Below are 71,585 nucleotides of genomic sequence, written 5' to 3' on the forward strand. Positions count from 1 at the left end.
TATTAGCTTTAGGTGTACAACATAATGATTTGATATACGTATGTATTGTGAAATGATCACCACAATAAGTCTAGTTAACATCTGTCACCTCACATAGTTACAATTTTTTTTCTTGTGATGAGAACTTTTAAGATTGACTCTTGTGGCAATTTTCGAATACAATCACACGTCCCTTAACAACAGGGATGCGACCTGAGAAATGCATCATCGGGTGACTTTCTTGCTGTGTGATCATAGCGTGTACTTACACAAACCTAGATGGTATAGCCTACCACACACCACCATCACAAATGCAGTCCATTGTTGACTGAAAAGTTATGTGGTGCATAACTGTACACAACACAGCATCGTTAATTATAGTCACCATGCTGTAAATTACATGCCCAGAATTTATTTATCGTATAATTGAAAGTTTGTACCTTTTGACCACCTTCACCCACTCCCCTAACCCCCAGCCTCTAGCAACCACCAATCTGTCTCTGTTTCTATGTTTGGCGTTTTTTTTTTAGATTCCACATATAAGTGAGATCATACGGTTTTTGTGTTTCTCTATCTGACTTATTTCACTTAGCATGATGTCCTCAAAGTCCATCCACGTTGTTTCAAATGGCAGGATTTCCTTTTTTATGGCTGAATAATATTCCATTGTATATAAACCACATTTTCTTTATCCACTCATCCACAGACGGACACTTAGGTTGTTTCCATTTCTTGGCTATTGTGAATAATGCTGCAATGAATATGGGGGTACAGTTATCTTTTTGAGATAGTGATTTCATTTCCTGTGGATAAATACCCAGAAGTGGAATTGCAGGATCATATGCTAGCTCTATTTTTAATTTTTTGAGAACCCTCCACACTGTTCTCCATAGTGGCTGCAGCAATTTACAATCCTCCCAGCAGTGCACAAGGTTCCTTTTTCTCCACATCCTTGACAGCATTTGTCAGCTTTTGTCTTTTTGATAATAGCCATTCTAAGTGCTGTGAGGTGATATGTCATTGTGGTTTTGATTTGCATTTCCCCGATGATTAGTAATGTTGAGCACCTTTTCACATACTTGTTGGCCATTTCTATGTCTATCCTTTTATTTTTTTAAATGTAAATCCCTGTATACTGTAGTATTCATTTATTTATTAGGAATTCAATGTCTTTTTAACTATGTTAATATTTTAAATTAGGATTGTTACTCTTTTCCTTGAAGTTCTGGTTACAAGAGTACATAGTTTTCAAGAGTCTTCCCAACTCTACTAGCCTTCGTCTTACTTTGAGCAAATCTGTAGAACATGAAGATTTGCATAACACGAAGCTTTTAGGAATCCATATGTCACAATAGAGCACAAACGTCTGTACACAAGCTTCAAGAGGAAATAGAATACACTTGGTTTCAACCCTGAAAAATAAAGAAATTAAAGGAGAAAATACTCAAAGAAATGAAAATCTACAAAAAGCAGCACAGAAACAGAATCTAAAATGAGGAAACTGAGGAAAGGAACAAGGAAATAATGAAAGTTGCAAAGATTTGTGCAAAGAAAAATGGACACTAAATGCCAGACATCTGTGATGCTACAAGAGTAAAATACCGAGTGACACCACTTCAACCAAGCGCAGAATGATATGTGAGGACTAACTTAGTACTACCTGCCACATACATTGAGGTGGGTTCTTTATAGGTACTATTATTATCCCTGCTTTAGAAACAAGGAATCTGAGAGTCAGAAAGGTTAACAAAATCGCCCAAGGTCACACAACCAATAAGTGGCATTCAGATCTCATTTTGCTATACTATCCATAAAACACAAACTCAGGGTTTTTTGTTTGTTTCAAAGGGGTTTGGCTATTTCTAGCAGAAGAGATTTAACAATCTCTAGAGCAGGGACCTGTGGCCACACATTCTTTAATCTCCACACCCCAGCACAGAATAAACATTTATCAGGATGGTGTTGAAATATTTACCACCCTGTCTGCGGTTCTCCCCATCTTTCACCTTTGTGCTTTTGCCCTAGCTGTATCTGGAATGTTCTTGGCTGGTAGGGATCCACAGATCCAATTCCTAGTCCTCCTTCCAATGCCACCCACTTTGCAGTCTCCCCCATCCGCTGCCGCAGTTAGCTCTTCCCCTGTATCTCTCCATCTGTCGCTCGTTTATATCCCACACTGCATCAAGAACACACGTCAGTTCCCCCACTACAGTGCCCGGGTCTGGGAAAGGCAAGAATCTAATCTGAATCTTCCTTTCCCCTGTACCTAGCGACGCTCGGGTTCTTAAGTGTATGCTGAACAACAACGAAAACGGAAAGTCGAGGGATCCAGAGCGCGCTCTTCAGTTCAACAACTCGGACTTTCCACAAGGTCATTTTCAAAAGGCGTCTCCATGGACGGCAGCATGGACTCGGGAAGAAGCGGGGTCGGCCTGAATTCTGCAGCCAGGCTGGCTCCAAGGAGGCCTGAACGAGGGGTGAAACGTGGACCCCCCTCCCCCTACCCGCCCCCCGAGTCTTCCTAAGGTCCTCGGGGGCTGGGGGCACAAAGGGAGGGCGAGAGTAAAGACGCGAGGGCAGAAGAGACGCGGCGCCCGCAGCGCGTCCCCGGGCCTTCTCCGGGCTGCACAGACAGACACTGGCGCCCCGGCACTAGGAGACCCCCGCCCCCGACCTCGGCGCCCCGAGCCACACCCCAGCGCGCCCCGCGGAGCACCGACCCCCCCCGCCCGGGCCCCCGCCGCCGGCCGCCACACAAAGGCCGGAAGTGCGCCCGCGTGCGCCCGGCGCCGCGCCATCTCTAGAACGCCGGAGGCCCCACGTCTCGGTGGTTCCCCAGACTCCAGGGTCTAGGGGACTACATCGCGCAAGACCACGACTCCCAGGGCGCGTACCCCACGCCAGGGGTAGCAAACTGAAGCAAAAGACAAAAATTGGACATCAAGTCCCGCAACTCACGCGTGGAAGAGAAACTCCATTTAAAAGGTATCCAGGCTGTTCCAGCTAAGGGGTTGGAGCCTGGTGGATTATCATGCTGGCTGCCCCCAGAGGTCGAAGAAACTGAGGCCTGGGGAAGGTTCTCGCCTGCTCACGGTCTCCCAGCGACACAGCTGGGTCAGAACCCAGGACTTGTGCCACGACGGTCTGCCCACTTTCCACTGCTGGGGGCTGCCTCTCATCAGAAATGAACACTATTAAAATTAAAGTGTATGCTTTCAAAATGGCAGGAAACGTAACAGTTTCAAAGCTGACCAAATGGAGTCAGAGAAGACCATCTCATACCCATTAGGATGGCTACTTTCAAAAAAACTAAATAAGTGTTGGCAAGGATGTGGAGAAATTGGAACCCTTGGGCATGCCTGGTGGGGATGTAAATACCGTGAAGCCTCTGTGGAAAAGAATATGGCGGCTCCTCAAAAAATATAAAACAAAGTTACTATACAATCCAGCAGTTTCACTACTGGGTGCATATACCCCAAAGAATTGAAAGCAGGGACCTGAAGAGATTTTGTACAGCCATGTTCATAGCAGTGTTATTCACAACAGTTGAAAGGTAGAAGAAACCCAAGTGTCCACCGATGAGTGAATCGGTATATACACCCCCCCCCCAGACCATGGAATATTATTCAGCCTTAAAAAGCAAGGAAATTCTGATATATGCCACAACATGGATAAACTTGGAAGACATTACGCTGAGTGAAATAAGCCAGTCACTAAAGGACAAACACTGTATAATTCCACGTGTATGAGGTGCCTATAGAGTAGTCAAGTTGATAGAGACAGAAAGTAGCATGGTGGTTGCCAGGGGCTGGGAGAGAGGGAAATGGGGAGTTATTGTCTAATGGGTGCAGAGTTTTACTTTCACAAGATGAAAAGAGTTCTGGAGATGGATGGTGGTGGTAGTTGCACAACAATGTGAACGTACTTAATGCCACGTAAACTGTACATTTAAAAATGGTTAAGATGGTAAATTTTATGCGTATTTTACTACACACGCAAAAAACAGCTCAGAGAAGACACAATCCCATGTAAAAGCCCATGTGGACCTGTGCTACAATAATAGGGTGGGATTTCTGAAATAGTAAACAGGATTGGCAGCAGAATGTAAATAAATATTCGTAGATAATGATGTTAACTGATATTTCACAGATAGATATGGCAATACCACCCCAATCTCAGGTTTTTCAAGGGATTGGAATAAAAACACCTGAAACTCTATGCCAGGTACCAGGAAGGTTCTGAAAGCCTCTCAGAAAAAGCTTTATTACCATAGCTTTGAGCAAATTACATAGTATTTATGGAAATCTAGTACCACAGAGAGCATTAGAAAAGTCCTACCACTGTCAGAAGAAGAATAATTAAATATTGTTCACCCTGCATATCATTCCCAATGTCCTGCATTTCACGTAGCTTTGGGAACTGGAAAAAGGCAACATCAGAGACGTAAGTTATCGAGAGGAAGTGTGGAGAGGAGGCGGCAGCAGCACTTTTAGAGAATATTCACAGTGGGCCTGGTCTATGGGTTTGCAAGCTCCAAAACCACTTTCCCAGAGCAGGGCTGACTCCAGGCAAAACAAGGGTGACCTTCCCATTCACACCTCCCTTTCTGCTCACTGGCCCCCTCCTGCAGCAGCTTCCTCAGATGCCCTAAGCTCTGTGCTTTGGAGAACAAGGTAGGAATATTTGAAGGTCCTGGAAAGTGCTTTGTTTTCCAAAATTAATTGCCTCCATTCTCCCCAGTAAAACTATCCATAGTTGGAAAGCACGAGAGCAAAATATACAGCTAACCTACCAAGTCTGAAATGTCAATGCAAATAATCCATAATCTATCTATAACTCAAAATTGAGGTGAGTTTATTATGAGCCAGCTTTGAGGACTATAGCCTGGGGCCTTCCTTCCCCAAGGAAAGAAGGGCACCAAAGAAGTGGAGTGTACAGAGTGGTTATATACCATCTTGGAACAAAGAGCACACATCACATATGATAGGAATGTCTCTTTTACTGCTGTGACGAGATGCTTAGCTGGCACAGCAGGTAGGTGGTCAGCAGATCAGTAAATAATCCTTAGTTTCCAGGGAGAGATGCTTATCCTTAAAGAAATGCTGATATGGAGGGAAGCTACATCCCTATCTTTATGGGCATCATTCTTGTCTTTGGGACATAGTAAATGTTTAAAGCACATGTACAATGCATGCTCAAGAGGCCACCTCAACCCCTTTTGGAAAAACAAGATCAGGCCAAATTAGTTTTAAACCAAACGGCTTCCTCGTATACTGCAATATATCCTGTTGCTTGTTCACTTGTTTATCAGAATCATGAGGAAATAGAAGATCTAAACAGATCTATAACAAGGAAGGAGATGGAATGAATAATCAAAAGCCTCCCAACAAGGAAAAGCCCAGGGCCAGATGGTTTCCCCGGTGAATAGTACAAAACATTTAAAGAAGAATTAATGCCAATCCCTCTCAAACTATTACAAAAAATTGAAGAGGAGGGAACACTCTCAAACTCATTTTACAAGGCTAGCATTACCCTGATACCAAAGCCAGATAAGGACACACAAGAAAAGAAAACTACAAGGCCAATATCCCTGATGAATATAGATACAAAACTTCCCAACAAAATATTAGCAAACCGAGTTAAAATACACGTTAAAAGGATCACACAGCACGATCAGCTGGAATTTATCCCTGTGATGCAAAGATGGTTCGACAAACACAAATCAATCAATGTGATACCTAACAAAATAGAATGAAAGATAAAAATCATATGATCATCTCAATAGATGCAGAGAAAGCATTTAACAAAATTCAACATCCTTTCATGATGAAAACTCACAACGAATTTGGTATAGACGGAATGTACCTCAACACAATAAAGGCCACATATGACAAACCCACAGCTAATATCATCCTCAATGGTGAAAGATTGAAAGCTTTTCCTGTAAGATCAGGAAAAAGACAAGGTGCCCACTGTCACCACTCCTATTCAACATGGGACTGGAAGTCCTAGCCAGAGCAATCAGGCAAGAAAAGGCAAGAAAAGGCATCCAAATCAGAATGGAAGATGTAAAATTGTCCTTGTTCTGCATATGATATGGTCTTATATATAGAAAATCCTAAAGATTCCACCCCAAAACTGTTAGAACTAATGAACAAATTCAGTAAAGTTGCAGGATACAAAATCAACATACCAAAATCAGTTGCGTTTCTATACACTAACAATGAAATATTTGAAAAGAAATAAAGAAAACAATCACATTCACAATAGCATCAAAGACAATAAAATACTTGGGAATAAATTTAACCAAGGAGGTGAAAGATCTGCACACTGGAAACTGTGAGGCTTTGATAAAAGAAACTGAAGAATTCACAAATAAATAGAAAGACATCCTGTGTTCATGGATTAGAAGAATTAATGTTTAAATGTCCATACTACCCAAAACCATCTATAAATTTAATGCAATTCAATTATATACTTGAAAATTGATAAAAGAGTAGATGTTAAATGTTCTCACCACAAAAAAGAAATGGCAATTATGTGAGGTGATGGAGGTGTTAACTAATCCCACTATCAAAACCCCAATGGCATTTTTCACAGAAATAGAAAAAACAATCCTAAAATTTGTATAGATTCACAAAAGATCCTGAATAGCCAAAGCAATTCTGAGAAAGGAGAACAAAGTTGGAGGCATCACACGTCCCGATTGCAAACTATATTACAAAGCTATAATAATAAAAACAGTATGGCACTGGCATAAAAACAGACAAATAGATCAATGGGATAGAATAGAATGGAGAGCTCAGAAATAAACCCACATATATACAGTCAACTGATCTTCAACAAGGGAGCCAAGAAGGCTCAATGGGGAAAGGAGAATCTCTTCAATAAATGGCACTGGGAAAACTGGACGTCCACATGCAGAAGAATGAAATTGGACTTGGACCCCTATCTAACACCGCTCACAAAAATTAACTTGAAATGGAATACAAATTCAAACATAAGACCTGAAACTATAAAACTCATGAAGAAAACATAGGGAAAAAGCTCCTTGACATTGGTCTCGGCAATGATTTTTTGAAGATGACACCAAAAGCACTAGCAACAAAAGCAAAAGTAAATAAGTGGGACTGTATTAAACTAAAAAGCTTCTGCTCAGAGAAGAAAATTCACAAAATAAAAAAGCAACCCATGGAATGGGAGAAAATATTTGCAAGCCATCTATCTGATAGGGAGTTACTATCCAAAATATATAGGGAACTCACACAACTCAATAGCAAAAAACCAAATAATCTGATTTAAAAATGGGCAGAGGACCTGAATATATATTTTTCCAAAGAAGACATATAAATTGGCGACAGGAACATGAGAAGATGCTCAACATCACTAATCATCAGGGAAATGCAAATTAAAACCACAATGAGATATCACCTCACATCTGTTAGTATGGCTATTATCAAAAAGAAGAGAAATAAATGCTGGTGAGTATGTGGAGGAAAGGGAACCCTTGTGCACTGTTGGTGGGAATTAAATTGGTGCAGCCACTATGGAAAACACTATGGAGTTTCCTCAAAAAATTAAAAATAGAACTACCATATGATCCAGCAATCCCACTTCTGGGTATATATCCAGAGGAAATGAAATCAGGATCTTGAAGAGATGTCTGCATCCCCATGTTCATTAGCAGCATCATTCACAATAGCCAAGATATGGAAACAACCTAAGTGCCCATCTACGGATGAATGGATAAAAGGATGTTACACACACACACACACACACACACACACACACACAATGGAATATTAGTCATGGGAAAGAAGGAAATCTTGCCATTTGTGACAACATGGATGCACCTTGAGGGCATTATGCTAAGTGAAATAAGTCAGACAGAGAAAGACAAATATTTATGATCTCTCTCACATGTGGAATCTGAAAAAGCTGTACTCATAGAAACAGAGAGTAGACTGGTGGTTGCCAGGGGCTGGGGGCTGGGGGACATGGGGCTACATTGGTCAAAGAGTACAAACTTCTAATTATAAGATATATAAGTTCCGGGGATGACTACAGTTAAGAATACTGTATTATAGACTTGAAAGTTGATAAGAGAGTAGATGTTAAATGTTCTCACCACAAAAAAGAAATGGCAATTATGTGAGGTGATGGAGGTGTTAACTAATCCCACTGTGGTGATCATTTCACAATATATAATTGTATCGAATCATCACGTTGTACATCTTAAACTCACACAGTGTTACATGTTAGTTATATCTCAATAAAGCTGGGAAAAAATCTGTTCTCTAAAAAAGAAATCACACTGCAGGAAAACCTTGAGACAATAATTAATTAGGGAAAATTTAGTCAATGCCCAAACCTTATTCAGCATCATAAGATCCACTCAAATCAGGACCCTCCTGAAGGTAATGAATGTGGCCAACCTCCAAGGCACTGATCAGGCTTCTTCCACATCTGAGAATTTATGTTGGTCAGAATCCTATAATGGTGGCAAATGTGGGGATGCTTCCAGTCGTAACGTAAGCCTAAAGAAACATTACAAAAGCTGCTCTGGAGAGAAGTACCTTGAATATAAAGAAGGCTCAAGTCTTCATCTGAATTTAAACAATTCACACCAGAGGAAAACTGGCACCCAAATATGAGAAAAAGCCTTCCCTCATAGCTCTTGCCACAGCAGAACGTTTTTGCTAGAAACACAGCTTTGTGAAATATTACTGCATTCTGTCTCATCAGTAGGAGTTTGGATTTGGCAACATTATGACTTCAGTATCTCTTTTGGTTTAAATTCTAGTCCTGCTTTCTCCAGTAGGGGAGCCATTAGGTACACGTGGCTATTGAGCCCTTGACATGTGTCTAATCCAAATTGATATATGCTTAACATTTTTTATTGAGATATAATTGACATATAACATTATATTAGTTTCAAGTGTACGACAGAATGATTCCATATTTGTATATATTGCTAAATGATCACCACAATAAGTCTAGTTAACATCCAACACCATACATAGTTACAAATTTTTTTTTCTTGTGATGAGAACGGATAAGATCTACTCTCTTACCAACTTTTAAATATACAATAAAGTGTTATTAACTATAGTCACCAGGCTGTACATTACATCCCCAAGACTTATTTATTTTATAACGGGAAGTTTGTACCTTTTGACCCCCTTCACCCATTTTGCCAACCCCTCTGCCTCTGCCTCTGGCAACCACCAATCTGTTCTCTGTATCTACGAGTTCGGTGTTTTTTTTAGATTCCACATATAAGTGAGATCATACGGTATTTGTCTTCCTCTGTCTGGCTTATTTTGCTTAGCATGATGCCCTCAAGGTCCATCCATGTCATCGCAAATGGCAAGGTTTCCTTCTTTTTTATGGTTGAGTAATATTCCATTGCACCATATTTTCTTTATCCATTCATCCATTGACGGACACTTAGGCTGCTTCCACTTTTGGCTGTTGTAAATAACGCTGCCATGAACACGGGGGTGCAGATACATTTTTGAGCTAGAGATATGCTTTGATGTAAAATACACACTGGATTTTGAAGAATTTGTATTTTAAAAAAGAACGTAAAATATATCATTAATAATTTAAAAACATTGATTATATGTTGACATGATAATACTTTGGATATATCAGGTTAAATAAACTGTATTATTAAAGTTAATTCCACCTTTCTACTTCTTAAAATGTGGCCGCTAGAAAACTTATCTTTTTCAACTTGTACATCAACCTTAGGAAAGAAGTAGTAATATTACCAACTCATTTTATAGATGAGCAAGCTGAGGCACAGGAGCATAAATGACTTGCCCAGAGTAGTCACTAGGAACCGGAAGATCCAGGAGTGGCCCTGGGGCTTCCTGATTCTAGACCACTGGGTCCTCTTAGCCACTACATTAAGCTCAGACAGCTTTTCAGTAATCAAAGCCACAAAGCCTGGTTTGGAAATTAGAATGCCAGCTTTCTTACTTTTTAGGTGAAGCTATTCCCAGGAAGAGAATGGAGACTGAGAACTTCCCTTTCTTCAGTAGGAAAGTCTACTTGGAAAAGTAAGTTGAACCCAGAAATTTTGCTTCGTTAAAAATAGAAATTAGAGACTGAGGAAATAGCTGATTTGAAAGTTTACTTTATTTTATTTATTTTTTTTGTGAGGAAGATCGGCCCTGAGCTAACATCTGCCAATCCTCCTCTGTTTTGCTGAAGAAGATTGGCCCTGGACTAATATCCATGCCCATCTTCCTCCACTTTATATGGGATGCCACCACAGCTTGGCTTGCCAAGTGGTGTGTCGGTGCGCGCCTGGGATCCAAACCGGCGAACCCCGGGCCGTCGCAGCGGAGCGCGCGCACTTAACTGCTGCACCACCGGGCCGGCCCTAAAGGTTTACTTTAAATCAGTGTATGTTAGAAGTGATCTCTCTGTCCCACCATTCACCGTGTGTTGGGATGTTTGTCTCAAAAGCCAAGTCTATTGATAAAAGTATCTGAGTCCAACAGCCAGTTCTGGATTAGCCAAGCTCTGCTGCCTCTCAACACAATGTCGCCCAGGTTCATTCACGATGGAGCCTGTTCAGAACGTCCTTCCCTTTTAAGGCTGAATAATATTCCACTGTATGGATTCACCACATTTTGTTTATCCATTCATCCACTGATGGACACTTGGGGTGTTTTCTCCTTATCTTGATCTTTGAAGAGGGAAATGACACGATCTTACCTGTGTTGTCAGAGTATTTAGGATGACGGGAGAGAAGGAGGTCTGGGAGGACTGCAAAACACCTGACTGAGGCCTGGTGAGACAGGAGCAGTCTGGGCGGAGAAAAGGGACCAAGAGCATGATTGGCTTTGGTGACATCTAGGCTGTATGGGATGAAAGGGATGGGACAGAATGGTCTTCGTTTGAGTTGTTGGGAGGATAAAGGTGCACCTAACTGAGAGAGAAACTCAGAGGTGGAGGGGAGAGAGGAGGAGGAGGAGGTGGAGGAGAAGGACGGAGGAGAAGGAGAAGGGCAGAGGAGGGGGAGGGGATGGAGGAGGAGGAAGAGTTGCTTTTGTTCTCTTTGGGGTGGGGTGGAATGGGGAAGATCATGCTGGAATTTGGACTTGTGATTCTGCGGTGTCTTCAGGACACCCAGGAGGAAATGCCGAGGGACAGGTGTGAAAACAGAGTAAGATGACCCCATAATTACAAAACAGCCCCACAAATATGGTTGAAGGGAAAAGTCCTCTTCTCCCCTCCTCACCTGGGGCTCCCTGCCGACCCTGTAGCTTCTTAAAGCTTCTGGGAGAACCTCTCCTGGTCTGTTAGCAGGAGCCATAGTGCCCTCTCGTGGCAGTAAGATGCAACTGCAACTGCGCCTACAACCTAGGGCGGAAAAGTCTTTTCCTGAATCCTGAAAGCCGCAGTTCTGCCCCTTTAGCCTAAGAGGGAAATCTGATACTGACTCGCACACTGTGTTTTAAGAGCCTGCACATAAGGATTGGGTACTCAAGGGTCCAGAGAAGCTGACTACTCCCTCAGCAGGTGCCGTGAGCCTAGGAGGCACCTGTGGGACAGCACAGTAGAAATAGCTCCTGGACGGATGGATGGGAAAGGCAAGGTTAATTGGGCATAGCGGAGTGAGAACAGTGTGTATATTGACAATATTTGGGGGTCACCTTCATGCTTCCATGTTTCCATTCAACTATTAATGTACAACCAGTCTTCTGCAGCCGGGCAGCTCTAGCTGAAAGAAATGGTCTGCATGAGTGGTCCCTAAGCAACATTACCAAGTGGAAAACATTTTGTTTTGGGCTTATCTCCTTTTAATTGGCCCTGTCTCAGTTTAAGGAAAGGCCATTTTAGAAATCTGAGCATTTATTTAGACACAAACCCAGGAATGACTAAAATGGCAGAATGTGCCTGGTGGCAGGCTCTATTAGTCAGGATACAGGTTTGACTGTTGTGAATGAGGCTCCATATAAGAGTGGCTTAAGTAAGACACAGGTTCCTTTCTCTCACATTAAAACAGTCTGGATTGAGGCAGTTCAAGGCTGGATTGGTGGCTCCACTGTCACCTGGGACCCAGGTTGCTTCCAGCTTTCTGTTCCACTATCCCCAGAGTGTGGTTCTCATTGTCACGGTCCCAGATGGAGCCCCAGGAACCATATCCACTTCCAAGGAGTAGGATGGGGAAGACCCAAGGGAGAAGGAGGGCTTACCCTTTCCCTGTAAGGGGCCGACCTGGGAGTTGCACCCAATACTTCTGTTGTCTTGAGGAGTAAATTAATTAATACAGGTAGCGTTTTGAATAGTACTGTGCACCTGCCACTGAAGAGTGTTACCTGTGTTACCTCACTTAATCCTCATCACACTCCGGGGTAAGCACTCCATTATTTCTATTTCACAGACAAGAAAAATGAGGTGGAGAGATCACAGTTATAAATGGCAGAGCTTCCAGTCAAAGCCATTAAATCTTATTCCCGAGTCCACTTGCTTCACCTGTAACCCATACTAACTCACGTATAACACTGTTTGGTATATTTTTTGGGAGGAGGGAGGGGCTTAGTATTATATTAAGAACTTATTCCCGTATCTAAAGACAAATTGTCCTCAAGAAGGATGGAATAACTATTTCAGAAGGCAACTTAGTAATATGTATCAAGAAGCTTAGAAAAAGGCAGGCATGAAGAGGTCACAGCAGTATTTATGCTGTCAGAACAGGAAACAACAAAAACCTTACACACGGGGAAATGCTTTAGTTAAGACAAGAATATCAATTCAATGGAATATTATTATTGGACAGTGAATGCTTTCATAGGATATTCCAGAACATGGGGAAATACTTAGGATGTAAATTATATTTGCAAATTTATATATTTTTAAAAAGTCAATGTATATTAAAAACAAAAATGTGGAGAAAGATTACATTTAAGTGATGGGATGTCGTTGAGTTTTTCTTCTTTATATTTTCCTTAAATATACAAATTTTCCTTATGTGCAATATTGTGTAACACATTTTAATTTAACACTAACAGTGTGTTTAGTGGTGCTGTTTGTCTTGGCGAATAACCTAATACTTCTAAGGCCTGAAGAAGTGTTTTTCAAATGCCTCTAAATTCCTACCTGAGGAGTGTATGACTTTGAACTTGTAGGGGCAACGAGTTCAGTAAATATAGCACTGACCTTGTGATCAGGATTTTCTTCTTGATCCCATTTAGGGATCAAGTTCTGGCTCTGTCATTCATAAACCACATGAACTTGGCCAGGTCATTTCCTTTTCGAATGTCCATTTATTACCTTTAAAACTAATATTAATTCTGCTATGAACCTCCTTTCCCTGCCCCTTCATGCCTCTGTCCACAGATTCATGGGCTTCTTGGAGTTCTAAAGGCATTAAATTGTTCACCAAGATGACTTCATTGGTTAGTACAATCAGTAAGTATTTAAAATTTAAAAAATTAAAGGATACATGTTAATTAAGTCCCATTTTAAAAGCCATTTAGCATTTTCATTTTATTATGAAATATTTCAATCATTCAGTAAATTCAGAGCATATTATAATAACCATATGTATAACCACAACCCAGTTTTGTGAAATCTTAACATATGGCCATTTATGTTTCACATATATAATTTTTTTTGTTCGCTTTATGTGAGTTGGGTTTTCATTGGTTAGTTGATATATTACTATTATTTTTTAAAATTATTTATTTATTTATTTTTCCACCAAAGCCCCAGTAGATAGTTGTATGTCATAGCTGCACATCCTTCTAGTTGCTGTATGTGGGACGTGACCTCAGCATGGCGGGAGAAGCGGTGCGTCTGTGCGCGCCTGGGATCCGAACCCCGGGCCGCCAGCAGCAGAGCACGCGCACTTAACCGCTAAGCCACCGGGCCGGCCCAGTTGATATATTATTATATTTTGTCAGCATTTGATTAATTTTGAAGAAGTTTTTACAGTTTAAAGCCAACACATCTTTTTCAGATCTCAAATCTTTTTTTTTTTGTTCTGAGGAAGATTTACCCTGAGCTAACATCTGTTGCCAACCATCCTCTATTTTGTATATGAGTCATTGCCACAGCATGGCCACTGACAAATGGTCTGTGCCTGGGAACTAAATCTGGGCTGCCGAAGCAGAGCGCACCGAACTTAACCACTAGGCCATGGTGCCGGTCCCCCACATATATAATTTTTTTTAAAAAAAGATCCAAAACGCTAGGGAAGCAGATGATACTTCCTGCATAGTCTTTGTTGAGCCCAGTCTTCACCCTCCCTGCCAGAGGTAACCACTTTTTAATATGGTGGTTCTCCTTCCTCTGCACGTTGTTAGTTTACTGCATTTGATATACCCATAAATAATACTGGGTTACATGTATTTAACATTATAAAGTAGATATCATACTATATATGTTATTTTGAAGCTTACCTTTTTATACAATTGTATGTTTTTGAGATTCATTCATATTAATCCATATGGTTCTAGTTCCTTAACTAGAAATTCAGTATACCATTCCATTGTATGAATATGCCACAATTTATATACCCGTTAGTCTATTGAACACTTCAACTTTTTTTCTTTTACAAATTTTTACTATTTTAAACCATGTTGCAATGAATAGTATTTTATTACCCCAAAAGAAACCCCACACAAAAGTTAACCATCATTATATATATAACCCAATCCCCCTCTCTCCAGCTCTAGTCAACCACTAATTTACTGCCTGTGTCTATAAATTTGCCTATTCTGGACATTTCCTATAAATGGAATCATATAATACGTGATTCTTTGTGATTGAATTTTTTAACTTACCATAATGTTTTCAAGGTCCATCCATGTTCTAGCATGTACTTCATTCCCTTTTATTGATGAATAATATTCTATTGTATGGATATGCCACATTTTATTTATCTAATGATGGACAGGTGTTTTTCCCCCACCATTTAGCTATTATGAATAATACTGTACATTCCTGTTCAAGTTTTTATGTGAACATATATTTCTATTTCTTTTGGGTATGTAACTGGGAGTAGAATTGCTGGGTCACATAGTAACTCTGTCTAACCTTCTGAGGAATTGATAAACTGTTTTCCAGAGTGGCTGCACCATTTTACATTCCCACCAGCAATGTCTGAGAGTTCTAATTTCTCCACATCCTCACCAACACTGGTTGTCTGTCTTTTTTACTCTAACCATCCTCATGGGTGTGAAGTGACATCTCATTGTAGTTTTGATATACCTCATTGTTTTAATTTGCATTTTTTATTTACTACTGAAGCTGAATATTTCTTGTCCATACCTATGTCCTTTCCTGTGAATTTCCTGGTCATAACATTTGCCCATTCCCCACTAGCCTTTTCTCATTGATTTGTAGGAGTTTTAAAATCCATTTGGATATTACATTTTTTGCTGATTTTATGCACTGCAAAAATATATCTTCTCAGCATGTGGGTTTGCTTTTCCCTTTGTGTATGTCTTTTGTTATACACACGTTTTAACTTTTAATGCAGTAGATTTTAATCAATCTTTCTCTTTTTTTGTTTATGCTTTTTGAGTCTTCTTTAGGAAATCCTTCTTGTCCCCAAGGTTATAAAAATATTTTCCAGTAATATATTTAAGAGTTTGTTTTTCACATTAAAATGTTTAGTCCAGGGGCCAGCCTGGTGGCATAGTGGTTAAGTTCGCGGGCTCTGCTTTGGTGGCCTGGGGTTTACAGGTTCGCAGGTTCGGATCCCGGGGGCAGACCTACACACCACTTATCAAGCCATGCTGTGGCAGGCATCCCACATAAAGTGGAGGAAGATGGGCATGGATGTTAGCTCAGGGCCAGTCTTCCTCAGCAAAAAGAGGAGGATTGGCAACAGATGTTAGCTCAGGGCTAATTTTCTTCACCAAAAAAAAAAAAAAGTTTAATCTAGAGCAATTTGGCCTTCACCTCATACTTTCCCTTTCAGTGTTTGCTCTAGAAGATTACTTCTCAGGACTTTGAATTACCCAAAATTTTACCAATTAAGTCCTTTTTTGGGGGTGGGCTGGGCTTACACTGGCCAGCTAATACCTGTTGCTCATCGTCCAAGAGTGTTCCTGGTCACAACACCTTGACTGCAGGCCCCACAAAGTCAGGGGCTCTGCCCGTTCTGCTCACTGCTGTGTTCTAAGCCTCGTGCCTCACACGTGGTAAGTCTGCAGCAACAAGAAAGCCTGGTAAATAGGAAACAGAAGACGAGTGAGAGCAATCAATTCAATGGTGTCAGTAATTGCAATGTATTTAGATAGGTTAATTTCAATAGTAAAATACGGATGTTCAGGACTTAATTCTCCATTCCCCTGGATCATTAAGAAGGCACATTCTTACCCCTAAAAGCCTTTACAATTTTGCAATGTATAAAATAAGCATCAGCCCAGAGCAGAGAAGCTGTAGGCAGAGTAGCAGGAGCTCGTAATCCAAGGGCAATGGTGTGTCTGCCCCACCCCCAAATTCATATGTTGAAGCCCTAACTCCTAGCCCTAAGCCCTCAGAATGTGACTGTATAGAGATAGGGCCTTTAAAGAGGTATTTAAGTTAAAATGAGGCCGTTAGGAGGGGCCCTGATCCGACATGACCTGTGTCCTGATAAGAAGAGGAAATCTGGACACACAAAGAGACACCAGGTATGTGCACACAGAGGGACGACCATGTGAAGAGGCAGCAAGAGGCACCCATCAGCAAGCCAAGGAGAGAGGCCTCAGGAGACACCAGACCTGCCGGCACCTTGACCTTGGACTCCAGCCTCCAGAACCATGAGAAACAAACTTCTGTTGTGTAAGCCCCCAGTCCGTTCTGTTAGGGCAGCCAGGAAACTAATACAGGTACGTACAAGAACAATAGATGCTGGGAGGCTGTGGGCCAGCTACCAGCGGCATCTGCTACAGGGGGCCCGTTCGTTTTACCAGATCTCAAGGGGTGATGACCTCCCAAAGTCAAGAGTCACAGCACAGGGGTTTCATAACTCATGGTGGAGATAGAGAGAGAAAGGTAGTAAGTGTCCATCCCCACAGCTTCTGAGGCTTCTCACTCTGACTCACCTGCCCAGCAGGAAGAGAACCTACTAGAAGGTGGTGTGTGGGGCGGAGGCTGATCTCCCATGAACAACCAAGGGGCTGCAATGTAAGGATATGAACAAATTGGGAAAATAAATTCATAAAGGAAAACCAGAGGGGCCATGAGTCACTTGAGGCTGACCATGTGCTGTGTACTGCAGAGTGATGATGAACTTGATCTCCATACCTGGGGAGAGGAAAATAAAATGAAATAGAACATAGTAAAGCAAAATGATGAAAGAAAGGGGCAGCCTGTCTGGGGGAGGAGGCATCTGGTGAGGCTGTGGGGGGTCTTCCCCCTTCTGCCTTCTTTGGCCGCGGGGGCAGGAGGAGCGTCAGCCAACTGGGCTTCAGGGAAAAGTTCACTTGGGTCTCTTCAGTTTGGGCCACGCTGGGTTCCTTCCTCTGTCTGCCAGCTCTTATTTTGAGAATGATCTATAGCAGTTATTAGCCTCCCAGGTAGAAAGCATTTCTACTTCCTGGAGCTCTCCTGCTCTCGGGGATATCAATCCAGCCACCCTGGCTTCACCGGATTCCAGGGGAGACAATGGATTTCCTGACACTCCTGACACTCAAGCGGGAGGAGATCCCTCCCAGGTGAGCGCAGCCAGCCCGCACCTTTGCTTTCCGACCATGAGGGGGCGCGTGGGCTATGCTGAAGCTGCGTCTGAAGGGCTTGGGAGGCGGGGCTGTTGAGGATGATTTTGTCAGAGGGTTTTCAGGCAGGGTCAGGCCAGGTAAGGACAGGATGCTAAAGGTGGGACGTAATTGGGAACTTAGCTTGCAGCTTGGGCTAGAAGGGGAGAAGATGGAGGTCTGAGCTGGAAGAGCGAGGAAGAGTGCAGAAAGGAAGAGCACGGATTGGATTGGAGGCTGATTCTGGGAGCAGATACTGTGGGAACCCGAGCCATGACTGGGAGCCTGGAAAATACTGTTCCCAGTGGGTCATCCTGAAAACACCTGCTCAGGTGGGAAGCAGGGAGCTGCTTTTTCTTTTAACAAGATCAAGGTTCAGAACGTCCCAGTCTCTCTGCAGCCACATGGACTTCGAGTCCCCGAGAACTGGATGGTGGGGAGGTCAGTGGAGGACTGGGATGTATTATGGAAGTAGGACCCACAGGACTTGGTGATGGATTGGGATTGGTGGGTAGGAAAAAGGAGAGGTGAGGAGAACTTCTAGATATCTGGCTTAGAAGAGAAGTGTGGGTGGAAGATACAAATTTGGGAGCTTTCAGCAGATTGGTGGTTTTTAATTCCATGGGAACGGAGTGAAAATCCTAGGAGAGGGTGGACACAGAAAATAGAGAAGCATCCACGCATTAGTCAGGAAAGGCAAACTGAGTTACAAAAAATCCTCCACTTCTCAAAGGCTTAACCAAATAAAGGTGTGTTTCTCACTTGCTTCACAGTTGAGTGAGTGTTGGCGACGTGAAGGGGAGGGACTCCACCCCACACAGTTAGTCAGGGTTCTGCCACTTTTTAGGCCCTAATGGTCGTTTACAGGAGATGAGGGAAGAGGAAGAGTGAGAGTATGAAAGAGTTTTGGGGTTTTAGAGGCCAGGCCTGGAAGTGGCATATATCACCTCTACCTACAGTCCATTGGATGGACTGAGACATGGGCTCCACCTAGATGCCAGGGGCCTCAGGAATGCGGCCATCCTGCGTGTCTGGGAGGACAATGAACTGGTTTGGTGGGCACAAAGCATTGTCTCTGCCACAGTCCAAGATTGAGCTCTGAGGCGCTCCAACAGTTGGGGTCGGGAAGAGCAAGAGCCATCCAACGAGGCTGAGGCAGGAGGCCAGTGTGTGATGTGACAGCCTGTGGAGGACAGTGCTTCAAGAAGTGATCAGATCAGAAACTTGGGAATCAGACTTGAGTCTCTTTCCCCCACAGCTCAGACCCAACCCATCGGCAAACTCAGTGCTCATCGGACTCACAGCAAGTCCCATAGGCTTGATCTCCAGAACATATCCTAAATCTGGCTGCTTACCACCCTCTCCACTGCTACCGCACTGGTCCAAGCCCTTCACTGAGACTTGTATCTGGTTTCCCTGTTTCCACTCTTGTGTCACTGTAGTCAGTTCTTCACACAGCAGCCGAAGGGATGTTTTAAAAACATCTTGGTTAAAACCCACCAGGAGTTGCCATTTGCAATAGAAACTCCTTCCCAAGGCCCACAAAACCCTACATGATGTGGCTTCTGCCTGCCTTTTCAATGTCTTCTCTTATGACTCTGCTCATGTTCATGATGCTCTAGCCCCACTCGTCTTTATTCTGTCTTTCAAACTCCAAGATTGTTCCTGCCCCGGGGACCTGGCGTTTGCTGTGCCCTCTGCTCCAAGTGCTCTTCCTCCAGATAGTCCCATCTTTGATTTCTTCACTTTTCTTTCCCTTTCTTTTCACTTGGGAAGGAACAAAAAAGAGAAGAGGTGATGGGGTGGTCTGGGATTGCTTGTGACATCCTTAGATAGTGGGGATATTGGCTTCACTCAAATGTCTTTCTTGAACTCTTCCCTGACATTTCTATCTGAAAGAAATCTCAGCATGGAAAGAGGATATGCTGGAGTTGGTGATCACGGTAGCGGTCATGGGAGGAACTAAGATTTGGACTGGACCTTGACAGTGGGTCTTGTTTCAATAAGCAGATTTGGGGTAAACTCCATGCAGGAAGGGGCTGTACCTGCCTTGTTCTGCCGGGTCTCCAGTGCTTAGTAGAGTAGCAAGCAGAAAATAGATACTCAATATATAACTCTTGAATGAGTTCATCAGTAAATGAGCAAAGGAAATAGAGAGAAAACACTAAATATGTCTGACGAATAATAATGTCTGTTTGGCTGGCACAGCAAGTTCTAGCAGAAACAAGGTGGAAACAGCAGCATTCAGCCAAATTGAAGAGGAGCTTAACAGTGAATGTGTTTAAGTTCTATATCCAGTTGGTGTCTCCTGCCTAATTCAGAGCACCCCATCCCTCCAGTCTAGCTGGTGAACCATCCCCAGAGGAATCCTCCAGAGAGACAAGGTAGTACTAAGGGACTAAGGAATTGTTAAGAAGGATGTAATTTGCAGAGACGAGGCCCTCCTGGGATGGGGCATCCTCAATGTGCACTTGAAGTTGGTCCTGCCTGCAGGAGAATCTGTTGGTGGTCTCTGCTGGGTGGGCAGGAGGTGACCGTGGAAGGACCCACATTTGGTTCTCTGGACCCCCTGTCCTCCCTGGTGTGACCAGTCGATGCCCATGGCCTGGCCCCACCCCAGGTTACCTGAGGCCCTTGTGGCCCTCCCCTCTCAGCTGTCTCACACCCAAGTGGTCAGGAACCATCCTCTTACCTCTTCTTGGCAAGCTGTCTTAGGCCTTCACATTTGCTCTGGAATCTGGATCCCTCTGCGAAGTTTCTCTGGGGTCTGAGAGGCTCTGTGCCCCTCTCCTCCTCTCCCACACCTGGCCAGGACTGGGTCTTCTGGGGTTTCCTCCCCTCCTTCACCCCTGCCCCACCTCTCCTGTCACAGGTGGGTGGGATCTCACATTCCAGGTTGCCTTAGCCCTGGCCTGTTTACGTGGACTTTGAGTTTCCTCAATGATCTGAAATTTTTCTCCTGTCATGTGCTTTTTCTAACTTGTTCAAAGTGTCATAGTATTTCGAAATATCAATGGCCACATTGACTATTGGATTTTCTTGACTATTTGGATTTTCTTGACTATTTGGATTTTCTTCCCTGCAGCCCTTTTACTGTTTAGACAGGGTTTTTTTTTTTTTTTTTTGCCTCTGTGGAGAGGAATGTGGATTTCACATAGACTAAAGAAGCTCTCAGCTTTGATTTTCAAGTTGGATCAAATTAATAATAATAAAAAAAGTATAGCCTTCAAATTCACGCTATCAAGAAAGATAAGAGTCGGCTCAGAATTCTGAAGGCTGGGAATGATTTCCTTAAGGAGCTCAGCTTGGACGCTTGACTCCGGAGTAATCCGGAGTGGGAGGCTGAGGACGGATGTCCTTGAAGGAAGGTCTTGTCTTGCAGGAAGGAAAAAACAGTTGCAGGCAGGAGAGCTTAATGAAAAGGTCAGGTGTGAGAGTTCTGCTCTGTCTTTGGGGTTTAAATCTCAGTTAAAAAAACACACTCAAATGAAATTGGAGAGAGTCCAAGAACATCAGGTTCCTGCTTCCCTAGGTGTGTGTCCTGGTGAGATGAAGCCTCTCAAATGAGCGGGTGCGTGGCCCCAAGGCCAGATGGTGTGGGAAGGGTGGAGTAGCTGGAGTGGAGGGCAATGTCCCACAGGGAGCGAGGGAGTGCTGGGGAAACCAAGGTACAGAAGAGGCTTGGGTTTGTGTTAAAGAGGCTACAACCTCACAACCAGAGGGGACATCAGCAGCAGACTCCTGAGCAACGCCCAATGGCCCAGGTGGCCCCTGCCACGTGCTGGTGGATATTCCGGGCCAAGATGCTCAGTAAACATTGCTTCAAGTGGATACCAAGAATTTCAGATGAATCAAATACTTAGGGGGACAGGACGAATGATAAAATCTACTCACATTTCTACAGCATGTCACAGTTTAAAAATACCTTTCTCTACTGTGTGCTAAGCAGTGATTATTGTTGATTTGATTTTACAGGTTAGATAATGGGGTTTTGCTAGGCAGTTTGGCATTCAAGTCTTCCATCTCCGGATCCACCGCCTGCCCCCTGGCACTGTTCCCTGGGCCGCGCTGATGACGCTGACAGTGATTTCTAGAGTTTAGTCTCTTGTGTCCCGCAGAAATGGTGACTACTGGGGTCGCGTCCCCAAGTCACCTTCGGCCTTCGCTTCCTGCCTCTTGCCCCACAGCACGGTGAGGGGCTGGGCCAGGCTGCTGTGCTCCACGTGGCAGGAGTAGGGGCCTCTGTCCTGAGGGGGGACTCCCACCGCCACCCACGTCTGGTAAGTGCCGATTCCACTGGGGAGAACGTCTCCCCCTGACTCAGTCTCCCGCGCATCGCCAGCCCGGGTCCAGCGCAGACCAATTCCTCGTGGGTAGAAGTCATAGGCCAGGCACTTGAGCGTCCAGTTTTTTCCTGGGGCTACGTGGCTGGTGACTGACACAGAGGGAGGATCTGTGGGGGGGTAGAGCGTGGATATTGAGGGCCTGAAGTAGAGGTCTCCCTGCCCATGTGTCCCCCACCCCGGGTGTCAGTCTGCCTCTCCAGGGAAACTTGCAAATATCCTTGCCCTGAGCCTTCCCTGTTGGAGCATGGAATGCCTGTGGCTGCTTTTTTGCCCCTGCCCCTCCACCGAGTATCGACTTCTGATGGCGAGAAATTGTGAAAGCCCACATATAATTTTTTATTTTTTCCCAAACCTTTAGTGGGCTTTGTGGCTCCCTCCACCCCCAATCTCAGCCCCGCCCCTTAGTTCTGCTGCCGCTCTGTCCATCAGACCCTTCCCTGCTCTGTCCCACAAGACCCTCTTTCTCATTACTTCTCAAACCAAATTCTCAGCTTGTGACAATCAGTCCTGTCACACTTGCTCATTTTCATCCTTCCAGGACAGACATTTCACACACCTGCCTCCTCTCCACAGCCAAGCCAGGAGGCATCAACCTAGAGAGAAACCGCGGTAGGATTTGCCTGAGATGTTCCCCTGAGCTCCCAGCTCAGTGCGGGGGAGCAGGACCCAGGAAGCAGTGGGTACCTTGTCGGTCCAGGTGGCTCCTGCTGTATGGCAGGTACCTCTGCAGCATCCCTGGGCACTCCTCTTCCAGGTAGGCCTTGGCCCGCTGCACATAGACTTCTTCTGCCTCCCACTTCTGCTTGGTGTTCTGAGCTGCTGGGTCCAGGGGGACCCAGGCTGGGATTTCTTTGTCGAACTTGATGAAGTCCTGTCCATCATAGGCGTACCTCCAGAAGGCTCCACTGCTTTTGTTATTCCGGAGCTCACAACCAAACAGCCCCTGCAAGGTGTGAGAGCCTGCATCCCCCAGCCCCCCGGGAGCCAGTCAGCCTGGCATCAACCCGATCTTAGTAACTCTTACTCCTACACAGTTTGCAACCCAATAGGAAGAAAAGTTTTGGAAATCTAAGCATCCCATCCATTTATCTTGGCAAATGGGTTACTGCCAGACATACAGCAGACAGAGAGAGGGAAATTTGGTTTGGTTTGGTATTTTAGGCTAGTCTGAGATGAGATACATTCCTTCCAGCCAGGGAATTTCAGAGAGCTACAGACTATGGACAGACTTGCCAGCCCCTCTGCACCATCTCATGTAATGAGCTTTGTCTGAACATGTTGCAACTCCTTAGGAACCTCACACAACCACACTGAAGTGCGTTTCCAAGTTCAATAGAAATTATTTATAGTTTTATACAGATTACAAAATCTCTCCTTTGTTCTCACTTGTAAGTGGAGGTGATGTTATCACTTGAGCAAACATAACTTGAGCACTTGTTCCCTCTTTTCTGGTGTTTGATATCTTCAACACAAATCTCTAAAGCCCTGCCTCTTTTCCCTATTAGCAACAGCTCTTGGAAATTGGCCACCTTAGGGAAGGGGGACATGACGTCTCCATTTTGATTATAAAAGTAGGTGTTCATTGGATACTGACTATTGCTATTGGCACAGGCTCTGATCTCAAGCTGTCTGACTCAAATCCCGGGTCTCTCCCCACCTCTGCTTATTGCATGAACTTGAGCCACTAACCTCTCTGTGCTTCAATGTTCTCATCTCTGATATGGCACTGGCAATAGTACTATTTTAGAGGGTTATAGTGAGCACTGCCCGTATTAATACATGTTCCCAGCACACAGTAATTGCTCAATAAATGTGAGCTATTATTATTTTCTAATACCCTGTGTTCGTCTCTTTATCCTCTTTACTTTTAATTACTCTCTTCAACATTTCTATTCCAGCCAATCACAGTGTCTCCCAGTGTCCTTCCCGGCACCCGGCTCTGCTATTTCTGACACACAGACCAGGGCATTTTCCTCACCAGGGCTTCTCATTCCACATCCTTCAGAGTTCTGCATAACTCTTGCCTCCTTGTGGAAACTTTCCAATTCCACGTAGCTTCTTGGGCATTTTTGTACTCAGAAACCCATCTTTCGACACCCACCCTAGAAGGCAGGCAGTTGCATTCAGGAGAAAGAGTGCTGGGCTGGGAGACACGAGAACTAGTCTCTGTGCTCTACTCTGACCAACTCCTCAAACCATAGTCCAGGTGACCCCTCTCGAGTTTGCTCCTGATGGACAGAGGGTCTTTAGGATTCCATGTAACTCTAACCGTCCGTGGTCCTGAATTCAGTCCTTACTGAGCTCTCTGTATGGGCCCTGGTTTGTGCTAGGTACTTCCTCTCAACCAATCAGCAAATTTCATGTGAGCGAGTATTATTGGCTGTCCTAGGTGATGGGGCTACAGGGGAGATTAAGACAGACTATGTTCTAGCCTTCATGGAATTTTCATGAACAAGTTTTATGAAATGTCTTGAAGGCAGGTCTCAATGCTCCAGTTTTTGCAGATTCAGACCAGATAACTATGAAACATGTTCACTGTGAAACAGCTAGTGACTGGCAGGGCCACTGCATGAACCCAGGTCAGACTGACCCCAAGGCTGGCTCACCCTCCACCCAACATCCCTGGGCAGGGATGAATCTGACACCTTCTAAAATGCGGTGAGCCTCAGACAGGTGGGGGTGTGGAGCTGAGACGTCGGATGTGCCTGGGTAAGAGCTGACTTTGCCATCACCTCCTGTTGGAGTTGAGGCCTGGGAGTGAGGGTGGGGGACGTGATGGGGAGGAGGAAAGCAGATGTGTTGTGGGATGGGGGGAAGGCAGAAATGTCTGTGTGTTTCTGCTTGTGCTTCCCGTTCCTCCTTTGGGATGGGGATTATTTCTATCCTGCTGACCCTTTTCCACTCACAATTGTGGGGCTGCCTCTTGAGCTAAGACCCTCCACCCCAGCGGTCTGTAGTCCACTAACCTTCTCTGTCCTTGTAATAGTCCATGATGTCTTTCAGGGTCACCATGAAGATGTCCTCCCTGGCCTTCTGAAGTTCACTCTCCTTCTCCCAGTCCTCCATTCCTTCCACGTGGCTCCACGGGCCCAGGGGCTCAGCCTTCCTGCCCTCACTATCATAGCGGAAGAAGGGCTGGTCATTGAGGTAGGCAATGGCCTGGAAGCTGTGGAAGCCCTCACTGGGCCTGGACAGACCCGTGTAGAGGAAGCTCAGAGAGTAAGGCCCTGCAAAAGAGAAGACTTTGAGGTGTGGGGTCCACGAAGGGGAGTCCCAATGTGGGACAGCAGAGGACCAGGAGGGGAGACCTGGTTATTGGGCCTCTTCCTCCCCAGCTCTCTCCACCCTGATGTCAGCCTCACACCACTGGAGTCTCACTCGAGTGAAAGGGCTCTACTTCTTTTCTGGGGATGATATTTCAGAGACCCGTCTGTGTCTTCACTACGTTGTTTCCTCTTCTTGGCACATAAAAAAATAGTATTTTTCAGCCTCTTTGTAGGTATGTTGGGACCATGTGACTGAATTCTGTCAAAAGGGAAGTGATGTCTTTCTTCTGGTCTGAGGCCCTGTGAGCTAGTTTGCCCCATCTGTCTCTCTTCCCTTTAGGTGATGAGTGTGGAGGCCACAGGATGAAACAGAAGAATCTCAAGATGCAAACAGCCTGGATCCCTGAGTCACCCCATGGAGGAAAGGAAAGTTTCCTGATCTGTATTCAATTTTACATGAGCAAGAAATAAACATTTGTTGGGTTAAGCCACTAAAAACTTTATTACTGGAGCATAGCCTAGTTGAACCTGACACATATATGTAGTTAGAAAGTGCAGAAAGGAGAATTTACTAGAAGACTCAGGAAATGACCTAGAATGGATCAGCACAGGGTAAGACCAGGATGTATCTCAGAATTCCCAGGGCTGTACCTTGCATTTTGGTAGGAGGCAGGGACTGAGAGAGGGGGACATTTCCATAATTAATTCATGATATAACTTACCTGGTTGTTAATAATGTTAGAGGTCATATGGCAGATTCCTAGTTCAAGTACTGAAATTATTCTTGCTAATTAGTTTCTAAGTGTGATTAACATTTAACTCAGTAGAATTCAAGTAAAGCAGATTACCCTCCATAATGTGGGTGGGTCTCATCCAGTCAGTTGAAGGCCACAAGAGAAAAGACTGATGTCCCCCAGAGAAGAAGGAATTCTGCCTCCAGACTGCCTTCAAACTCAAGACTGCAACATCAGCTCTTCTCTGGGTCTCCAGCCTTCTGGCCTACCCTGCAGATTTTGGACTTGCCAGCCCCCACAATTGTGTGGGCCAATTCCTTAAAATAAATCTCTCTTTTTCTCTGTATATACATCTCATTAGTTCTGTTTCTCTGAAGAACCTCAACTAAAACAAATTTTGCTGTAGGAGGTGATAACATTCTACATGTGATTAATTGTTGTAAAACTAACATAAAACACATAATCTGACAGTTTGTAGATGTAATATATTTTAAACTGGCACAGTTGGCCTACATTTCTTCATCTCAAAATTTTGTATGCCAACAAACAGCCTCATTTCCCTGTCCTAGAACCGACTCTGGTTCTTCCCAAGCTCCAGCTGGCTCCTTTCCCAGTCACTTGCCTTCCAGGCCCACTGTAGTAGTATCTGACTGTGGGGTGAGGGAACAGGTTTCCTTCTAGAACTTTCCCTCTAGTTAACCTGCCTTCTCATCTGCCCCTTGGGGTTGCTCCCTCTTTCCCTGGGAGTCAGACAGGTACATCCAGCCATTGGAAGGAGGAGAGGAACCAGAGATTCTACCTGTGTGGCTCCTGCTCTGTCCTGGCTGCATGACCCTGGGCAGATCACTTCTCTCTGGGTCTGAGTTTTGTTCATCTGTAAACTAAGAGTTTTAGATTCTGATTCTTTAAGGTCTTATTTAGCATGAGTCCAGAGGCTCCCTGAATGATTCTAGAAGGGTGTGAGCTGAGTTAGCTGACAGCCTTGGATACCCACTCCCACAGTACAGGTGGGAATCCCAGCTGCATCCGGGGCCATTCTCCCAGCCCACCTATCCCGTTCATTACCTCCCCTCCATTCTTCTCCATAGCCACTCCTGGCTTCTCCACTCACCAGTGTGGGTCTCCCGGGGGACAGCAGGACCCAGAAGGAGCAGCAGGAACAGCAGGACAGGCACCATTGTGCTTGTAGTGCCTGACTGGAAGGTTCTGGGCTTCCCTGGGTCCTGGAGCTCGGAGCAAACTGCTTGGAGAGCAAGCCAGGTGTAGTTATGGGAATGGCTGAGCTTTGAGCCCAGCCCAAGGGAGGTGAATCCACAAACCAATGAGAATGCCAAGATGGGCTCCTCCCCTGACAGTGAGAGAAAAGGATGCACCAGCCAGGCTGGGCAGAGGCTGTGCTCAGTGAGTCTATGGATGCTCTCCAAATTGAGAGCTGAGACAGCTGATCCAGGGACTGGGACTCTGTGTATTCCCCAGGTGAAAGAATGCCAGTGGGCTGGGGTGTGTGTGGTAAGTGGCAGATGCCTGGGATGTGTGTCGCCTTTCCAGTGTATTGTGACATCCCCACCCTGGGGTCAGTAGGTGGACTTGAGTGTTGTCAGACCAGGCTTCACCCCTCCCCTATGGAAGAGCTCTCAGCATGTCCAAGGCCTGGGCCTGGGTAGACCCCACCTAGGGTGTGACCCTCACTCTCCTACACCCCACCCCACCAGAGTTCTGCCTGGAGGACATGCTCATGTCTGCCTCCCTCTCTTCCTATGCTTGGGGAATCAAGGCCTTTCCATCACGGAAGCAGAAACAGCCAGGTTCCCCTTTTAGCAGCCTCTCTTGCAATGGAACAGGCGTGCACTGCTTTCAGTCAAGCAGGTGCTGCCTCCCTGGACACAGGGTCACGTGCCAGCGAAGCAAAGAGGCAGGCACAGCGGACAACACTTTCTGGCTGTCTCAGCAACTCCTGGGCGCAGCGGGGCAGCAGTAGCCATGGGGGGGTGGGTGTCCAGCATCCACTGGGTGGTGTCATCTGTCCACGTGGTGGCATCTGGCGCCCCTGTTGACAACAGCGTGTGTTTACACAGCTAGTTTCCTCTCGTGATTTTGCTTGTGCTTCTCCTGCCACTCCATTGATTCTGAGAGTTAACTGATAAATACGTTTATTTTCTGCTTAAAGTCAGAATTGGATTCTGTTTCTAGCAATTAATGATTCTGACGGATACCAAAATTGGTACAAAGATTGTTTTCAGGCAACAGCTGCTCAGGCGAATGGAGGGCGGGAAACTGGGCCTGCTTATGGGGCCAGATTGGGGCTGAAGGCAGCGGAAATACAGTTGTCTTGGGGACGTTCTTGCCATGGAATGCAGTGGAGGGTAAAACAGCTGACTGAGTTATCTCCTGTGGTCGACTGGAATGAAGTGCTCATTGAAGGCAAAATTTTAGGTCCCAATACCATTTCACAGCGTGAAAGACTTGAGGAATTCAAGGAGAAAGTCTGGGAAGATTGCGTCCAAAAGGGCTGAAAAGCTTAACGAAAAAGAGAATAAACTCAAAAGCAAAAATTTTTGCCTCAAAGCACAGTCTGAAAATCAGGCAATTTCTATGATACTGTGGAAAGAATCTTTTGTCTTCTGCAGTTATAAGGATGAAACAGACAAAAACCTAATAATGCCTGATGATGAAAACCTAACAACAAAAAATTGTTTCATAACTTAATTGCAAAAACCTAATAAACCTAATACCCGAGAGTGATCAAGACATTCCTACCAATCTTGTAAGGTTGGTACTGACGGTGAGTGCCAATGAGAGCTTCATCCAAGAAGGAACCCAAATCCGGAATGGCGTCAGGAATGGCTTCACGAGAGATGTGGTGGGCAGGACATGGGACAGGGATGGACTTTCTGTTGGCAGGTGGGGGAAAATTTCATAAGGACAGGGATGGTGTCCATCACGTCCATCTTTCTGTCCCTAGTTTTTAGCCCAGTGCCTGGGAGAAAGAAGACAATCGAAAAACACAAAAATAGATCAATGGGTAAATAAGCAAAGACAAAAAGAGTTGGCACCAGACCTATTGGAGGGTCATTGAGGACAATTTGGTGGAAACAGAGTTCATGAAGAAGATGGAGGGATTGGGCAGGTGGTGTGAGAAATTCAAACGGGAGGTTGGAGCCAGGTTCTGGAGGTCCCCAATCCAGTGAGTGCCCGATGTCAACCAGTGAATGAGGCACCGTCACTTGTTGTGTCTTTTCCCTCACAGCCTGCCTTCTCTGCATACCCCATCCCTCTAGGTCAGTAGTTCTTTTTTTTTTTGTCTTTGTTTCTATTAAAGATCTAGCCTCATATTGTAGATGATTAGTTTGCTTGGAAAGATGATCCTGGGAAATATTACAAACTCCTTTCATGTAAAAGATAAGAAACATGACATATTAGGTCAGCCTCTATTTGAAATCAGATCTTTTTTTTTTTTGTGAGGAAGATCGGCCCTGAGCCAACATCTGCCAATCCTCCTCTTTTTTTGCTGCGGAAGACTGGCCCTGGGCTAACATCCATGCCCATCTTCCTCTACATTATATGGGACGCCGCCACAGCGTAGCTTGACAAGCGGTGCGTCGGTGTGCGCCTGGGATCCGAAACGGCGAACCCCGGGCCGCTGCAGTGGAGCGTGTGCACTTAACCACTTGCGCCACCGGGCTGGCCCCTTGAATTTAGATCTTGAAAAGCAAATTAGCTAGAAACATTGACTTTGATGAACAGATATTGAGGCTAACGTTAAGTGCTTCTAGAATTTGATATATGCATAAGAAGAGTAAATTGAAATTTTGTCTTCCCATCAGTAAAGCTACACATCTAATCTCTAATCCTGGATGTATTAAAAGAGTCTCGAAGGTTGACCAAATATACACTTTTATAGGTCAGCAGTTCTTAACATTTTGCCCCATTTACTCTCTTGCCAGTTACTCTTAAGATAATTTTTAATGCATAAAACACAACATATAGGATACAGAGGAAGCCAGTTACATGGAAATGCAGGTCTTTCCAGGCAGCCTTGGGGGCTGATGGGCTGTTTGCAGAGGGGTCCCCCAGGTGCAGAACAACATGCTGTTCTAACGTGACTGAGGAATTGTTAAGAAGGACATAATTTGTGGAGACGAGGCCCTCCTGGGATGGTGCATCCTCAAGTTGCACTTGAAGTCAGTCCTGCCTGCAGGAGAATCTGTTGGCGGTCTCTGCTGGGTGGGCAGGAGGTGACCGTGGAAGGACCCACATTTGGTTCTCTGGACCCCCTATCCTCCCTGGTGTGACCAGTCGATGCCCATGGCCTGGCTCCACCCCAGGTCACCTGAGGCCCTTGTGGCCCTCCCCTCTCAACTGTCTCACACCCAAGTGGTCAGGAACCATCCTCTTACCTCTTCTTGGCAAGCTGTCTTAGGCCTTCACATTTGCTCTGGAATCTGGATCCCTCTGCGAAGTTTCTCTGGGATCTGAGCGGCTCTGTGCCCCTCTCCTCCTCTCCCACACCTGGCCAGGACTGGGTCTTCTGGGGTTTCCTCCCCTTCTCCACCCCTGCCCCACCTCTCCTGTCACAGGCGGGTGGGATCTCACATTCCAGGTTGCCTTAGCCCTGGCCTGTTCACGTGGACTTTGAGTTTCCTCATTGATCTGAAATTTTTCTCCTGTCACATGTTTTCTTTATTTGGTCAAAGGATCAGAAGTTGCTTTGAAATATCAATGGCTGGGTTACTTCCTTCTGAGTTATTTTGTTTTTCTTCCATGACTAAATATCAAAGACAGCATTTCCACATATTGCCCACTCAACATGGTGTAAGAAAGAAATACTAATTTGAGAGAGAACTAAAGGACCATGGAGCTTATCCAGGCCAGTTTTTCCTGGTGAGCTTGGGACAAGGACAAAACCCAAACTTAGGGTCCTTCCTTGAGCCTCAAGAGTGGGCTGGTGGGCCAGCCTGGTGGCGCAAGCGGTTAAGTGTGTGCACTCCGCTGCAGCAGCCCGGGGTTCGCGGGTTCCGATCCTGGGTGCGCACCCGACTCACTGCTTGTCAAGCCATGCTGTGGTGGCGTTCCATATACAGTGGAGGAAGATGGGCATGGATGTTAGCCCAGGGCCAGTCTTCCTCAGCAAAAAACGAAGAGGATTGGCAGATCTTAGCACAGGGCTGATCTCCTCACACACACACAAAAAAATAAAACAAAAAAAAAAAACAGTGGGCTGGCAATGTCCTTCCCTGTCCCCATCCTTGTCCTGAACCTGGAGCTTTTGAGAGTACTTTTAGTGGGTTAAGAAGGATTCTGAGGAACACCATTCCACACCTCTAAGCCCTCCTCTTTCTCTTCCACTGGGTCATCTATCCACTTACGTCCCCGCTCCTCAAGGTTCCTTGGCCCTTCTCTTGCTCAATGCTGGTGAGTAGAACACAAGATGAAGTGAAAAATTAGTCCAGGTAGTAGGCGATCCCTCAGAGCATCTCAGGACCCTCCTCCTCCAGGTAGGCCTGAGCCACTTCACTGAGACACCCTCTGCTTTCCACTTCTGATTGGTATCCGGGGCTGCAGAGTCCAAGGGGACTCAGGCTGGGATTTCTTTGTTGAACCTGATGAATCTGTCCGCTGTAGGTGCACCTCCAGAATGCTGTCCTGCTTTGTTTGTGTTTTCACTCCAGAGCTCTCAACATTCCCTGGAAGGTGCGAGACCCTGAAGGTATGGCCTCCCAGACCCCACACACAGTCAGTTGGTCTGGCTTCAAGTCCTGCTTTGTTCATGGCATCGTCTCCATCTCTGTTTTTTAAATTTTAATGTTTCATATTTATTATGTATTTTATCCTGTAAAGCTATAAAAGCAGTTGAGACTTGAGTCAAATGTTTTGTTTTAAATGAACTTCCACACTTTTACTTCCTATTACATACTTTTTCTGCAGTTCCTTCCATTTTCTGTTAATCATTTTCCAGTGAAAATTCTTTGCTTAAGACAATATGTATTTTTTCAATGCCTGGTTTATGCAAAGGAATATGGTTTCCAAAATATTTTTTCTTTATTTATTTCTGTATTTTCATATCTTTTAGCTGGGTGTTTTGGAGATATTTACTTCTGTCTCTAAACAAAATGCTTTCTTGATGTTTCGGTGTTAGGCATGACAAATCAATGTCTGGGAGATGCTGACTTATCTTCTGTCCTTTCCCAGCCTCCACTACACGTGCCCATTTCCTGTCATCCATCCTCCTAATATAAATATGATAGCTGAGAATTTTGGTTATATCTGTATATATTGTTTTCATTATCAAGACTATGTAATACCTTTACATCTCTGCTATGTAGTAAACTCTCATTTTTTGCTTTTCCACACAACTTTTTGTTTTCAATGGAGGTAAGAGTTATTACTTTTTTATGTTCTTATTCAACTGCAAACTCCTCACCAACCATGTTAATCTCACCACAGGACCTTCAGGAACCTCAGGTTTAGACAGGTTGCTCTCCACCCCTGGGATCTCCCTTTGTCATCATCATCCTGGGAATTCCATCTCTCATCTGTGTAGCATCTTCCATTTCCTAGACACCATATTCATCTCCTTTCTTAGCTTTTTCATTTTTTTTTGAGGAAGATTGGCCCTGCGCTAACATCTGTTGCCACTCTTCCTCTTTTTTCTCCCCAAAGCCCCAGTACATAGTTGTGTATCATAGTTGGTAGAGTTGTAGCTCTTCTATGTGGGACGCCGCCTCAGCGTGGCTTGATGAGCAGAGAGTAAGTCCACACCCAGGATCCGAACCAGCGAACCCCGGGCTACCAAAGAGGAATGCGTGAACTTAACCGCTATGCCACCAGGCTGGTCCCAGCTTTTTCATTTTGATGGAGCACATTATCAAGAAGCTTCTGGAGGTAAAGTTTTTGAGTGCTTGTATATCTGAAAATGTCTTTATTATACCCTCACACCTGATTGACAGTTTGCCTAGGTATAGAATTTTAGGTTAGAAATAATTTTCTTCAGCAGTTGAAGGCATCGCTCTGTTATCTTCTAGCTTTCATTGGTGCATTTGAAATACCTGGAGCCATTCTGATTTCTGATTCTTTAGTGTGTGATTTGTTTTTTTGTCCCCTCTGCAAGCTTGTAAAATTTTGATTTTTTTCTTCTAGCTTTTTGAAATCATAATGATATGCTGTGGTATGAGTCTATTCTTTCTTCTCAATTCTGTATGGAACTTGTAGTGGATAGCTGTCGGACATTCCGGCCAGGCTAATTTTCTTTTCTGTTCTCTCTGACTTTCTATTTCTGTTTGTTTTTACTGTAGTTTCTGGGAGATTTCCTCACCTAAGGAAACCCCTTACCCCTTGGCTAAGGGGCTCCAGAGACTGAATGACCCATCACTCTGCTCCTGCACCTGATGGACAACCTGGAGCTTTCCAGGGCCAGAGAGAGGGTCTGGAGAGGGACGCCCAATGACAGGAGGACCCTCCCTCCCCTTGGTAGAGAGGGCTACCCACCAGAGACAAAGAGACCCTGGGGAAGGGAGGGCCTGAGCCACACCCTCACCAACCACACGGCTGAGGAGGAGGAGGGCCAAGGGGCGCAGCGAGAAGGGCAGGCAATCCCTCACGGCTTACGCCCGCCATGAGAGCCCCAGGTCACCACATTGGTCACCGCAAGTGAGGATGTTCCCCTGCTTCTTTCGTCCAGAAAGCTCACCTAGGAAGATAGCTGCTCTCCCCTCCCCCACGCCTGACACGAGGAGGAGGGCGCGCCCTGGGTGCTGGTGGTGAGGGGATCTGGGATGAGGGACACTGGCTGCCACTGCCAGCGCCCCGGGGTGTTGTAGATGGGAGGTGGCACTGCACAGGGTCTCCCTCCCACCTCCAAACACACACAGATGGGTATGGCAGTGGGCAGCTGTATCCCAGAATCTTGAACCCGTCCTGTGTCCCACGTCCACCAGTGTGTTAGCACCATTCTGATGCAATCCTGCCTCACCAGTAGGAGCAATCAGCTTGTGAGTCACAGAGCTCCTGGGGAAAACTCGGAAAACTCGTCGAGCCAGTGCAGAGGTCGGGGTGGAGGGAAGGAGTTGGTGACAGTGCCCGTTGGGAAGGGCAATCTGCCATGGGCCTTGAGCTTCCTGCACCTTCTTACTGGGCATGCCAGGAATGCAAAGCCCTGTGTGAGGGGCCGGCCCCCTGGCCTAGCGGTTAAGTTCATGCTCTCCGCTTCAGCGGCCCGGGTGCGTGGGTTCAGATCCCGGGCATGACTAACCATTCGTCAGCCATGTTGTGGTCGCAACCCACATACAAAATAGAGGAAGATTGGTACAGATGTTAGCTCAGAGTGAATCTTCCTGAAGCAAGAAGAGGAGGGTTGGCAACAGATGTTAGCTTAGGGCCAATCTTCCTCACCAAAAAAAAAAAAAGCCCTATGTGATCTTTACCCGGGCTGTTTCTCAGGGTACTGTTTGCAGTGAGCAATCTCAAGGGATGAGGTACTGATCCCACTGATCCCCTTTGGAAAAAGATCGGGCTTGTGACAGCTCACTGTGAAAGCATGCATTTCCCAAGCTCAGTGTTCTTTGACTACACTGCAAGCCTGCTGCCTGTAGAGCATCCACGTCGGGCCTGTGGAGTTACTGTCTGGGATTTAGGGGCCATGGAACCCTGGCCAACATGATGTTAATGCTGCTTGCTGTGCCATGATCATTAGTCCTTTATCTCTGTCCCAGAGCTCTCCAGTCTTCTGCTAGCATCCGTGAAACAGGGTTACTGTCAGGCTAATTTATTGGCTTGCAAGTGAGGTTGAATTCCAGACTCTGACAAGCACCTGCCTCGGGGGACGGTCCCATGCCCCTCCTCTGTCTGCATTTGGATCCCCGCTGGCAGAGGGGAATTTGTGTGCCAAGCTGATCAACCCGCCTGTGTGCGCCCCAGCCACGGGGGAGGAGGGTTGGGCAGCGGAGGCCCCTCTTGCATAGATATGCCGGTGCAGTTTTGGGAAACTGGGCCTACTGCTGCAGGGCAAACAGTCAGGATGACCCAGCCCTCGCTGTCGCCGGCCTCCTGGAGCTCCGCGGCGGACACTCTACACCTACTGTTTCCATTTCATTAAGGTCCGAGGCAGATTTTTAACGCTTGGGTTAGTGTTTCTTGAATTTTAGAGGTAATACCCTGTTTTGCCACAAGCGGGAGCCTGTCAGCGGGCTGGGAGGGGAAAAGCAGCTCCGAAGTCAGTTGAATAGAATTTATTTCTTGGGATATCTTGTGAATACTGAGGGAATCAGACATAACAACATTCATAGGTATTCCAAAACCAATTAAAAATTATTTTTAATCTTTAGTTTATTTTCAACTTTTCTTTCCATCCAGCTGAGTTCAACTGTCCAGTCGCATAGTTGTAGAGTGATCACAACATTTATCTTCTGCTCCTTTATCCTGCTTTTATTGCCCTCGTCCCAGATTCCTGATGTCCTCACCTCCCCTACCCATTTTCAATAATTCTCTGTTGTTTCCCCTCCTTAAACACCACATTCTGGGATCAATGTAATCCCTACCCAGGGCTCCCACCTCCTGCCTCTCTCTGATTATTCAAAAGTGTCCTAACCAGGATTTCACTCAACATAGTGAGCGTTTTGGCTAATGATCCAGGTTTTACAGGCAGCACTTCCAAGTCTGAACCCGAGCTCCATCACAACCTGCTTAATTTGTGACTTTGAGCAAATTACTTAATTCTTCTGTGCTTCAATTTCCTCATCGCTAAAATGGATGTTAATATAATAGCTTTATCATAGAGTTTTTTGTAAGAATTAATTATGTACTTGGTACATAGCACTTGCTCAATAAATGCCACCTACTATAACATCTCGTGTTCCTTTCTTCTGGTCTTTATCCATCACCCCTGTTACTCACGACTTCTGGCCACAACTTTTCTGTTCCAGCCAACGTCCTTCCCAGCCCCCTGTGTCTTAATCATTCCTCCTTAGGAGACACAGTCCAGGCTATTTTCCTGGTGTCTCCTGGAGATTCCAGATTCTCTGCAGCTTTTGGGGCATTTTGTTCTCTAATCCCACTCTTCACCCCTCATTCTGTGCCTTAGTATCAACAGGTCACCGGCTCTGAGGAGTGGCCTCTTGTCTTGCTCTGCATCTTGCAGTCTGTATGACCCAGGTCATTTATTTATTCTGAGTCTGTTTCTTCCTGTGTAAAATGGCCTGGAGGATCCTCAGGGTTCCATGTAGCGGTAACAGTCTGTGGAAAGGAAAACAACATCCAGTGAGCACCTAGCATGGACTCTGAACTATGACTGTATTTACTGAGTGAGTTCTAAATGCTGAGCAATGTCCTCTGCAATGAGTGTACAGGGCAGATCAAGAGACATCCCGCCTCTGCCCTCATGAAGGTTACATAGGCTAGTTTTAAAAAATTGAATCCTCACAACAACCATGCAAGGGCTCATTGATGCAGTGCAGCCCAGATGATTAAGTCACTTGATTAAGTCCCCGTGAAACAGCTGGTGACTGGTGGAGCCACCATGTGAACCCAGGTCTGACTGACCCCAAGGCTGGCTCACTCTCCACCCAACATCCTTGGGCAGAGGTGAGTCTGAATCCTTCTTAAGTAGGATCAGCCTCAGAGGGGTGGGGTGTGGAGATGAGAGGTCAGACGTGCCTGGATAAGAGTTGACTCCCACATTACTTCTTGTGAGAGTTGAGGCCTGGGAATGAAGATGGGGGATGTGATGGGGAAGGAGAAAAGCAGATGCATTGTGCGGTGGGGAGAATGCAGAAGTGCTTGTGTATTTCTGCTTGTGTCTTCTGTTGATCTTTTGGGGCTCTGATATTTCCTTCCTCCTAACTCCCCTTTTCATGCCTACTTGGGACTGCCCCTTGAACTTGTGAGCTTCCTACCTTCCACCCACAGCCCTCAGTCCACTGGCCTTCTCTGTCCTTGGACTAGGCCATGATGTCTTCCAAGGTCACCATGAAGATGTCATCCCTGGTCTTCTGAACTTGGCTCTCCTCCAATCCTCCATCCCCATCACCTGGATCTAGGGTCCCAGGGCCTTACTGCCTTTACAACCTTAGAGAAGGAAGGCCTGATCGTGGGGTGGGAAGTGGCCTAAAACCTAGGGAATACCTCACTTGGCTTGGAAAATCTGGTGTGAAGAAAATCACAGAGTAAGGACCTGAAAAAGTGGAGAGGATTTTGAGGTGTGGGTCAACTGTGAGTCCCATAGTGGGGCAGCGGAGGGTCAAGAAGGAAGACCGGGTCATTGGGACTAACAGCTGCCTATGGCCTTTGGCCTCTAGCCTTTTCTTCCCATCAGCTCCCAGCACTGCGTGTTCACACAGGCAAGGACTTCCCTTTGTATGGTAGAAAGTGCAGGAAGGAGAATTTTTCGGGAATTCAGATAATGAACCAAATGGGACGAAATCAGGCTGCTGCTTCTGTACCACCAGTTCTTTGAGTTAAACTTGTTGCTAAGTTGAATCCTTGTCATACTGGTGGGAAACGCATTTGCTGACTACTTGTAAATGTTACAGATTTTAACCCTGCACAATGTTAAGAAATCATTAGTTTATATATTTTGGTGGGCTCGGGACTAGCTTAGCTCCCTTCTCTCCAGGTCACGAAGGATCCCAGGCACAGCGCTGTTGTATCTCATTCCCTGCGAAGATGTTTTCCTTCTTGTTCTCACACTTTCCTTCTGCTGGCCCCCCCACAACCCTTGTTCAGGGTGTCTCTCACTATCCCCTAAACCAAGTGGATACACCCAACTGTGGAAAGAGGGAGGGAGGGAGAGAAGAAAGATTTCTCCTCCCATCTTGGTGGGCACAGAGATGCCAGGCCTCCACACTTCTTTCCCTACCCTTGGGTGATCCCTGCACTCTGGACACCCTGCTGCTCCAGGTCTTGGCACATATCGTCAACTGTGGCTGTGGGAGGAGGCTGGTCTCATCTGGTGGGAAGAGGGGAGACAAAGAGGGCGTTGTTTAGTGGAATAAAGAAGTGGGATGAGAGTTCTCTTTACCCTTGGGGGCTTCTTTCCTGGCACCAATCCTCAGAAACTTATCGTGAAAGAGGTGTTTGTCTTGGTGCTTTAGGGTCCTGTCAGAAGCTTAGAAATAATTAACCAGAAACCCCCACCCCCCAACCCCCGGCACCAACCATAGCCTCCTCCCCTGATACCCACACTGACCCGGGTACTGTGGACATTTATAAATAGAGCCATTGAAGAATCAACAGAAATTCATGCAACTTTGAAAAGTACCCCTATTCCCGGGCCCTGTGCATCTCCCCACTTTCCACCCCCACTTCAGACCTTTAAACAAGGACTTTGGTCACTCCGGCTGAACCATCCGCATAGCCCCAAATGGTGGGTTCACAGCTCTTGGTTTCCAAGGAGATGATCACATACCACGAGCAAAGATGTACTAAAAGCAGCTGACTCAGTGGGTCCTCCTTGAGAAGTGGTTTAGCAAAGGGGAAGGAATCTGACCCTAGAGCCACCCTTGGTACCCCTTGAGAGAGGACTCAAGTAAATAAAATTATAAATGAAAGAGGAGACATTACAATTGATACCACAGAAATACGAAGGATCATAAGAGACTATGAAAAATTACACATCAACAAATTGGACAACCTAGAAGAAATGGATAAATTCCTAGAAATATACAACCTACAACGTCTGAATCATGAATAAATAGAAGATCTGAACAGACCAATAATATGTAAGTAGATTGAATCAGTAATCAAAAACCCCCCAAGAAAAAAAAGTCCAGGACCAGATGGCTTCACAGGTGAATGCTAGCAAACTAAAGAAGGATTAATGCCAATTCTTCTCAAACTCTTCCGAAAATAGACAAGGAGGGAACATTTCCAAACTCGTTTTACAAGGCCAGCATTATCCTGACACCAAAACCAGATAAGGATATTACAAGAAAACTGCAGGCCAATATCCCTGATGAATATAGATGCAAAAGTTCTTAACAAGTTACAAGCAAACTGAATTCAACAGCACATTAAAAGGATCATATACCATAATCAAGTGGGATTTATCCCTGGGGTGCAAGGATGGTTCAACACATGCAAATCAATAAACGTGTATCAAATCATCACATTGTACACCTTCTACTTACACAATGTTATATGTCAATTATACCTCAATAAAGCTGGAGGGAAAAAGTGTTGGTGAAGATATGGAGAAAATGGAACTGTCTCTGCTATTGTTGGGAATGTAAAGTGTTGCCACCACTTTGGAAAACAATCTGGCAATTCTTCAAAAAGTTAAACATAGATTTACTATAAATGAAAACATACGTCCACACAAAAGCCTTACACAAATATTCATAGCAGTATTATCCAAAAGGTGGAACAACCAAAATGTCCATTAACTGATGAACGAATTAATAAAAGTGATATATCCATGCAATGGAATATTATTCAGCAATAAAAAGGAACAAAGTACCGATACATGCTACACCGTGACTGAAGTTTGAAAACATTATAGTAAGTGAAAGAAGCCAGTCACAGAAGGCCACATATTGTATGATCCATTTATATTGAAAAGCCCAGAATAGGAAAGCCTATAGAGACAGAAAGTAGGTTAATGGTTGCCATGGGATTGGTAGGGGGATGGGGAGTCACTGTCAGTGGGTATGAAATTTTCTAAGATTAGATAGTAGTGATGCACAATAGTTTGAATACATTAAACCCCACTGAATTGTACACTTAAAAGGGTGGATTTTATGGCATGTAAATTATATCTCAATAAAGCTGTCATAAAAAAGTTAGATGGACAGCAAACTTTTGGGTTTGGTGTAATAAATATCACACAAAAGAGATCAAGAAAAGCCACTTTAATGCAAATTCCTGAGTCCTTAACAGGTTTCTGAACTGAGTTAGTTCTGACGACTGTTAGTGTGAAGTAAGTTAGACGGAGAACCCATTGATTGAAGGGTTGGATCTCCATGTGGAAGTACCCTGCAACACCATGTGAGGTGTGTTCAGTAGTGATTCCCTGAGTTCTTCCTCAAAGTAATCCATAGCCGTTTACCTAACCACACAATGGGGAAGGGGAATATCGAGAAATTTTGAGGACAGTTGGATACATGATTGAGTTGGCACTGAAAACTCCAAGGATCCAAAGCTCCATCATAGCGCATATGGAAGTTTGGGAATAAATGGAGCCCTGGCCCAGCTCCCTCTCACAGTACATCTTACATTCACTGGCTTTACAGATCCATCTGGTAGTCACTTCCCATGTCCCAGAGTGTACAGTCAGAATGGATAAACTTAGCAGTTGCCTGAATCCCACATAGACTCCTTGACCAGTGGAATAAAATTATTATATAACAAAGGCCCTGCCCCAATACACAGTAGGCCAATATAGTAAATAGAAAACAATATTGCATCGCAGGAGGAATGGCAGAAATCAATGGCATCCTCAAATAATTAAGGAATGCCTGGGGGTGGTCTCCATCATATCCCATTTAATTCCCCAGTCTGGGCCTTGCAGAACAGAATGGATCATGGCAGATGATGGTGGACTACTGAAGAATTAACCAAGTAGGAGGCCCAATGGTTAAACACTGGGCCAGATGTAGCATATTTAGTAGAGCAAAATAACACAGCCTTTGTTATGTGGTAAGTCTCTACTCATCTGATTAATGTGCATACTGATTCAATGTTAGAACAATGTGTAAAATCATTATTATTCATTTGTATTTCGAAAAGTTTAAACTTCAACAGAAATTCTCATATCTATCTGGCTAGTTCACAAATAAGTTTTTCTTTTCCTCGGAGCTTCAAATTTAGTTTATTCATCTGCAGTGAGAAACCAGCGAGGAAATGTAAATCACACTGCCATTTTTTTAAATCTTTGATTATTGAATATTTGACAAGCACTTCTTTTGTTTCAAGAAAATCTTGCATTGGAGTTATCAGTACAGTAAATCCTAGCAAAACTCTTCCACAACACAACCAACAAGCATCGAAAAAGAACACAAGATCATTAAGTGCTTTGCCCTCTATTTCTTTCAGCAGTTCCACAAACTGGTGATGACTTATGGCATTTGCAGATATTTACTCAACGATTTTATCAACTGTATTCATGACAGTTTTCTTAAAGTCTGCTGGCAGTAAAGGATTGTCAATAAGACTTATAAATCCACTAGATAGTAGAAGGCATTTAAATAATATCTTGAAAGTTCTGAGGGAAAATAACTGTCAACCTAGAATTCTATGCCCAACTAAATAATAATTCAAGATTAAGGATAAAATGAAAGCATTTTAAGACCAAAGAGGATCAAGAAAGTTTACTTCTAACAGTTTCCTAGTAGAACTACTGAAGGTTGTACCTCAAGAAGAAGATTTAGCACACCCACATTCATAGCAGCATTATTCACAATAGCCAAGAGGTGGAAGCAACCCAAATGTCCATCAATGGATGAATGGATAAACAAAATGTGGTACATGCATACATATGCACATACAATGGAATATTATTCAACCTTAGAAGGGAATGAAGTTCTGATAGATGCTACAACGTGGATGAACCTTGAAGACATTATGCTAAGTAAAATAAGCCAGTCACAAAAAGACAAATGCTATATGATTCCACTGATATGAGGTATCTAAAGTAGTCAAATTCATAGTAATAGAAAGTAGAACAGTGGTTTCCAGGGGCTGGGGTAGGGGAGAAATGAGTACAAAATTTCAGTTTTGCGAGATGAAAGAGTTCTGGAGATTTGTTGCAGAACGAAGCGAATATACTTAACACTACTCAACACTTAAAAATGGTTAAGATGGTTAAAAAAAAAAGGAAGAAAAAAATTTATTCCAGAAGGATGGTATGGGATTCAAGAAGCACCACTGAACAAAGAAACTGGTAAACAAATTGGTAAATCTAAATAAGAATTAAGTTAAATATTGTTTGCAATGCAGAGAATGGATTAGAGGTGGACAAGTCAAGAAGCAGAGGCACTAGGATGACGTTTCATTCATTCAGTCTTGAAATCAGGCGCCTTCTTAACTCAAGGGATGGAATCTGTACCACTGGTAGATGGATAAGGTGTGGTCAATGAAAGAGAAGATGTCAGTGATGACACCCAAGTTTTTGGTTGGGATAGCAGAGTTAGTTATTAAGATGTGGAACGTGTAAGAAGAGGATTTTTATTTTCTCAAGGGCATGAAATTACAATGAGTTTGCAATCAAAAGCTCTTTAAAGGCTAGTAATTTGAATAATGGGGAGGCTAACAGTGTAGGAGTGGTTAAGGGTTTGCCATCTGCAGCCAGATTGCCTGTTCAAATCCCAACTTCTCCACTCATTAGCTGGTTGACCTTGAATATGTTACTTAACTTCTCTGTTCTCCATTTCTCTCCTTCATAAAAGAGGATAATAATAGTATTTACACCATAAAGTTGTTATGAGGGCTAAGTGAGTTAATAGCCATATAGCACTTAGAATTTTGGTCATTCATTAAGCACTGAATAAATGTTAGTGTAACAAGATATTAAATTGGAGATTTTGACTGGATTTCGAGATGCAATGTTTTAGAAAATACAATATATATGACATTCTAGAATGATTTGTTAGTCTGAGATACAATATTTCAAAGGAAAAAAACAAATAAATAACAGTTATGTCACTCAGACTCTACACTCACATCGAAGTTGGATAAAACGGCAGAGTTCTTGGAAATTAGAAGGAGAGAGGGTTAACTTTGGAGAGAGAATGTCTTTGGAAAGAAATGTGCTGTTAGTTCTTCCCAAGAGAAAGGGGTGAGCGTGCTGCCTCCTGCCTCTCAAGCCCAGTAAGAGGGGCTCCATTGTGTCTATTGATGCCTGTCTGATAAATCAAGAAGGCAAGAGGTAGGCTATCCAGCAGAGGAATGGAAGGAGATGTGGCTGCATTGGAACTGGCCTGCATGCCCAGAGTTTGTTGGACCTAAGGATGTGTAATTGTTCTCCGTGGGCCAGATGTGGACATGCCCAGGAGAGAGCCAGTGTGAAGTTATCATATGTCTTGCTTAATAGAATCCCCTGGAGGAGTGAACAGGCTTCAGAGCTAAAAAAGAATCCATTTGGCAAACTGTCAAAAAGATCAAATCATTTAAAAGGTGAAGACTGTCGAGCTGGACTTATACCTCTCCATACCATCATTAAATACTAGAAAATAGTGGAACGATGCCCCTCATATCCACAGGGGCAGTAACTGGAACTGAGGTTTCCCCCAGCTCTCCTTCCTTGAAGAGCTCAATGTTGGCTCTGGGAGCTGTGGCAGGCAGCAAAGTAATGAGACCCCTCACTCTGCACTCCTGAGTTACTTTCCCACCCATCCACCTGCTGGCCCAGCCTCGCCCCTTCCCATTCTCCAGCATATCTTTGGAGGGGATCCTGGCTCTAGCAATGGGGGCAGGAATGGGTATGGGGGCAGGCATTGCAGTTCTCACTGGGCTGGGCTCCCCGAGCTGCTGAGGGGACATGCATCATGCTGTGAGGGGAAGCCTGTGCTATTTCTCCCAGCCAAGAGGAGAGGACATCCTGAGAGCAGGATGAGTTCTGGGACAGCTGCTGCCTGAGGAAATGAAGCAAACACACGCGTGCACACACACCCACACACACACCCATACTTCTTGTGCTTTGGGTACCTTGGCCAGGAGAGTGGGGGGACACAATAGAGATTTAAACATATGGAAATTCTATCTATTGTTGCCTGAGAGCTCAAAAGTTGGAAACACACTGAAGCCATTGCTCCCCTTGCAGATAATCTGAAAATCCCTGTTTCAGTTCACCCTCAACAACAGCGGGTTATTCTCCAGAGCCCATTCTTTAACGGCAGGGCTGCCCGCTCCTCCAGCTGCAATTCTCTTACCCTTCACTAAAGCTGCCAGGAATGAAAGGGGAGGGGAAGACGGGGGTGGTGGCAGGGGCAGGGCCTGGCGGAGAGCTGGGACCCCGAGGCTCCAGCCTGAGGACGCTCCTTTCTGCTTCTTTCCCGTTTGTGCTTCTGCTCAAAGCTGCCAGGTGAGTGCTGGGGCAGAGAGCAGCAGGGCTGGCTCAGGGCCTGCGGTAGTGGTGGGGGGGCTCTAGACTGCGCTTCATGCACACACCAACGACCTGGGGATACTACTAAAAATCAGATTTGATTTGCTAAGCCTGGGATGCAGCCTGAGATTCTGGATACCTGGTGATGCCAGTGCTGCTGCACCACGGACCACACTTTGAATTAAAGAATATAGAGCATTTTCCAGGCCAGGTGGGGTGAGATGGGAGCAGTGAGCCAGGTCCAGCACTGTCCTCAGTGGACATCTCTCCCTTACACCTCAGATAGTTACCTGCCACCAACGGAATCCTGAAATTTTTCTCTAAAAGAATAGAGATGCTTAGAAAAATTCTTACCAAAATCATGATGGAATTAAAAAAAATCTATTTACATATTTGAAAATCCCCTCAAACTTAGGGCTTTCCTCCCTCTCCCAGCTCTTGAGCTCACAGGTGTCGCTTCACTGATTGAAATCGTGACAGGTCTCAGATCCTGCCAGCTTCTTCCTGAAGAGATTTATTTGCAAATTATTTCTCCACTCCTAGAAACAGTGGTGTCCCTTGAGCTGAGCTTTGTCAACAATGCTGAGCCCTCAGCTCCTTAGGTCCTCAAGTTAGGCCCGAGGACTCTGGCTCCTGAGGACAAAGCTGCAGACACGTTTGCAGGAGGAGGCTGTGGGGCTCAGAGAATGAGACAGGTGGGCTGGGGACAGCTGGAACAGATGGGTCCCAGGAAAGCAGGGGATGAGGGAGGAGGCAGGGCTGTGTTTAGGCTCTGCTTATATAGGAAACTCCCTTTGGTCTGCAGACTGTGGGAGATGGAGCATGATTTTGTTTGAACCTTCCATGAGGCCCCGGAATGTGTGCAGAATAAATACTGTTTCAGTGATAATAGCTGTGGGGCAAAGGACACAGAAAGGTGCTCAGAATTAGTTGTGGGGACTCCAAACCAAAGAGTTCTCAGGCAAGTCTTCTTGTCCTGTTTTATCCCCTCTCTCCTTTCCAAACCCCCAAAGCTCTGTTGTGAGCTCTGGAGACCCCAGTTCAGTTCCAAGAGCTTCTCAGAGGACATTTGGATGTCTAGATGTGGGTCAGGGGTGGGCACGGGAGAGAGAGAAGAACAGAGATAGGGCCTCTGTAAATTACTAAAATTCCCAACACTTGGAATAGGCCAGGCCTGCTCTGTGTTAAACTGCAGGTCTGCTGGGAATGTGTTGGAAATGCGTTTAGAGGGTCCTGGGCCTGCACTTTGAAATGAGATGAGGCTGAGTGCAAGACCTAAGAATTTACCAGGATAGCATTTGGTAACTCTCCAGGAGAGCCAGGGCAGAAACCTTCAGAGCCTGGGGCTGCCTCCTCTAAGTGCAAGGACCCTGTAGACTTATGAGGCGGAGAGGGGCAGCAGGCATCCTCACAGATGGGGCTGGTTGAGGGAAGATGCACAACTAGCCTGGAAATGGGCTATTTATCATGCTCCACCAAATGAAAGCCCGTTGACATGCTCTTGTATAGACATCTTGCTTTACAGAGCTGGTAACTGAAGCTAAGAGTGGGGAGCTGACGGAGCAGTGCGACCTTAAGGCAATGGTTCTCAACCAGAGGTGAATTTGACCCCAGGGGACAATTAACAACAACTGGAGACATTTGTGGGTGGGAGGGGAGGAGTGTGGACAGAGGCCAGGAATGCTGCTAAACATCTTACAACGTACAAGACAGCATCCCCCCTACCCCTAAACAAAAATTATCAGGCCCCAAGGTTGAGAAACCCAGGACCAGCATTAGAACTTGACCTTCCTTTTGGTCCTCTGTGGAGCTCAATGTCTCTCCCAACAAAACTCAGTTAAACATTTATTGAGAAACTGCTTTTCCTCAGGCTCTTCACTAAGTGCTTTTTCATCCACTAAGCAAGTGATTTTGTTTTATTGTTGTCTGCATTTTCACATTAGGAAACAGATTTTGTTCCCTTACCTATTTACCTTTTATGATCTTCAGTTGTTCATCTTCTTCCTCTGAATTCTGGAAGAATTACCCAAGGTGCTTTCCAGCACCCCACTCTGATTTTCCTCCAAATCTGTCCTGTTGCCTTCGAAGTGGATTTCAGTTGTGCCACTGGCGATCTTCCTCCTGCTCCATTCATCACGGTTTATACGTTTAAAGATCCATTTACTCTCATTTTCCAGGAGCCTTGAGAATGAGAAGGGATAAGTCTCTATCTTCAATCTGCCATCATTAATTATGAGACCAATTTTGCATCTTTCTAGAGACTGAAAACAGATTTCTTCTAAAAATTTTAACCCAATTTTATAGCAAAGAATTTTCAGCTGCCTGATATACCTCTGAGGGGCAGGCAGAGGTTCACACTCTCATTCCTAGTGGCTCAAAAAATGGTTTCTCACAGTTAGTGAGTGGCGACGTATTTCTCTGGTCAATTGATACCCTTAGAGGCATCTCAATCCATCTTTTCTGATTGCATAGAAGTGACCATTCTGCCTCAGTTTTGGCATATGGCCTTGTCTTTTCTATAGTTTATAACACTAATACCCATTTAAAACTGTTTTGTGCATCTTTCTGGGTATTATAATTGGGAAGCTGATACGAGACAAATTAGCTGTGTCTCATTTGCTGCCATGTGAACTTAGAAATTCGGGTTATTGTTATTAGAGTTAAAAGGAGAAATCTAAGCAAGTTCATAGTCAGAGGGGAAACCCTGGGTTATTTGAATTACAGGAAAGATAATTTGGGGATCAAATCCTTAAAGAAGCTGGAGAGACCCAAGGGCATGGATCTGGAAGGGAGAGTAGCCTTGGAGAAGTGTAGGACCACTTCTTTCTCTAAGATGCTGTAGAAGGAAGTGACTATGAAGGTGAGAGACGTAGTAGCCCTGGAGTTTCACATCAAAGAGTCTATTTTCTCTGTGGAATGAGAGGTTTGCATGGTCTTCTGAGAGAGAGGGGAACTAGGTGTGTAAGAGTTCAGGCTGAAGTGGGATGGTTAGGAAGAGCAGCGGGACATTGAGGAGACTGCTGATTAGGACAAAACTAAAGATGGCAAATTGGGCTTGTAGCATGATGGTATTTGTCCAGAGAACTGAGGAATTTCTGAAGCCTGTCCCTGACCAAGGTCACCTCTCACCATGAGGGAGATATAAGCCCAAAGAACAATGGCAAAGCAAAGTCCAATTTCGAATTTTTATCCAGCCAGCTCTGGCTTTGGCCCCAAACTCCATCACATGTAACTAGTAGATTCTGTTTTTTTTCTTTCAAAATGTTTTCCTTTTCCTAAGCTGGTTAGGTCTAAAGAACATCAGACTAAAGAAAGCCTTGACACTCTGTTCACTTGATCCCCATTCAGCCCACTAACCTAACTGCATCTCAATCTCACCACTGTGATGGGAGCAGAGGCTGCCCAGACACACCTGTGAGCACCCGAGGGCATGGAGCCAGAGAAAAGCCGATAGCAAGAGAATGCACATTCTCCCCAGGGTCAGCACTGATTTCGTTCAGCTGACGCTGACTGTAGCACCAGACCTGGTAGCCATCACCTGGGGAAGCAACAGTTTTCAGAGGATTCTGGTCTCTGACTATTCAGCCTTTGGGCTGAGAGGGAGGGAGGGAGGGAAAGGGAGAGACAAAGACAGATCCTGGTCCCCTACCATGCCAAGAGTTCCTCTCCATTCCAGCAGTACAGAGAGGGGACAGAAGAGAGAGAGCCACATCCACACTGACTCACTATTATTATTTTACATACATGATTCCATTAACTCTAAGTAGGTGCAATCCGAGTCTTGGTATTTGATCAACCAGATCCTTGGGGAGGAGCAAGAGGCTTGCCTTACCCATCCTTGGATTAGGAGTGAAGAGGTGGCCTGACACTCCTAAAGGACAGTGAGCAACACACCCACACCCATCACTGTCCTCTGCTCCATAACAGGATGTGTGGCAGGTTCCTGAGGCAGCTGGTGGCTGAGGAGAGCCGGCACTCCACCCACGTGGGGCGCCTCCTGCTTCCCGTGCTCCTGGGATTCCGTTTTGTGCTGCTGGCTGCCAGTGGGACGGGGGTCTATGGTGATGAGCAGAGTGAATTTGTGTGTCACACTCAGCAGCCAGGCTGCAAGGCCACCTGCTATGATGCCTTCCACCCCCTCTCCCCACTGCGCTTCTGGGCCTTCCAAATCATCTTGGTGGCTGTGCCCAGCGTCCTCTACATGGGTTTCACTCTGTATCATGTGATCTGGCACTGGGAAGAATCGGAAAAGGTGAAGAAGGAAGAGGAGACCCTGGGCCTTCAAGGGGAGGATAGCAGAGATGCCCTAGGGTCTGGAAGCCCCAGGCTGCTCTGGGCCTATGTGGCACAGCTGGGAGTGCGACTGGTCCTTGAGGGGGCAGGCCTGGGGGGGCAGTACCATCTGTATGGCTTCAAGATGCCAGGCTCCTTTGTGTGTCGTCGAGAGCCTTGCCTTGGTAGTATAACCTGTAATGTGTCTCGCCCCTCTGAGAAGACCATCTTCCTAAAGACCATGTTTGGGGTCACTGGACTCTGTCTCTTGCTTACTCTCTTGGAACTTGTGCTCCTGGGCCTGGGGAGATGGTGGAGGACCCGGAAGCACAAATCTCCCTCTTCTAACTACTTCCCAACTTCAGAGAGTACCAGAAGACACAAGGAACCAACCAACAACTTCCTGGTGGTGGAAACAAGAGAGCAGTTCCGAGAAGCAGGTGAGAAGGGCACTCACGTCACTCTTTCTTCCTGCCCCTGATATCCTGTCCTGATGATCTCCCATGGCAGGTCCCTCGCCCTCTGGGACATACAACTCCCACATGTCATAAATTCTGACCACTGCTCCCAACCCCTATCCCTATCAGTTCAATAATTCCTTCCAACGAACCAGGACGAGAGTGCTCAGTCAGTTGCCTCCTGCCCATTTAGGTCTCTTCCCACTCAGAAAAATCTCAGCTTCTGCTTGATTCTCTACTTTGCAGAGTTATGAAGACATCTGTCTCACCTCTGAAGGAAACCCTATGATTGGATCTTCTTCCAAATATCCTGTGAGTGGGGTTTTACCTCCATGACAAATGAGAGGCTATTGAAGCATCTCTAAGGGCCAGATGGGCCATGCTGTCTGAAGCATTGCCTTGAAGAACTCCTGCTTGTGCCTTCTCACCAGAATCCTCTGGTGTCAGCATAATAATATTCATGGGCTTGGTTCCCGAGTCAGCCAGCAGAAGCCTCCATTAAAACCGTGCCACTCCCTACATGCACAATAAATATTGACTACTGTTGTTGGCATTCCTGTTGCTGAAGACAATCCTCCCCCCGTCTCAGTGACTCTACTTATCTCTCCTGTTGTTCCACAATCTCTGCTCTCCCCACCTTCAAAGTCCTGTAAACTATGAATGCCCCCAGCCCTGCAGCATGTCATATCCAGAAGCTCTGGCCTTCCAAGCATATATGACCCAGTGTCCTTTAATATATAGATTAGATTTATTCAAATACCCAGTCACATCCTTTAGGAAGATCATTGGGAATTCAGAAGCTTATGTCTCCTTAACCACTGACAACTCTGATTTCAGCTCAATTCTCATTCTCTGCTTGGTGCACTGCAGCTGCTCCATTGTCTCCAGCAAAGCAGCACCTCCTATGTGGGGCCGTTCCTAGTTTTTAAAGGCATACCTGTCAATACCACAGAGAAAAGACAGTAGAGATTTACTGCTGATTCAGGCATAACAGTAAGGGACGTTTACATCACAATGTGACTCAGCAGATAATTTAAAGCTGAATATCAGGCTTCTCTTTTCTTGAATCTGTCAGTCATTTCTGTCTGAGTTCCACCTTTTTGCAGAAATATCTCTCTCCACAGCCCTTCCTCGCCCTCAAATTCTCAACAAAGAGCAGTTACCTAGTGTTGTTTTCTCCTTCTGAATCCCAGTGTACCCCCAAGTAAATGAGGAAGGCCCATTCCTAAGGAAAGATATTTGGTTCCCCAAGGGACACTTTGGCAACAGCTAGTAAAATAACAATTTTTCTTTCTGCTACACAAGTGTTTCATAAAGAGTCCCTTATCTACTGTAGCCAGAGCCCAGCCAAGTGACCAAGGACAGAAGAAAGTAAACGTCATCCGTCTGAATTCCTCCTTGATAGAGTCCCTTTTTAAACAGCTTTATTGAGATATAGTTCACCTACCATATAATTCACCCATTTAAAGTATACAACTCAATGGCTTTTAGTATAGTCACAGAGTTGTGCACCCATGAACACAATTTTAGAACATTTTCTTCGACTTAAAAAGAAACCCTACAACACTTAAGTATCACCCCCAAACCTCCATACCCCCTAAACATAAGCAACCGCTAATGTACTTTCTGTCTCTCTAGATTTTCCTATTCTGGGCTTTTCATATAAATGGAATCACACAATATGTGGTCTTTTGTGACTGGCTTCTTTCACTTAGCATGTTTTTGAGGTTCATCCATGTTGTAGCATGTATCAGTACTTCTTTCCTTTTTCCTAAATTTTTAAAAAATTTAAAATTTTTTTTGTGAGGAAGACTGGCTCTGAGCTAACATCCGTTGCCAATCCTCCTCTTTTTGCTAAGGAAGATTAGTTCTGAGCTAACATCTGTGCCCATCTTCCTCTCCTTTATATGTGGGACGCCTGCCACAGCATGGCTTGATGAGTGGTGCATAGGTCCGCACCTGGGATCTGAACCTGTGAACCCCGGGCTGCTGAAGTGCAGTGCGCAAACTTAACCGCTACAGGCCGGCCCACTTCATTCCTTTTTACGGTTGAATATTATTTCATTGTATGGCTATACCACATTTTATTTATTCATTTTTCAGTTGATGGCCATTTGGATTGTTTCCACTGTTTGGCTTTTATGAATAATGGTGCTATGAACATTCATGTACTAGTTTTTAAGTGAATACCTAGGAGTGAAATTACTGGGGCATATGGTAACTCTTTAAAACTTTTTAAAGAACTGCCAAACTGTTTTCCACAGTAGCTGAACTATTTTACATTCCCAGCAGCAATGTATGAACTGGTTGCAATTTATCCACATCCTCGCCAACACTTGGTATTTTCTGATTTTTGTTTGTTTTGTTTGATTTTTTAATTCTAGCCTTCCTAGTGGGGTGAAGTGGTATCTCATTGCGGTTTTGATTTGCACTTCCCTAATGACTAAAGATGTTGAGCATCTTTTCATATGTTTACTGGCCATTCGTATGTCTTCTTCGGTGAAATGTCTATTCAAAGCCTTTGCCCATTTTTAAATTGGGTTGCTTGTATCTTTGTTGTTGAGTTCTTTCTATATTCTGGATACTAGATCCTTATCAGATATATGATTTCCAAATATTCTTTCCCGTTCAGTGGGTTGTCTTTCACTTTATTGATAGTGTCCTTTTATGCAGAAAAGTTCTAATTTTGATGAAATTCAGCTTATCAAATTTTTCTATTGTTGCTTATAATTTTGGGGTTATGTTTAAACCTTCACATTGCTTAATCCATGGCCATGAAGATATGCCTGTTTCTTTCTAAGAGAAAGAAAGTTTTAGCTTTATATTTAGGTCTTTGATTTTGAATTAATTTTTGTATATGTGTGAGATAAGGGTCCAACTTCATTGTTTTGCATGAAGATATCCAGTTGTCCCAGCACCATTTGTTGAAAAGCTTATTTTTCCTCCATATAATGGTTTTGGCACCCTTGTGGAAAATCAATTGATTGTAGATGTATAGCATTATTTCTGGACTCTCAATTCTATTCCATTGATCTATATGTCTATCCTTATGCCAGTACCACATGTTTTTATTACTGTAGATTTGTAATAAGGTTTGAAATTGGGAAGTGTGAGTCCTCCCATTTTGTTCTTTTTCAAATAGTTGGCTATTTTGGGTCCCCTGAAATTCCATATGAATTCTGTATGAATAAAATTGTGAATTGGGGAGCATCGATACTTTCAGCGAAAAAGGACATTCATCTCAGGAGTGTGGCAGGATAGAAGACATGAACCTTAAGGAGACATAGGACCTAATGTCTGCCACTCAATACATAGACAGACACATACTTGCACCACAAACACTCATGGCAAACATTGGTAACTGATAAGAACACTTCTTCCCGCTTGGTCCATATTAAGATTGGACTTGGGCCGGCCCCATGGCTTAGCAGTTAAGTGCACGCGCTCCGCTGCTGGCGGCCCGGGTTTGGATCCCGGGCGTGCACCGACGCACTGCTTCTCCGGCCATGCTGAGGCTGCGTCCCACAAACAGCAACTAGAAGGATGTGCAACTATGACATACAACTATCTACTGGGGCTTTGGGGGAAAAATAAATAAATAAAATCTTTAAAAAAAATGATTGGACTCAGATTCCTTCTCATTCTAATTCTAATTTACAAAGAACATGCATTTATTAGTTGTATAATTTAAACATTTTAAAACTAGATATTGTGTGGGACTTTTATCAAAAACCCCAAAATAGAGATCATAGGAACCCCTTTCCAACTCATGTAATCATACATTCAGTAATACTTACTGAGCATATTAAGGGAAAGACAGTATCTGATATTGGAACAAAAGAAGAATTAAAATTTTCATCCATAAGTGGCCAGCGCAGGGGCGTAGTGGTTAAGTTTGGTGCTCTGCTTTGGCGGCTCGGGTTCGCAGGTTTGGATACACCGCTCAGCAGCCATGCTGTGGCAGGGACCCACATACAAAATAGAGGAAGACTGGCACAGATGTTAGCTCAGGGCTAATCTTCCTCAAGCAAAAAAAAAGAGGAAGATTGGCAACAGATGTTAGCTCAGAGTGAGTCTTCCTTACAAAAGCAAAAAAATTTTATCCATAAGAAAAGGAACAGAGTGGGAGGAATAAAAAACAAAGCACCTCAGAAACACAGGATCACAAGTCCATTGAAGACAAATAGATAATTCCCTGCAACAGACAAGCATATTGTTTGTTGAAAGCCTCAATGAATGTTTCTTGGGATAGCAAAGTGGTTGCTGTTCAAATCGGGTACCAAAAGGCAATGTGTCTGTGCTTCTAAATCCTAAGCACTCCCACTTAAAAAACTTGATTTCCTTTTCACCCACTCTCCTGGTCCTACCAGCTCTTTCCCAATGTCCTCACAACAGCTACAGCTTCAGTTCCACTCTCCAGGCAAGGCTCTTGCACCCCGGTCTTGACCTCCTCAGGTAGGAGGATCAGGAACTGCTTCAGCACCAACAGCTACAGGATCTGCTCCTTCCCAGGATCTTACATGACAGCCACTCATAGCAGATCACCCAGAGTTGCCTTAGAGCATCCCATAGCCCACAGACCTCCTGGGAATTGAACCACCTAAAACACTGATGGGAAGTCTCCAATATGGGGGAGACCATCGAATCCTAGATTCTCTTCCCCTAACTTATTAGTACCCCCATCTGCACTGGGTGAGTGTGTCCCATGCTCTGAGAATGGGATTCTTCTACCTGTGTCTGTCTCCTATGCTTGGGGAGAAAAAGAGGGAAATCAGGGTGGCAGGGCGATCAGATAGCTCCCCACTAGCTCGTGAGGGAAACACTCCCTTTCCCGCTCCCCTCCAAGAAAGTTGGTTCTCCAGTTCCCGGGACTCCTCCAACACCAGGAGAGTTGGTGGGCTTCCAGTTGGTGGGCTTCGTGGGGGCAGTAGGAAATCCTGCCCTTCTGGGAACTCAAGTAGACCTCGCAGTTGGAGGCCGAGAACGGGTTCCACTCCCAGGAGAATGAGGCTGAACGAAAAAGGGAGACTTCACGGAGAGCAAGCCTAAAGGGCCCTGCGCCTCCTTAGCCCCACTCCAGGCCCGGCTGCACAGACCCCTGTAGTCCTCCTGCCCTCCAGGGTGCTAGGCTGCCGCTCGCCCAGGACTTCACAACTTAAATCGCCCCGAGCGGCCGGCGAACAATGACCTCACCCCTCAAACTTGACGGACAGGCTAAGTCCGCTGGCGCCTCCCCGTTTTGCTCCACCCGCGGCTCCATCGCAGCCCTAGCGCGCCCTCCTCAAACCCGAGAGCTCCTCAAGTCCCCTCTAGGCTTCCCGGGGGATTTCCGCATCTCTATTGCCGGCCGAAGGCGCAGCCCACCTCCCGTCATGCGCCGCGGCCAGGCCGCGGCCGCCCCGCGAGGAACGGCTGCGGCGTCCGGGCCTGAGCGGTCCGGACCCGCAGCGCCCGCGCGGGGAAGGGGCGCACCCCGGCCGGCGCGCGCCGCGGCAGGGTCCCGAACCCCGGAAGAGAGGCTCCACTTTCCCGTCCGGTGGGAGGCGCCGGCCGCGGCTGCGGCCTCACGTCCGACCCCGACTCCGGCTCTGGGGCAGAGAAGCGGCATGGAAGCCGAGGACCTCCAGGAGGAGCTGACGTGCTCCATCTGCCTGGACTATTTCGAGGACCCGGTGTCCATCGAGTGCGGCCACAACTTCTGCCGCGGCTGCCTGCACCGCAGCTGGGCGCCGGGCGGCGGCCCCTTCCCCTGCCCGGAGTGCCGGCAGCCGTCGGCGCCCGCCGCGCTGCGGCCCAACTGGGCCCTGGCCCGGCTCTCCGAGAAGACGCGGCGCCGGCGCCAGGGCCCCGTGCCCCCCGGCCTGTGCGGCCGCCACTGGGAGCCGCTGCGGCTCTTCTGCGAGGACGACCAGCGGCCCGTGTGCTTGGTGTGCAGGGAGTCGCAGGAGCACCAGGCCCACGCCATGGCGCCCATCGACGAGGCCTTCGAGAGCTACCGGGTGAGCCGGGTATCTTCGAGAGTTAGGGGGCTGCCGGTGTTGCCCCGGAATACTCAGTTCTCGTGCAAGACCCACGAGGTGGCTGCTATTCCCACTGGAAGCTTGAACACACCCCCACCCCCCTTCTCAAAGAAGTTAAGTGACACACGGATCTCAGAGTTGGAGTTAAAACTGGGAATGGGAGGGGCAATGCTCAGTCAGCACTGTGCAGAATTTCAAGGGACTGGCCCCTAGGAGCTCCTAGTTTAAGACAGACGTACTGACGGGGTGTATACCAGTGCTGTCCAATAGAAACAATATGCCACATATGTAATTGAAAAATTTTCCAGTGGTAGAAAGAAACAGGTGATGTTAATTTTAATAATGTATTTTATTTAACCCAATTATCCAAAATATTGTCATTCAGCATTAATCCATATGAAAAATTATCAGTGAGATATTTTCCTTTTTTTCGTATTAGGTCTTTGAAATCTGTTTACAGCACATATCACTCCGGACGCTCCACATTTCAGGTGCTCACGTGGCTAATTGATGCTATATTGGGCAGTGCGGGTCTGTATCTATAGATGTTGTACACAGCTGATGATTTGGGAAAAGCCTGGCTTGGAGTGATGAGGCTGGGTTTTTTTACTAGCTTCATTTATCAGTTGGGAAAATCACTGTTTGAATTTGGAGCTCATCTGTCCTGCCTATCTCATGGGTTAAGAAGCTTCAGTTGAATAAATCAGTGTATCTTACTCTGCTCCAGCCGCACTGGCTTTCTTGCTTTTGTTTCAAGCCTGTTCTCTTTCTCTACCCTCACCTTCCATCCTTTAGATCCTTTTAGCTTTTAGCTTGAAGACCTTCCTTGATCATCCTTTCCAGAGTAGCCCCACCCCCTTCCATTACTGACGGTGTACCTCCAGTGGTCTCCAGCAGAATTGGTATCTAGTAAGTACTTGTTGAATACAAGAATTTAATGATACAAGTTAAAGTGTATTGTAAATTGTAAAATGCTATACAGTTTTATCAGCTGACTGTGAACAGGAAACAGGTGCAAAGCTAGTCTAGAAAGTGTACATTCATTTCTTCATTCAGTAATCTTTATTGATGCTTATTGTATGGCAGGTGTTGTTCTAGAATCTGCTCATAAACGGATGAGAAAGACATGGGCTTTGTCTTGTAGGGGACATAAGCTTGTAGACGAATAATTTCAGTATGTGTGAGAGTTATCAAAGTTTGTACCAAGTACACAGAAGGTCTCTGGTCGGAGTGAGGAGTGAGGAAAGGCTTCACAGAGGAGTTAAACATCAGTTCATTCTTGAAGGGTGAGTACAACAAGGTACGGGAGAGGGAAGGGAATTCAGGCCAAGGGAACAGGATATTCAGCAGTGTGGCAGCATGGAATAGCTTGTGATATATAAGAGGACTGGAGGTTGCTCTGTACTTCTGGAGTGTAGAGCATGGGAGGGAGGGTGGAGGGAGTTGAGATTGAAGGAAGAGGCAAAAGCCGTGTCATGAGGGATCTTGTTAACTGAGCTAAAAAGACTGAACTTTCTCTTTGAGGCAATGGGGAGTCATCGAAGGATTTTAAGGCAAGGAATGACATTATCAGTTTCTTTGTTTTAGAAAGATCACTTTGGCATCCACATGGATGAATGGAGAAGACTGATTAGGGTGCTGTTGCACCGTTTCAAGCAGGAGGTATCAGGGGCCTGAATTAGTGCAGGGCAGGGGTGATGGAGAAGAGAGGATGGATTAATTATGAGCTGGAGTTGAATGACTTGGTGACTAATTGGACTTGGTTGGTCAGGGAGAGATAGGAGTCTAGGATGGCTGCCCAGATATCAGGTGCTCATTTGGGACATGTTGAGTGTGAAGTAACTGTGACAGAAAGTCCGAGGAAGAGGGACAGGAGGCAGGGGACATAGGAGGGTAGAAACACAATATTTTAGAATCATCAGCCTATCCCTGAAGTCATGGAAGAAGTAAGCAGAAGTGAGTTTCCCAGGGGGACCACATAGAATCTTTTGATCTGTAATCAGATACGTTATCCATTGCACCACTGGCCCCTCACCCAGGGGGACCACATAAAGGGAAAAAAAAGGGGCGTGAAGAGAAGCTTGGGAAACACCAATGCTTAGTAGCCAAAAGAGATTGAAAGGACCCATCAGAGAAATGGAAAGGAAAATACATTTGTAGGAGAGGGCTGAGGCAAGTGTAAGTGGATGGGTATGAAAAGGGGGAAATAACTCTTAAAGCTTCAATCTTTAGCAATAATAATAATATTAATACTAGCATGAAAAGGGGGAAATAACTCTTAAAGCTTCAATCTTCAGCAATAATAATAATATTAATACTAGCATGAAAAGGGGGAAATAACTCTTAAAGCGTCAATCTTCAGCAATAATAATAATATTAATACTAGCTATCAGTTATTGATGGCTTATGTACCACCCACAGTTCTAAGTATTTTTCATATAGTAATTCTTTAATCCTCTTAGCAACCCTGTTAGATGGATTCTCTTATTCCCATTTCGTGGATGGGGCATGGAGATGTGAGGTCACTTGCCCAAGGGCACAGAGCTAGGAAGTGGCTAAGCTTGAACTGAGGTCCTCTAACCCCTAGTCCACTGCACTTTTCGTTATGCTACAACTAATCTAGCTGAGAAGACTTCTTGGAAGAGGTGGGATTTCAGGATTAAACAAAATGGTCCAACAGACGGGGAGTGAGTGGGTAAGGGTAATGCTGGGGTGGGTTGAATGTCACAAGGTTGACTGGGCGGCTGTTCAGGAGTTAGGTCATTAGGCAGAATTCTCCAGTATCTGTCCTCCTGTGCACCCTTCTCTGCTTAGTCATAGCTCCATTCATCCATCTCCAACTCCACCCCCACCCCAAGTTAGAAAACATTAAGTTGCTCATGGGTGGATCTGCCCTGTTTCCACCATCCCGTTCCCAGCACAAACTCAGTTGGGTGCACTGTGTCTTAAAAGTTGGGAGTTCCCTAAGTTCATGGAAAATATCCCCCATTCTATGCCCACACCTGGCCCTGCACACAGTGTGCCAGATGCTTCCTCTCAGGCTCTGAGTCCCGGAGCACTGCATCCAGGAAACCTGCTTTGATGAATTCCTAGCCCACTCTGCTTGCTCTCTTGGGCCACACCAGTGGCTCAGGATACACATTAGGATCACCTGAGAACACTTTTAAGAACTAGCCAAGCCAGGCCTCTCTCCACTCCCTCCAGGATTTTGATTCAGTTGGTGGGGCCCTTGGCATCAGCATTGTTTAAAAGTTCTCTAGGTGATTCTAATGTACAAGATAGAAACCATGGACCTACAGCTTAGTACTTTCATGCAGGGAAATCTCAAAAAATTGTGTAGAACAGAAGTTATTTTTAAGAGAGTCATTGGTGGTGGGGGAGAAAGGGAGAACAGAGAAAGAAATAGCTTCATAAGCTTCAGGGAGCAAATTGTTTGCATGGAAAAGGCTTCCAAATGCAATTCTTCTTTTCCTCATGCCAGTATTTAGTCCACTGACTCTAGGAGCTAATCCCTCCATTGCTATTAATTCATTTAACAAATATTTATTGAACACCTGTTTTGTGTCAGACACAGCACTGGGAATACAGTGGTGAATGAGGCAGGTGAAGACTGTTTCCATGGAGCTCACAGTCTAGTTGGGCTGGGGTTGGAAGGTAAACAATAGACACACAAATAATCGAAATAATCACAGATTGTGTTGTGTGCTGTGAAAGAAATGATGTGCCGTGGCAGAGAAGTAACGGGCTTTAGTAAGGTGAACAGAGTAGTCTTTTCTGAGAAGGTGACATTTCAGTTGAGACTTGATGGACGAGAAGGAGATAGTTAGCCATCTAAGGAACTGTGGGAAGAACGTTCCAGGCAGTGGGTAGCAAATTCAGAGACCGTGAGGCTGGGAAAAGCTGGACGTATTTATGGAACTGAAGGAGGGTCTCCGCACCTGGAGCATCAGGAGCAAGGGGAAAAGTAGCACGAGATGAGTTGGGAGATGTAGGCGAGGGTGGGGTTATGGCAGGCCATAATAAGGTGTTTGAATTTTCTTGGTGGTGAGGGATTCCAGTGAAGAATGGGGAGTGACAGGATCTGATTTGTTTTTAAAAAGATTATTCTGGCTGCTCTGTGGATATTGGATAAGAGAAGGACAAGATTGGAAGTAGGAAGACCGGTCAGGAGGTTATTGTAGTTGTCCAGACAAGACATGATGGTGGCTTGAACTAGGGGTGGCGTTAGGGATGGCAGGTAGGCTGATTTGGTGTGTATTTTGGAGGTAGACCTTCCTGCTTGGACTGAATGCAGAGGTTACAATGACTGAAATTCACAGAACCTAAGGGCTGGGAAGGTATTTAAGGGACCAGCTAGTCCAGTTGTCTTCATCCTATAGGTAAGGAAGCTGCGACCCAGGAAATGTATGAGGCTGGCTTGCTCAGATACACAGCTAGTTTGTGAAGGTCTGGACTGAAACTCAGATCTAATTTGAAGTTTAATGTTGTTTGAACCACATGATCACAAGTCAGCAAATGTCTTCATTCTATAAATGTATGCTCTTTTATCATACTTAGGGTTTTACATATATGCAATTTTCTGATGTTAAATGCAGAGAAAGTGAGTTTTTCAACTTCTGGTACCGCTGTCTTTGACGTGCTTGGTGTTGCCCTCCTGCCACCGTGTGGCAGTTCCTGTCATTGCAGGGAAGGAGTTTTCTAATCTTCCCCAAGGGTTCCCAAGTTTACTCCTGGGCCCTGTTTAGATCCCAGCTGTGGCAGGATTCAGAAAGACTTAGGTAGAGTCTTGGATAATAGAACCAACCATACAGGATAATTCATGCATATTGGAATTGTTAAGGGCTTTTAAAAAATTTGAAACATTCTATTTAAAGGATTATTTAGTTTTTTTCCATTATCAAACAACAGTGAAAACATAAAAAAAAAATCTTGGTCACATTCAAAGTACTATTTATATCATTACAAGTCTCACACATATATCAAATTTGACAGTGATCACAAAGTGGCAGATATATAATTGAATAAAGGAATAAAATTACTTGAGCTGGCTTACTGAGTAGCAGGATTCTATGCCTATTTAAGTTAACAACTAGGGGTAATAAATATAATGTTAGGAAACATTGTGTTAGAAAGAAAATGGCACAGGTGATTTTATGGTATATAACAGAACTATATAAATCCATTTGTAACCTAATTTTATTTTCCCCCAACATTTTACTATGCAATTTTCAAGCATTCATCAAGGTTGAAGGAATTTTATAATAACACCAGTATACGCACATCTAGATTCTGCCATTAACATTTTACTCTGTTATCACCTGTCTATGCATCTATCTATATCTTCTCTGCATCCATCAATTCTTATTTTATTTTGAAGCATTTTAAAGTTAATTGCAGATAGTACACTTCTTTCTATATTTTAGCATGCATATCATTAACCAGATTTAACTTTTTTTATGGTATTTTTTGAGGTAAAATTTAGTACAATTAAATACATCTTAAGTGTACATTTGCTAGCTGTTGACAAATGCATACACTTGCGCACCTCAAGCCCTTCTCAAGATAAAGAACATTACTATCACCCCAGAAAGCTCCTTCATACCCTGTCCCAGTTAATCTCTGCTCCCTCCCCCTACCCAATGCAACCACTGTTCTGATTTTTTCCACCGCAGATTAATTTTGCCTGTTCCAGAACCTCATGTAAATGGAATCATATAGTCTGTACTCTTTCTTATAGGCTCCTTTTGCTCAGCACATTGATTTTGAGATTCATCCATTTTGTATCAGCAGTCTGTTCCTTTTTACTGCTGAGTAGTATTCCATTATATGAACAAGCTGCTTTGAATATTCTCATACAGGTCTTTTTGTGGACACACGTTTTCATTTTTCCTGGGTCTAGGAGTAGAATTGCTGGGCCCTAGGATTAATGTATGTTTAGTTTTATGCCAGACTTTTTTCCAAAGTGGTTGTACCATTTCACACACCCACCAACATTGTATGAGAGTTCCGGTTGCTCCACATCCTTGCCAACTTTGGAGTTGTCAGTCTTTTAAATTATCTAACTTTATTTTAACCATTGTCATTTGTAAATGATTGGAAGTAAAGTGATAACGCTTAGTTTTCTTTAATTCTCCTAGGGAAGAATTAAAAAAAATTGTGTTGCTTATTTCTTAGTTCTATTCATTTTTTTTTCTTTTAGCTTTTTGTTTTGACACATTCAGACTTAATGGAAAGTTGCCCTAGGCAACTTTAGCATTTGACAATATTCACCATTTTTTAATTTGAATTTTCTCTTCCTTTGGTGTATAAGAAACCATTCTCTTTTGGGTTTTCACCAACCACTCATCTAGCTGCTTTGCAGGATTTTTGTCCTCTGCATACCCCTTAAATATGGTTGTTCCCAGTTCTAGCCTTGATCCTCCTCTTCCTCTATAGAGTCTTACCAAGTGATTTTACTCACACCTGTGGCTTCCACTGCTATCTGTGCTTTAATCCCTAAATCTGCTTCTGCAGCTCAGATCTCTTTTTTGACTCTTAACTGCTAACTATATCCACTTGTCTCTCCCACAGACATCTCAAACTCGCTTGATTCAAGTTGAATTTATTTTCTTTCCTTCTGTTTACATACTGCTCATTTTCCTATAGTTCCTAATTTGGTAAATAACCTACGATCCATCTAGCTGCTCATGTCAGAACCTAGGGGCTAAATCGGGACTCCTTGCTCCTGTAACCACTTGGTCATCAGTTCCTATTGGTTTTCCCTTGTGTGTGTCTCTAACCTGCCCGCTTCTCTAAGGTTGTGTCTGACATTCTGCTATCATGTGCTGCCCCTGTACAGAGCCTACTTTGTTAATGCTCATTGACTCGTTTTATTTTTTAAAAGCTTATTCAGGTTTTTAAATTACAAAAATGGTGTATGCCTCCTGTAGAAATTCAAACAAAACAGAGATTTATAAAATTTCTAGTCTTCCCTCCCTACCTCCAACCCATTTTTATTCCCCAAAAATAACCAGTGTTAATAATACTTAGGTATATATCCTTCTAGATGTTACTTCTGTTCAAATACAAACACACACACACATGCCTAGACACATGTATAATTATTCTTTTTAAAACAGAATTATACAATACTATTGTTTTACAGCTTAGTTTTAACTTAATATAACATGTCCATATGTAGAGAGCTACTGGAAGTTGATGGAGTATGAGTACACCACAATTTATTTAATAATTCCCCATTGATGGGTAATGAATAATGCTGCAGTGAACATTCCCATACATATTGATTATTTTTTGCTAGTGTTTTATTGCATAGATTATTAGAAGTAGGATTATGCACATTTTAAATGTTGTTAAATTCTGCCAGTTGCCCTTAAAGAGATGGCACCTTTCTACGCTTCTAGTATTATGGTGCCAGAGGCCTTCTCCCTTGCCATTGCTAGGTATTTATTAATCTTCTAACAGTTTTTAGTTTTTGCCAGCTTAGTAGACAAACTCTAGTGTTTTGATGATAACAGAACAGAATATTTCTTACATATAGGCCTGTGACCTTCAGCGTTTTCTCAATCTCATTCCCTGTTTGGATTAGGTGAGTTTTAGCTCTTGAACAAGTAGGCTACTTGGGGAGGTGATTTCTCTCTGATAGATGTTTCTGCTGGCAGGAAAAACTTCTTAAGACTCAATGTAGTCTGACGGCCAAGATGAAGAAAGCCATGCATTTGCAGGACATGGAGGTGAAGAATGCTACAGAGTGGAAGGTAACAGCAGAAGTGGTTGGCCATTTCTTGCTCCTGAGGCCCTTTCAGTCTGAGGCTGCTCAAGGGATTTTGCTGGGAAGAGGATGCAGGATGTTATCAGTGGTCAGGCCCCTTGCAGATAACGTGATAGAACAGGAAGCATCTATCCCTACTGACCTGTGGCTCTGGGCAATGTGAGTTCCACACACTTCATCTTCATATCTCTACTTTGAGGTAGTGCCCCCCTCCTTCCCACTTTTTCCTAAATATACACTCTAGTTTGGAGTTGGTTTGGGTCCATGGCATTGTGGAAAGTAAGTGGACTTTGCTTTCAGAGATGGTAGTCTTGTTGGGAGGCACAATGCATGTGCACACGTGCACGTCTAAAGATTTCACAAAACTAAACAGTAGGGGTTCTGAGAGCTAAACTAAATAATCTGAAAGTGCATTTTAGTTTAAAAAGTATACAAACAAGGCATTGCTGTCACTACAGTCTTGTGTTGCTTAATGATTGGGATATGTTCTGAGAAATGTGTTGTTAGGCGATTTCATCGTTGTGTGAACATCATAGAGGGTATTTACACAAACTTAGATAGTATAGCTTGCCACACACTAAGGCTATATAGCACTAATTTTATGGGACCACTGTTATATTTGTGGTCCTTTGTTGACTGAAATGTTGTTATGCAGTGAATGGCTTTAGTAGAGACTCAAATGTGACAAAGAATGAATTAATACTGTAAAGACTAGTACAAAGATATCAAGTAAGTGTAAATAGAGGAGTAGGGGAAATTTGTGGGGCGTGGGCAGGAGCTTTTCTGGAGGTGATTAGGATGGAAGGACCATGGATTGTTGGGGAGTGATGTGCAAGGAATTTAGGGACAAGGGCCCTGCAGAACACGAGACTGAGCAAATCTCATGTGGCTATAGGAGAAGATGAAGAATCAGCGAGTGAGATTCAGCACAGAGTTTGCAAAGCTGCACCGCTTTCTGGCTGAAGAAGAGCAATGGTTTCTTCAGAGACTGAGCAAAGAAGAAGAAGAGACAAAGAAGAAACGGAATGAGAACACATTAAGGCTCAATCGAATGATCTCTTCCTTGAAGAAGCTCATCATAGAGGTGGGGGAGAAGAGCCAGAGCTCCACCCTGGAGTTGCTTCAGGTGAGACAGGCAGGGGAGGGGTTCGTTAACATCATTAACTGCACTCACTCTTGTCTTTAGAGCTGAATGTCTTTCTTGGTGAGTGGGTTTAATGGACGAAATATTTTCTCTGTAGATAATTCTGTTACTACTGTCATTATACAATTAAAGAGTCAAAGATTCACCATTCAAAGGAAATTAAGGTGAAATTTAGTTATGCTGAGCTCAGGTAATATGAGATACTTAGATTCACTTGGTCTAATGGTTTATCTAAGATCTGAAGCACTTCTAAGACTTCTGTTCATCTTATTTATACATTTATAATTCTTTCTTAAAACAGAGCAAACATAAAACCACAAAGTAGATAATTGTATCAACAGTTTTTAAGAGAAATTTATCTTTCTCACTAATTTTTCTTTTTGTTTTTGCTGAGGAAGATTCACCCAGAGCTAACATCTGTTGCCAATCTTCCTCTTTTTGCTTCAGTAAGATTTGCCCTGAGTAACAGTGTGCCAGTCTTCCTCTATTTTGTATGTGGGTTGCCACCGCAGCATGGCTGCCAATGAGTGGTGTAGGTCTGCGCCCGGAAAATGAACTTGGGCCACCGAAGCAGAGCGCGCCTAACTTAACCACTAGGCCACGGGGCCGGCCCCTCTAATTTTTTTTTCCAATAACTTTATTGAGATCATAATGGTTTATAACATTGTGTAATTCTGGGTGTACATTATTTATCAATTTCTGAGTAGACTTCATCGTGGTCACCCCAAGTAGTCTGATAATTGTCTGTCACTGTATATATGTGTCCTTTTACCCCTTTCACCCACCCCACCCCCCTTCCCCTCTGGTAACCACTAATCTGTTCTCTTTATTCACGTATTTGTTATATTCCACGTATGAGTGAAATCACGCAGTATTTGTCTTTCTCTGTCTGGCTTATTTCACTTAACTTCATACCCTCAAGCTCCATCCATGTTGTTGCAAATGGGATGATTCTGTCTTTTTTTTATGACTGAGTAGTATTCCATTGTATATATATACCACATCTTCTTTATCCAATCATCTGTTGATGGGTGGCCCCTCTAATTTTTAATCATTACAATCACAGCTTGATATAACTTTGTTCTTAGCCCTAGATTTTGATTGGTATATTTATTTAAATAATTTTTAATAGCCTGCAACCTTTAAAAGATTATGATTCTGACTCATTAGCACTTAGCTATGGGTCTTTTGGCCAGTTTGTTACCAAAAGTCCTTCCTTGGGTTAATCTTTACCATTATATCCTCTGTAGGTAAAGTGTCCTTGTAGCTTCTTTCAGGTTTTGGATAAGATCCAACATTTGTGACTGTCTTCTTTTTGTTTCACTAAAATAATTCACTTTTGGTCTCAGATCCCTCAGAACCTCTCTTTCCTCCATATCATGTGACTGAAGATGAAAGAACCGTTGAAGGGCATCCTCAAGAATACCTTCAATCTACCATTACTGTTGTTTCTCATCAGAAGGAGACAATTTTCTATTCTACTCTTAAGGAAGAGAGAAACATGACCCACTCACTAGTTATTTTCAACAAGAAATTGCTAGCGGGGTGGTAGATGATATCTAAATGTAATAATTTCCAAGAATTGTCTAGAACTTTTACAACTTGCTTGAGCAATGAAGTTACAATGACGTATCCAAATATATACTCTAGCAGAATCTTTGAAATAACACCTTTAAACAGTGTTTTTAAAATAGAGGTTTAACATCTAGTCAGAGTGTAAAGCCTCAAAGATACCCATGAACCAGCAGAATGCTTACAAAAAAATATATCAGCCAACATAAGTGCAAGGTTAGGGAAGTGATTAAAGAAGATGGAACTGGAGCATAGAATCTCAGAACCTAAGAGAACTTATTTTACTGATTTATCCATCCATCTGTCCATCCATCCATCTGTTTTTTTCATTATTTCCTTGGCTTTTAGCCTATAACTCACTTCTGTTCTTTTTAGGAACATAGAAACATCGAAAATAAAAAACATTCTATTGTGCTTAATTTTTACCTTTTTATTTGAACGTGTTCTTGCAAAATATGTAGTATTGCTTGGGTTTATGCATTTTTAATTTATGCAGTGATTTAGAGTTCTTGTTGCATTCTGTTCTTTGCTTTTGTCATTAGGTACTATGTTTTTAAGACCCATTCCTGTTGCTATATATACATTTAATCCGTGTGTCCATCCACCACATTTTGCCAGTTCCCTCTTCCAGTAACGGATACCCAGGTTGCCCCCAACACTATTACCACTACAAATAATGCTGCAGTGGAATCATTAATATCTGCTCTTATTGTTATTGTTTTTTTCCTTATTGGTTCTTGAGTTTGCTCTGTAGCTCTTTCCTCAACCTCTCAAGTTGGCATGCTTAGCTCATTCATATTTACCCTTTGTTTGCTGGTAATTATATATTTATGGCAGACTTTCACCTTTATGTATTGCTTTAACTGTGTCCACAGATTTTGGCAATATTATTTTTATTGTCATAATAAACATGTTTAAGAACAGTTTAAATATAACATGTGTAGAGAAAAATGTATAAATCATAAGCTTGACAGGTTATCACCAAGTGACCCACCCTTGTAACCACCACCCATGTCAAGAAATAGAATGTGAGTAGCATCCCAGAAGCCCTCCTCATGCCCCCAGTCAGTACCCTTTCCCTTCTTCTCAGAGGTATTCTCCCTCCAGACTTCTCACACTGTTTCGTTTTGCCTGTTTTTGAATAAGGATCTTTCAGTATGCACTCTTCTGTGTGTGGTTTCTTTTGCTCAGCGTTATGTTTGTGAGATTATTCCATGTTGTTGTACTTGGCAGTAGATGTTTGTTTTCGTCACTGCTTAGCAGTAGTTCTCAACCAGGAGTCATTTTGCTCTCCCAGGGGCAATGTCTGGAAATGTTTCTGTCATCACACTTTGGGGGTGGTTACAACTAGCATCTGGTGTATAGAGGGCATGGATGCTGCGAAACATCCTATAATGCACAGAACACACCTCCTGCCTAGCTCCTAGGAAAGACTTATCCAGCCCCAAATGTTAATAGTGCCAAGGCTGAAAAACCCTGCTGCATTGTATCCCATTATGTCAATATACCAAAACGTAGTATTCACTTTACTGTTAGTGAAATTTGGGTTGTTTCTAGTTTTACTGTTACAAAAAAGCAGTATGAACATGTTTTTTTGGTGCACATATATATTTCTGTCATTTCTGTACCTAGGAGAGCAATTCCTGGTCACAGGGCATGCACGTGTTCAGTTTAGTACAATTCCAAACTGTTTCCCAAAGTGGTTGTATCAGTTTACACCATTACTAACAATGTGTGAAAGATCCAGTTGCTCTGTATCCTCATCAATACTTAGAATTGTCAGTTCTTTAATTTTAGCCATCCTGAATAGTGTATATGTTATCTCACGTCCTCAATCAGCACCACGCCTTCCCTCTTCCCAAAAGTAGATGGCATTTCCCTGATGACTGATGAGGTTGAGAACTTTTTCATATGGTAATTAACCATTTTGATATACTCTAAAAAATAGCTTTTCTGAGGTATGATATATATATCATATAATTCACCCATTTTAAGTGTACAATTGAGTGGTTTTTATGAATTTACCAAGTTGTGCAATCCTTACCACAATCTAGTTTTATAGCATTTCCATCACCTAAGTAAGATCTCTCATGCTTTGTTTATAGTTAACCTCTGTTTCTGCTCCAAGCGCCAGACAACTTACTTTCTGACTCTTTAGATTTCCCTTTTCTAAATATGTAAACAGAATCATACAATATGTGGTCTTTTGTGTATATGGCTTCTTTCATTTAGTATAATGTCTTTGAGATTCATTCATATTTTAACATATTAGTATTGTATTCACTTAACTTTTGAAATTCCTAAATAGGATTCCGTTGTAGAATATACCACATTTTGTTTATCTTTTCACCAGTTGATGGACATTTGGGTTGTTTCCACCTTTTGGCTCTTATGAATGATGCTGCTATGAAAACTTGCTTGCCATTCTTTGTGTGGACATATATTGTCATTTCTCTTGGGTAGATAGTAGGAACAGAATTGCTGGGCTATATGGTATATTTATGTTTAACTTTTTAAGAAACTGCCAAACTGTTTTTCAAAGTGGCTGAACCATTTTATATTCCTACCACATCCTCACCAACATTTGTTATTTTCTGTGATTGAAAGAGAATAGATGGAGAAATAGGCAGAAAGCCAGGAGAGAGTTAATGTCATTGTGCCAAAGGAGATAGAATAGGGTTTCAAGAAAAGAATTGGTCGATGTTGTCACATAGTGCAGAGGGGTCACATGAAAAAAGACTACATTGTGTCAATCCACTGGCTCTGGCAGCACGTCACATGTGACATTAACAAAAGTAACTGGCAGAAAATACCTGCTCACAAAGTTGAGTACCAGATCTCAAGGGCAAGGTTCATAACTTACTTCTTTCTTTCTTTTTTTCACAGAATCCAAAAGATGTGTTGACCAGGTATGAGCTCCTGCTTTCTTTTGGGGGCCTGAGTGGAATGGTAAAGATATAGGCTGAGCAGTGGCGAAACAAAGCCTGGGCTCCGTAGATCAATCTGGGCACAGCTTGAGGGGTCTGTGGAGGAGGAATCTATTGTTCAGTTTTGGGAGGAGGAGTGGGAGAGAAGTGATTTGAGCTTTGGGTTTGGAAGCTTCAGGTAGGAGTTGGGGGTCTTGGCTGCCCTAGCTGTCTCCTAAGAAGAGCAGCCTTCTGTACTTTTCTTAGGAGTGAGAACCAGGATGTGAACTATTCCCTTGAAGTTCTGAAGGTGAAGACTGTGTGCCAGATACCAATGATGAAGGAAATGCTGAAGCGATTCCAAGGTGAGCAAAATTTCTAGGATATGGAGCTCCCTAGAAATCTTTCAAATAAGAGAATAAATAATTAGAAAAGTCTGGAAAGGAAAGAGAAAACAGAGCATGCAGCTAACAGAAGTATCAGGAAAAATGGTAATAACTAAGGAATAAATGGATATATGCTTCATTCAAGAAACATTTATTTAACACATACTGTGTATTAGAAGGTACTAGTGATACAAAAAGAAAAAAACCTGTTCTCTTCTTTCTAAGAATTCATAAGCAAATTAGAGAGACAGACACATGTCACTCACTGTAATATAGTGGTATGAGTAAAGTTTTACAGAAGTACAGAGGAAGAGCTTCCTTGGGGATGAAGTGGGGAAGTTTTCACAGCAGAGCTGACAGTTCTAGGATTTGAGGGATGAGTAGGAGTTTGCCAAGTGGAAAATGGGGATATACTCCTTCAAGCAGAGTCAGCAGCATGAGCTAAGGTGTGGAGAAAACAAAGGGAGGGTAGCTGATGTGACTAAACCTTAAGGTACATTGTGGGGAATGGCAGGGGCTGAGGTTGAAACGATGAGAGTAGGAAAGACTGAAGATAAACTTACTGGATCTCCAGGGAAGTACCAAGGCATGTACATGTTGTAAAAGCTATGCAGGAAATTCTCGTGTGCACATCCCTGATTAAGAACCATATTATGGGTGTCCACTTCCAGCTAAAATGAAGTAACAGGGACTGGATTTACTCTTCTGCCTGAAACTTAACTTCAAAAGCAGACCCAATACGTGAAAGAACAGTTTTCAAAATTCTGAACATCAGGCAATGAAGGACAATGATCTCTGAAAAATGTGAAACAAATGAGGTGAGCTCTGTGGTTGCTCCAGCCTAGTGCCTTGTGACGGTTTCCAGGCCATCTCAGGGAGGGATAACAGAGATGGAGCCAGGTGGACTCCCTGACTTGAGGAATAGAGCTGAAAGTCCAGGAAGAACAAAACAGTGAGAGTTCACAGAGCATTGGAGAGGAGAGAGCTGTACAGAAAGTACCCTGACAATCTACAGAGGCACCTCCTAAATATTCAGCACAGTACTGATCAGTACGTAGTTGTGAAGAACTATCTGAGGGTGAGGAAGGAAGTTTCTAAAATGATTAGAAGGAACAGTTCCTGGTGCTCTCACAGGGCTAGGAACAGTGCCTGTTCTATCAGCCAGACTGGAAAGCTCTTAATTCTTGAAGCACTGGGTAGAGTACTCAGGAAAATCTTGCCTCATTAGTGGGGGAATAGTTAACTCTATACTGAGCACTACTTTGGACCCACCTTACAAATCATGAAAGCAAGACCCAAAAGGATTGAATTACTTGTAAGTTTGCAACTTGACTACATCCCAGGACAAAGCTCAAGAAGATTGATGGGAATAAAAAAAAAGTTTGAGTACCCAACAATATCAATTCATAATGTCTGGCATCTGATCAAAGATTAACAGGCATGCGTAAAGGTAGGAAAACATGACCCATAGTGAAGAGAATAATCAATTGAAATTGACCCAGAATTGATTTAGATGTTAGAATAAGCATAGAAGGACATTCACAGAATTATTATAATTGTATTCTGTAAAGAGGCATATAGAGACATGGAAGATATAAAAAAGACCTAGGTCAAACTTTTAGAGATGAAAACTACTGAGTGATGACTGAGATGGAGAATACACTGGTTGGGATTAAGTTGATTAGACATTGCAGAACAGAAGATTAGTGAACTTGAAGACAGAGCAGTGGAAACTATGCAAAATGAAACACAGATGAAAAAAGAACTTAAAAAATGAAGAGTGAGCTGTGGGACAACTTCATGCAGCCTTATATATGGTAATGGGGGTCCCTAAAGGAGAGGAGTGAGGATGGAGATTAGACAAAAAAAAATTTGCAGAAATAATGGCTACACATTTTCCAAATTTGGTGAAAACTGTAAGTGCACAGATCTAAGAAGCTAAACAAACCACAAGCACAAGAACTATGAAGAAAACTACACCAAGGCATATCATAATCAACTTGCTCAAAACCAGCGATAGAAAATCTTACATGCAATAAGAGAAAAAGGACATGTCACTTACAGTGGAACAAAGATAAAAATGACACCACGCTTCTCATTGGTAGTTGCTCATTGCAAGTGAGCAAAGTCTTTACTGAAATTAAAAACTGTTAAACCAGAATTGTGGCAAAAATACCCTTCAAAAACAAAAGTGAAATAAAGATGTTTGCAGATATACAAAAACTGAAAGCGTTTACCACCGGCAGACCAACATTGCAAGAAATGCTAAAGGAAGTCCTTCAGGCAGAAGGAAAATGATACCAGTGGAAGTCTGGATCTATGCAAAGGAATAAAAGATCACCCAAAATGGTAATGATGTGAATAAATATATATATATTTGTTGTTATTTAAATCTCTTTAAAAGGTAATCGTGGTGGTTAATTTGTATGTTAACTTGACTGGGCCATGGGGTGCCCAGATATTTGGTCAGACATTATTCTGGGTATTTCTGTGAGGGTGTTTTTGGGTGAGATTAACATTTAAATCAGGAGACTTGAGTAAAGCACATTGCCCTCCATAATGTGGGTGAGCCTCATCCAGTCAGTTGAATGCCTGAATAGACCAAAAGGCTGACCTTTCTCCCCGAGCAAGAGGAAATTCAACAGCAGATTGCCTTTGGACTTCATCTGTAACGTTGGCTTTTCCTGCCTGAAGGCCTTCAAACTGGAACATTGGCTGTCCCTGGGTCTTGAGCCTGCCATCCCAAAAAGCAGATTGGACTTGCCAGTAACCATAATCACATGAGCCAATTCCTTATAATCTCTTTCTATATACATGTCCTGTTTGTTCTGTTTCTCTGGCAAGTGCTAACTAATATAGTAATTGACTGTTTAAACAGACAGACAAAAAATCACATTGTGGAGTTTGTAACATGTTTACATGTGAAATGCACAACAACAACAGCATGAAGGTTGGGAGAGGAGAATGGAAGTATACTATTATATGGTTCTTA

At 44.0% G+C, this 71,585-nt stretch overlaps 3 protein-coding genes and 1 long non-coding RNA gene across 8 annotated transcripts in view; 3 read left to right on the top strand and 1 right to left on the bottom strand.

Annotated features, from left to right (window-relative positions):
• The first annotated feature begins 16,574 nt into the window (after positions 1-16,574).
• LOC131422194 (uncharacterized) lies at positions 16,575-22,783 on the top strand. Its single transcript, XR_009224045.1, has 3 exons — positions 16,575-16,823; positions 21,666-21,970; positions 22,575-22,783. It is a non-coding gene; the product is annotated as an uncharacterized LOC131422194 (long non-coding RNA).
• AZGP1 (alpha-2-glycoprotein 1, zinc-binding) lies at positions 20,885-27,403 on the bottom strand. Its single transcript, XM_058569196.1, has 4 exons — positions 27,148-27,403; positions 25,003-25,263; positions 22,721-22,996; positions 20,885-22,143 (listed from the first exon to the last, which is right to left on the bottom strand). The coding sequence occupies exons 1-4, from the start codon at positions 27,212-27,214 to the stop codon at positions 21,818-21,820; spliced, it is 930 nt and encodes a 309-aa protein (XP_058425179.1). The 5' UTR covers positions 27,215-27,403; the 3' UTR covers positions 20,885-21,817.
• A 20,589-nt stretch (positions 27,404-47,992) lies between these two features.
• Positions 47,993-48,817, top strand: GJC3 (gap junction protein gamma 3). Its single transcript, XM_058569197.1, has one exon. The coding sequence runs from the start codon at positions 47,993-47,995 to the stop codon at positions 48,815-48,817; it is 825 nt and encodes a 274-aa protein (XP_058425180.1).
• A 5,404-nt stretch (positions 48,818-54,221) lies between these two features.
• TRIM4 (tripartite motif containing 4) overlaps positions 54,222-71,585 on the top strand; it is a 26,280-nt gene continuing 8,916 nt past the window's right edge. For 2 of the 5 annotated variants that reach the window (XR_009224046.1, XM_058569199.1), the window contains exons 1-5: positions 54,332-54,793; positions 62,476-62,571; positions 63,481-63,711; positions 68,188-68,210; positions 68,475-68,572. Coding sequence is in view for 4 of the 5 variants with exons in the window: in XM_058569199.1 (XP_058425182.1) it covers positions 54,401-54,793; positions 62,476-62,571; positions 63,481-63,711; positions 68,188-68,210; positions 68,475-68,572 (841 nt within the window). In the remaining variant the exon portion in view is untranslated. Of the gene's footprint in view, positions 54,794-62,475; positions 62,572-63,480; positions 63,712-68,187; positions 68,211-68,474; positions 68,573-69,264 lie in introns of all 5 variants that reach the window. The other 3 variants (XM_058569201.1, XM_058569200.1, XM_058569198.1) reach the window with 3 other exon arrangements.

The sequence above is a fragment of the Diceros bicornis genome, chromosome 26 (assembly GCF_020826845.1).
Source record: "Diceros bicornis minor isolate mBicDic1 chromosome 26, mDicBic1.mat.cur, whole genome shotgun sequence".
Lineage (NCBI taxonomy): Eukaryota > Metazoa > Chordata > Mammalia > Perissodactyla > Rhinocerotidae > Diceros > Diceros bicornis.

Bases quoted from the DNA above. Each gene is read 5' to 3' on its own strand.
- AZGP1 (XM_058569196.1), bottom strand. From the start codon at position 27,214: ATGGTGCCTGTCCTGCTGTTCCTGCTGCTCCTTCTGGGTCCTGCTGTC. The intron at 22,997-25,002 runs GTTAGTGGACTA...TGGGGGATGCAG, and splicing joins CTATTACAAGGACAGAGAAG to GCTCTCACACCTTGCAGGGG. The intron at 22,144-22,720 runs GTACCCACTGCT...ACCCCCCCACAG, and splicing joins GAGCCACCTGGACCGACAAG to ATCCTCCCTCTGTGTCAGTC.
- GJC3 (XM_058569197.1), top strand. From the start codon at position 47,993: ATGTGTGGCAGGTTCCTGAGGCAGCTGGTGGCTGAGGAGAGCCGGCAC.